Genomic DNA, 57,784 nt, shown 5'->3' on the forward strand with positions numbered 1-57,784 from the left:
TGACAAGGAGGGGATAGAGAGAGAGAGAGAGAAGGAGGGGATAGAGAGAGAGAAGGAGGGGAAGAGAGAGAGAAGGAGAGAAGGAGGGGAGAGAGAGAGAGAGAGAAGGAGGGGAGAGAGAAGGAGGGGGAGGGGAGAGAGAGAGAAGGAGGGGGATAGAGCGAGAGAGAGGAGGGAGAGAGAGAGAGAGAGAAGGAGGGAGAGAGAGATAGAGAGAGAAGGAGGAGAGAGAGAGAGAAGGTGGGAGAGAGCGAGATAGAGAGAGAAGGAGGGGAGAGAGAGAGGAGAGAGAAGGAGGGGAGAGAGAGAGAGAAGGAGGGCATAGAGAGAGAGAAGGAGGGGATAGAGAGAGAGAGAGAAGGAGGGGATGGAGAGAGAAGGAGGGGATAGAGAGAGAGAGAGAAGGAGGGGATAGAGAGAGAGAAGAAGGGAGAGAGAGAGGGGATAGAGAGAGAGAGAGGGGGATAGAGAGAGAGAGAGGGGGATAGAGAGAGAGAGAGAGGAGGGGAGAGAGAGAGGGGGTATAGATAGAGAGAGAGAGAAGGAGGGATAGAGAAGGAGGGGGAAGAGGAAGAGAGCGAGAAGGAGGGGATAGAGAGAGCGAGAAGGAGGGGATAGAGAGAGCGAGAAGGAGGGGATAGAGAGAGCGAGAAGGAGGGGATAGAGAGAGCGAGAAGGAGGGGATAGAGAGAGAAAGAAGGAGGGGATAGAGAGAGAAGAAGGAGGGGATAGAGAGAGAAGAAGGAGGGGATAGAGAGAGCGAGAGAGAAGGAGGGAAGAGAGAGAGAGAGAAGGAGGGAAGAGTGAGAGAGAGAGAGGAGGGGATAGAGAGAGAGAGAGAAGGAGGGGATAGAGAGAGAGAGAGAGGGATAGAGAGAGAGAGGAAGGAGGGATAGAGAGAGAAGAGTGGAAGAGAGAGGAAGGAGGGATAGAGAGAGAGAGAGGAGGGGATAGAGAGAGAGAGAAGGAGGGGATAGAGAGAGAGAAGGAGGGATAGAGAGAGAGAGAAGGAGGGAAGAGAGAGAGAGGAAGGGATAGAGAGAGAGAGAGAGGGGATAGAGAGAGAGAGAGAAGGAGGGAATAGAGAGAGGGGGAAGGAGGGATAGAGAGAGAGGGGAGGAGGAATAGAGAGAGGTGAGGAGGGAATAGAGAGAGGGAAGGAGGGAATAGAGAGAGGGGAAGGAGGGATAGAGAGAGGGGAAGGAGGGATAGAGAGAGAGAGGAGAATAGAGAGAGAGAAGGAGGGAGAGAGAGAAAGAGGGAATAGAGAGAGAAGAGAGAGAAATAGAGAGAAGGAGGGAATGGAGAGAGAGAGAAAGAAAGGGCGAAGGAGGGAATAGAGAGAGGGGGAAGCAGGGAATAGAGAGAGGGAGTAGGAGGGAGGGAGGGAATAGAGAGAGAACGAGGGAGAGAGAGGGGGAAGGAGAGAATAGAGAGAGAAAGAGGGAAGGAGGGAATAGCGAGAGAGAGGCGGGAATAGAAAGAGAGAGAAGGAGGGAATAGAGAGAGAGAAGGAAGGAGGGAAGAGAGAGAGAGGGAAGGAGGGAATATAGAGAGAGGGAAGGAGGGAATATAGAGAGAGGGAAGGAGGGAATATAGAGAGAGGGAAGGAGGGAATATAGAGAGAGGGAAGGAGGGAATATAGAGAGAGGGAAGGAGGGAATATAGAGAGAGGGAAGGAGGGAATATAGAGAGAGAGAGAGGAGGAGGGAATAGAGAGAGAGAGGGAAGGAGAGATTAGAGAGAGAGAGGGAAGGAGGGAATAGAGTGGGAAGGAGGGAATAGAGAGAGGGAAGGAGGGAATAGAGAGAGAGAAGGAGGGAATAGAGAGAGAGAAGGAAGGAGGGAATAGCGAGAGAGAGAAGGAGGGAATAGAGGGAGAGGGAAGGAGGGAATAGAGAGAGAGAAGGAGGGAATAGAGAGAGAGAAGGAGGGTATAGAGATAGAGAGGGAAGGAGGGAATATAGAGAGAGAGGGAAGGAGGGAATATAGAGAGAGAGGGAAGGAGGGAATATAGAGAGAGGGAAGGAGGGAATATAGAGAGAGAGGGAAGGAGGGAATATAGAGAGAGAGGGAAGGAGGGAATATAGAGAGAGAGAGGAGGAGGGAATAGAGGGAGGGAGGGAAGGAGGGAATAGAGGGAGGGAGGGAAGGAGAGATTAGAGAGAGAGAGGGAAGGAGGGTAGAGAGAGAGGGAAGGAGGGTAGAGAGAGAGGGAAGGAGGGAATAGAGAGAGAGGGAAGGAGGGAATAGAGAGAGAGGGAAGGAGGGAATAGAGAGAGAGGGAAGAAGGGAATAGAGAGAGAGGGAAGGAGGGAATAGAGAGAGAGAGGAATAGGGAATAGAGGGAGAGAGGAATAGGGAATAGAGGGAGAGAGAGAGAAGGAGGGAATAGAGAAAGGAAGAAGGAGGGAATAGAGAGAGAGAAAGAGGGAAGGAGGGAATAGAGAGGGAGAGAATAGGAGGGAGAGCGAGAAAGAGGGAAGGAGGCAATAGCGAGTGACTGAGGCAATAGAGAGAGAAGGAGGGAATAGAAAGAGAGGGGAAGAGGGAGAGAGTAGGAGCGAGAGAGCGAAAGGGAAAGAGGGAATAGAGAGAGAAAGTGGGAGAGTAGGAGGGGATAGAGAGAGAGGGAGTAGGAGGGAGAGAGAAAGAGGGAAGGAGGAGATAGAGAAAGAGGGGGAGAGTAGGAGGGGATAGGGACAGAGTAGGAGTGGATAGAGAGAGAGGGAAGGAGGGAATAGAGAGAGAGAGGGAGAAAGTAGGAAGGAGAGAGGGAAAGAGGGGATAGAGAGAGAGGAAAGGAGGGAATAGAGAAGGAGGGAGAGAGAAAGAGGGAAGGAGGGGATAGAGTAAGGGGAAGGAGGGAGAGCGAGGGAAGGAGAGAAAATAGAGGAAGAGAGAGAAAGGGAAGGAGGGGTTGGAGAGTAGGAGGGGATAGAGAAAGGGAAGGTGGGAGAGAGAGAAAGAGGGAAGGAGGGGATAGAGAGAGAATAGGAGGGGATAGAGAGAAGGAAGGAGGGAATAGAGAGAAAGAGGGTAGGAGGGAGAGAGTAGGAGGGAGAGAAAGAAAGAGGGAAGGAGGGAGAGCGAGGGAAAGAGAGAGAATAGAAGGAAGAGGATAGAGAGAGAAAGGGAATGAAAGGATAGAGACAGAAAACAGGAAGATTGGAAGAGAAAGAAAGGGAAGGAGGGGATAGAAAGAGAAAATAGGAGGGGAGGCAAGGAGGGGTTAGAGAGAAAGAGGGAAGGAGAGGGGTGAGGGAAAGAAAGAGGGAAGGAGGGGATAGAGAGAAAGAGGGAAGGTGAGGATAGAAAGAGAACAGGAGGGGAAGAGAGGAAGGGGGAAGGAGAGGGGTGAGGGAAAGAAAGAGGGAAGGAGGGGATAGAGAGAAAGAGAGGGAGAACAGAAGGGGAGAGATGGAAAGAGGGGATAGACAGAGATATCGCCCTCAGCCTTCTAAGGGAGCCGATCAGCCCACTTTTTAAAACAAAAAAAATGTCATCTCTTTGGGGAACCCTATCAGTGGGGACCACTGATAGAAACATAGAAAATAGGAGCAAGAGTAGGCCATTCGGCCCTTCGGGCCTGCTCCGCCATTCAAAATGATCACGGCTGATCGTCTAACTCAGTACCCTGTTCTCGCTTTTTCCCCATATCCCTTGATCCCTTTAGCATTAAGAAATATATCTATCTCCTTCTTGAATACATCTAATGACTTGGCCTCCACTGCCTTCTGTGGTAGAGAATTCCACAGGTTCACCACCCTCTGAGTGAAGAAATTTCTCCTCATCTCGGTCCTAAATGTCCTACCCCGTATCCTGAGACTGTGACCCCTGGTTCTGGACTCCCCAGCCATCAGGAACATCCTCCCTGCATCTAGTCTGTCTAGTCCTGTTAGAATTTTAAATGTTTCAATGAGATCACCTCTCATTCTTCTAAACTCTAGTGAATATAGGCCTAGTCGACCCAATCTCTCCTCATACATCAGTCCTGCCATCCCAGGAATCAGTCTGGTAAACCTTCGTTGCACTCCCTCCATGGCAAGGACATCCTTCCTCAGATAAGGAGACCAAAACTGCACACAATACTCCAGATGTGGTCTCACCAAGGCCCTGTATAACTGCAGTAAGACATCCCTGCTCTTGCACTCAAATCCTCTTGCAATGAAGGCCAACATACCATTCGCCTTCCTAACTGCTTGCTGCACCTGAATGCTCGCTTTCAGCGACTGGTGTACAAGGACACCCAGGTCTTGTTGCACCTCCCATTTTCCCAATCTATCACCATTCAGATAATAATCTGTCTTTCTGTTTTTACAACCAAAGTGGATAACCTCACATTTATCCACGTTATACTGCATCTGCCATGTTCTTGCCCACTCACCCAACTTGTCTAAATCACATTGGAGCCTCTTTGCATCCTCCTCACAGCTCACATTCCACCCCAGTTTTGTGTCGTCTGCAAACTTGGAAATGTTACATTTAGTTCCCTCATCCAAATCATTGATATATATTGTGAATAGCTGGGGCCCAAGCACTGATCCCTGCGGTACCCCACTAGTCACTGCCTGCCACCCGGAAAAAGACCTGTTTATTCCTACTCTCTGTTTCCTGTCTGTCAACCAATTCTCAATCCATGCCAGTATATTCCCCCAATCCCATGTGCTTTAATTTTGCACACTAACCTCTTGTGCGGGACCTTATCAAAAGCCTTCTGAAAATCCAAATCCACTGGTTCTCCCCTATCTATTCTACTAGTTATATCCTCAAAAAACTCCAGTAGATTTGTTAAGCATGATTTCCCTTTCATAAACCCATGCTGACTTTGTCCAATCCCGTTAATGCCTTCCAAGTGTTCTGTTATCACATCTTTTATAATAGACTCTAGCGTTTTCCCCACTACTGATGATACTCTAGGTCCATGTCTGCCCTGCAGCAGGAACTCCATCTGTTCCTTGGAGGGCAACCAGGAAACTTCTAGAAATGGCAGAATCGCGGTGCAACTGCATCTCCACCACTGCAGTGATAGCGGGAGACCTCTGGTGGGGGGGAGTCCAGAACAAGGGGGGGTATAACCTTAAAATTAGAGCTGGGCCGTTCAGGGGTGAAATCAGGAAGGACATTTTCACCCAAAGGGTAGTGGAAATCTGGAACTCTCTTCCCCCAAAAGGCTGTGGCCACTGGGGGTCAATTGAAATTTTCAAGCCGGAGATCGACAGATTTATTTCGGGTCAGGGTATCAAGGGATTATGGAGCAAAGGAGTTGAGATACAGATTCTACATTAACACAGAAAAATGCGAAGTGATACATTTCGGTAGGAAGAACGAGGAGAGGCAATATAAACTAGAGGGCACAACTCTAAAAGGGGTACAGGCACAGAGAGATCTGGGGGTATATGTGCACAAACCGTTGAAGATGGCAGGGCAGGTTGAGATAGTGGTTAAAAAAGCATACGGGATCCTGGGCTTTATAGATCGATGATGTGGAGATGCCGGTTATGGACTGGGGTTGACAATTGTAAACAATTTTACAACACCAAGTTATAGTCCAACAAATTTATTTTAAATTCCACAAGCTTTCGGAGGCTTCCTCCTTCCTCAGGAGGCTTCCTCCTTCCACACCGTTCACCTGAGGAAGGAGGAAGCCTCCGAAAGCTTGTGGAATTTAAAATAAATTTGTTGGACTATAACTTGGTGTTGTAAAATTGTTTACAATTTATAAATCGAGGCATAGGGTACAAAAGTATGGAAGTTACGATGAACCTTTATAAAACACTGGTTCGGCCACAACTGGAGTATTGTGTCCAGTTCTGGGCACCGTACTTTAGGAAAGATGTGATGGCCTTAGAGAGGGTGCAGAAGAGATTTACCAGAATGATTCCAGGGATGAGGGATTTCAGTTACGTGGATAGACTGGAGAAGCTGGGGTTGTTCTCCTTGGAACAGAGATCGTCGCGAGGAGATTTGATAGAGGTATTCAAAATCATGAAGGGTCTAGACAGAGTAGATAGAGAGAAACTGTTCCCATTGGTGGAAAGGTCAAGGACCAGAGGAGGTAGATTTAAGGTGATTGGCAAAAGAACCAAAGGCGACATGAGGAAAAACTTTTTCACACAGCGAGTGTTAGGATCTGGAATGCACTGCCCGAGGTGGAAGCAGATTCAATCATGGCCTTCAAAAGGGAACTGGATAAGTACTTGAAAGGAAAACATTTTCTGGTCTACGGGGAAAGGACGGGGGAGTGGGACTAGCTGGATTACTCTTGCATAGAGCCAGCACGGACTCGATGGGCCGAATGGCCTCCTTCTGTACTATGACCTTTCTATGATTGATCAGCCATGATCTAATTAAATGACGGAACAGGCTTGAGGGGCTGAATGGCCTTCTGTTGCGGATGAATGCAGTCCCAGTTTCCTCTTTCCAAATGCTTTTTTTGTTGACTGTCCGTCTAAGCAGTCAGTTTAAGAGCTAACAAGCCGAATATAACAGGGAGCGGAACACTCGATTAATCAGGAGTTAGCTTGGTCTATAAACTGTTCTGTGGAACACACAATCAGTGCTTCCTTTCCCACTAGTAGATACTATATATGGCTGCCTACACTAGGTGTAAGTGTATAAACACGGACACGTCACTCAAGATCACGAGATGGGTTTGTATCTCGATGAGGACGCTTTAGGTCACTTCTTCCATAATACTGTCCCTACTGTTGCAACATTATTGCAGAAGAAAGGGGCCCTTTCCTGCTTAATTGGGCCATTTCCTCCATAAAGGGAACAGACTGTTCTAGGCACAAGGAGGCTTGACTTAGAAGGTGCCAGGGGAAAGTGGGGGAATAAAAGGACAGCTTACATAAAAAGACGGGGCAAATTTAATAATGAGGTGGCATTGCCAGGATAGGAACAGCAGTTCAGGCCCTCGAGCCATTCAATTAGATTATGGCTCATCTGTATCTTAACTCCATCTACCCGCCTTGGTTCTGTAACCCTAAATATCCCCTTACCCAACAAAAATCTATCAATCTCAGTTTTGAAATTTTCAATTGACCCCCAGCCTCAACAGCGTTTTGCGGATGAGAGTTCCAGATTTCCACTCCCCTTTGTGTGAAGAAGTGCTTCCTGACATCACCCCTGAACGGCCTGGCTCTAATTTTAAGGTTCTGCCCCCTTGTTCTGGACTCCCCCCACCAGAGGAAATAGTTTCTCTCTATCGACCCTATCAAATCCTTTAATCATCTTAAACACCTCAATTAGATCACCCCTTAATCTTCTATACTCGAGGGAATACAAGCCTCGTCTAGGCAACCTGTCCTTGTAATTTAACCCTTTTAGCCCCGTAATCATTCTGGTGAATCTGTGCTGCACCCCCTCCAAGGCCAATATATCCTTGTGCCCAGAACTGAACGCAGTACTCTAAATGGGGTCTAACCAGAGCTTTATATACAGGACTTAGTTGCGAATTGAAGGGGGTATAAACCAAACTCCCGGGAAGATGAACCCCCAGAAGCCAATGAACACTAGTTGCCGATGATCTGTAGCTGCCAGCTTGGCAGACAATAGATTGATTGTGGGTGAGCTGACATTTTTTTTGGCTAGATTGTGGTTGTGTTTACGTAAACTATTTTGTTATAGGCCTGCCTTTTGCTGAACTAAGCCACCTTAAGTGAGATTTATGTATGTGGAGAAATCAGATGCTAAATAAATAATTAAATCTATTTAACGGTGTGGTTAACATTACTCAAGCCTAATCCCCTCTCCCTGGCTAGTGAACTGCAGTCTGGTTTGCCTGAGATAGTGGTCAGTAGGGAGGTACTTGAGAGAGAGGTTCTCTGGTCTTGACCCTGTCCGTCATGACAGGGGATTCCAGAACAAGGGGGCACAATTGGGAAATTAGAGCTAGGCCATTCAGGAGTGAAATCAGGAAGTGCATTTTCACCCAAAGGGTAGTGGAAATGTGAAACTCTCTTTCCCCCAAAAGACTGGGGGTTAATTGAAAATTTCAAGACTGAGATCGATAGGTTTTTGTTGGGTAAGGGCATCGAAGGCGGATAAATAGAGTTGAGATACAGGTCAGCCATGAACTACTAAAATGGCGGAACAGGCTCAAGGGGCAGAATGGCCTACTCCTGTTCCTATGTAACTTGTCAAGATCCTGAGAGAAGAGGGCATTTCCGGTAAGTTGCTAGTTAGTCGAGACTATCACGAGTTACAGACAACCATAACCTCCTGGAGTGTGACTCGATTGTCTTTGGGAGTCGGAGAGTTTCCCCTGATCTCAATGCTGGCACTTCTCTCCTTTTTTTTGCCTCTCCCGAGAGCTAGTGTGATGGTGGGGGAGGTGGGTGAATGGTACACCAGGTTGCAGCATCCCATTTGAGCCCGTGTTTGGTGCACAGCGAGTACCAGAAGCTACTCGGGAGTAAAATGGTGGAGCAGTACAAGATGTTGTGTCGAGCACTGATTTTGTAACAGCGCATTGGTGGAGAGGAACATCACTAGGGGTGGGTGGGTGGGGGGTCACAAAAACTGACATGCAACGTAGCGCAGCCCGATTCTAGGCGCGTTGCATCTCATGGAGAAGATAATAACTCGGTTTTTGAAAGCTGCATTCGTAACCTCATTAAAACTACAAAATTATGTAAAATAAGTCCGGCAGCAGATTTAGCAGCTTCCTCCTGGTTTCCTTGACGATGGTGCTGCACCCAATATGAAACGGGCACATAGTCATTTTGCCAGCCATAGAAAGGTTGGATGTTGCACAATACTGTCACTCACCCCCGGATTCTGTCTCATGCCTCCGCAATAGATTTCCTTTCAGTTCATTTTCCCCCTTGGCTCTCCTTTCCCTTTTCCCCAACCCCCAACTCAACCTTGGCAAAGACTGACAAGTATTTAAAACCCATCCGAACCTTTACAAAGAAGGACACACTAATTGCCCCCATGTGCAGCCACTTACCTCGATTGATAAGGCACATGCTTTTAAATTTGAGCTACGAGCCAGATTCCCCCCCTCCACTGCCCTGCTGGAAACTTACGCAGATCATTCAAAAGACCTGACCCCACAAAATGGCACATAGTAGGGTCACAGCACTATTGCACTAGTAGCTGGACAGACCCGGCACAGGTTTTGCCAGCACCAAAAAAACCAGGGGCTGTACAGATCTCCAAGAGGATCTGTCAATAATGCAGTTTCAACAGACGGTATTCCCACACTTATTTTTTTCAGAGGGAACAAGAAGGGATAGAGAAAAGAGGACAGGAGGCATGGCGAGAGCACAGGAGGGAATATAAAAAGGGAAACCATTTGGGATTAAGGATAATGTGTGGGGTAACTCTAGAGGGGAAAGGCATAGGAGAATGGGAATACTGCGGGGTAACTACAAAGGGGAAAGTTACAATGGGGTAACTAAGGGAAAGCTGTAGGGTATTGGGGATAGTATACAGCGCCTTTCACGATCTCAGGACGTCCCAAAGCGCTTTGCAACCAATGAAGTACTTTTTTTTAAAATGTAGTCACTGGTTGTAATGTAGGAAATGCAGCCAATTTGCACACAGCAAGATCCCACAAACAGCAATGTGACAATGACCAGATCATCCCTTTTTACTGATGTTGGTTGAGGGATAAATATTGGCCCAGGAGACTGGGGAGAACTCCCCTGCTCTTCTTCGAAATAGTGGCCGTGGGATCTATCACGTCCACTCGAGAGAGCAGAGTTAAACTACAACTGCAGAACAAAGGCACATGTTAGTAAAAGATCGGGGATTTTTTCATGCAACAAAATGATCATCAGGGTGGAGGAGTGGAATATTTCAGGAGGCAGTTTGATACAGAGGTGGGGAGATAGTAGCTCTATGTGGAAGGATGGGCTAGATGGGCCGAATGGCTCCTCTCATCCGTGTTTATCTTTGAAATGCTAGAATGGAATATTGTAATGAGACTAGGGACTTGTGAAGTCAGTTTAGAGTGCACTAATGTAGATGGGACTACTGTAATGGATAGTGGGGATATTACATTATACAGAAGACACTACATATAATTACATACAGTGCAGAAACAGGCCATTCGGCCCAACTGGTCTGTGCCGGTGATTATGCTGCATACAAGCCTCCTCCCTCCTTATTTCATCTAACCCTATCACCATATCTTTCTATTCCTTTTTCCCTCATGTACTCATATAGCTTCTCCTTACAGATATTCTGTAATAGATACTGCATTGTATGGGAGATAGTGTAATGGATAGTGGGGTATTGTATTGTGTGGGAGATAGTGTAATGGATAGTGGGGTACTGTATTATATGGGAGATAGTGTAATGGATAGTGGGGTACTGTATTGTGTGGGAGATGATGTAATGGATAGTGGGGTACTGTATTATATAGGAGATAGTGTAATGGATAGTGGGGTACTGTATTATATAGGAGATAGTGTAATGGATAGTGGGGTACTGTATTATATAGGAGATACTGTAATGGATAGTGGGGTACTGTATTATATGGGAGATAGTGTAATGGATAGTGGGGTACTGTATTATATAGGAGATACTGTAATGGATAGTGGGGTACTGTATTATATGGGAGATAGTGTAATGGATAGTGGGGTACTGTATTGTGTGGGAGATGATGTAATGGATAGTGGGGTACTGTATTATATAGGAGATAGTGTAATGGATAGTGGGGTACTGTATTATATAGGAGATAGTGTAATGGATAGTGGGGTACTGTATTATATAGGAGATTCTGTAATGGATAGTGGGGTACTGTATTGTATGGGAGATGGTGTAATGGATAGTGGGGTATTGTATTATATAGGAGATACTGTAATGGATAGTGGGGTACTGTATTGTGTGGGAGATGGTGTAATGGATAGTGGGGTACTGTATTGTGTGGGAGATAGTGTAATGGATAGTGGGGTACTGTATTGTATGGGAGATGGTGTAATGGATAGTGGGGTACTGTATTGTATAGGAGATACTGTAATGGATAGTGGGGTACTGTATTGTATAGGAGATACTGTAATGGATAGTGGGGTACTGTATTGTGTGGGAGATGGTGTAATGGATAGTGGGGTACTGTATTATATAGGAGATACTGTAATGGATAGTGGGGTACTGTATTGTGTGGGAGATAGTGTAATAAGATTGTTAGGGGGTGATGAATACTATGTGGGGCGTGATATATTCACACAGTAAGGCGGTGTGATATGTACAAGACGTTTCCATTTCACGATTGGAGGGACTTCAATCAGCAAATTCCTGAACCAGATCAGATCCAGCCCCGACACCATCAAAGAAAATTACATTTTTTAAGAACAAGTATCACAACTTCCCGGTGCTCAAGGCAGTGTGAAGTAAACAGAAAGTGTGGCTTTAAAATCTAGAAAATGTTTCTGGCATGTGAACAGTCTTCTGAAACTGTGGGAGGTCTGGATTCACCTGACTCCACACTCGCTGCACCCCTGCTATAGTGATCAGGGTGATGCTGCCATCTGTTGGTTGTGCTTATCAAGTCAGGTTATTATTCGACCAGCTTTATCTGTTAAAAGAGTATTTCTCACTTTCCTCCCCCTCCTCTCCTGAAAGCACTCACTCAGTTCTCTGGACATTACCAGCTGTCTGCTACGCGGCCTCATTCGAATGGTCTAAAAAGAAAGAATTTACCTGTTGTTATGATCTGGAATGCGCTGCCTGAAAGGGCGGTGGAAGCAGATTCAATAGCGACTTTCAAAAGGGAATTGGATAAATACTTGAAAGGGAAAACAGAAAACATTTGCAGGGCTTATGGGGAAAGAGCAGAGGGAGTGGGACTAATTGGATAGCTCTTTCAAAGGGCCAGCACAGGCACGATGGGCCGAATGGCCTCCCTCTGTGCTGTATGGTTCTATGACGTGTATATAGCACCTTATCAAGTCCTCAGGCTAAACCAAAGCAGTTCGCATCCAATAAGTGCAGTCACTGTTGTTATGTGGGTAAATATAGCTGCCGATTTGCAAGATCCCACAAAGAGCACGAGATAAATGTTTTTGGGGGAGTTGGTTGAGGGAGGAATGTTGCGCAGGGTAGCTCCATCCTCTTCTTTGAAATAGTGGCTGTGGGATCTTTTACATCCACCTGAACAGGCAGACGAGGCCTCGGTTTAACAGCTCATCTGAAAGACAGCACCTCCAACAGTGCAGCACTCCCTCAGTACTGCACCAGGAGTGTCGCCCTAGATTTTGTGCTCAAGTCTCCGGAGTGGGGCTTGAATCCATGACCTTCTGACTCAGAGGCCCCCCAGGTGAGGTTAATGCACTGCCAAATGCAGAGTAAATCCCCCCTCTACTCTGCCCCAATGATGTGCCTCAGCAACAACCTCAGATTACCATCAGATATGACATTTTTCCCATTCCCCACATCGGCCGTCCTGTGGTCTCTTAGTGCCAATTGGTGTCAGTTTTGTGCTGCAGGCCCAGGCCCAGTAGGAACAGGACTGAGACTGCCCCAACTCAAAACGGGCCCTCATGGCCAGCCAACGCAAGAGACTTCCAGGGGTAATTTTCCAACTTCGCACTTGGGGTTAGGAAGTCCCGGAGTGGGTCTTGAACCCACAACCTTGATGATTTACAAGTGACAATGCTATGAACTGAGCCAAAGTGGCACAAGAGGGGAGTAATTTTGACTTTGGATGACAGTGTAAAACATGTGATATTTGCTTGGCCTCCCCGTTAAACACCTCCCCCGATTTCCATTTCCGTTGACTTCCATTTTACACTATCGTCCAAAGTCAAAATGAGCAGTGAGTGACAGCAAGCTGTTCAACCATGGAGGGAATCACAGTTAAGCCTGATCCTGCCTTCACCTGACATTCGTGCACCTGCAGCTCCTGATGTGTATGACAATACCATGTAGGACAGAGTTTACTAACCAAACCATCAGGGGACAATGCATTTTTAGACAGTAAGGTGAACCACAATGATGATAAATGTTATAAAATATCAAATCGAGTGGGTCCCAAATGTGTAGCTTCCAATTAAAAGAAAGAACTTGCATTTATATAGCGCCTTTCACTATCTCGGGACATCCCAAAACGCTTTACAGCCAATGAGGCACTTTTTGAAGTGTAGTCACTGTTGTAATGTAGAAAACACGGCAGCCAATTTATGCACAGCAAGATCCCACAAACAGCAATGAGATAATGATCAGATAATCAGTTTTAGTTGTTAGATATCAGATTAATGTTGGCCAGGACACCAGAGAGAACTCTCCTGCTCTTCTTCCAATAGTGGGATCTTTTGCGTCCACCCGAGAGGGCAGACGAAGCCTCGGTGTAACATCTCACCTGAAAGACGGCACCTCCGACAGTGTAGCACTCCCTCAGTGCCGGTACTGGAATTGTCGGCCTAGATTATGTGCTCAGGTCTCTGGAGTGGGGGTTGAACCCGCAAACTTCCTACTCAGAGGCGAGAGTGCACCTAAAAGGTGAATTAATATTCCATTAACATGCTACCGATTACAACTCCTCCCATCCCCCCCTCCACAGTCCCAATTATACAATGGAGAGCAGCATGACAGATTGAACATGCATCATGGATACAGCAAAGGCTATGGGCCCCGACAACATCCCGGCTGTAGTGCTGAAGACTTGTGCTCCAGAACTAGCCATGCCTCTAGCCAAACTGTTCCAGTACAGCTACAACACTGGCATCTACCCGACAATGTGGAAAATTGCCCAGGTATGTCCTGTCCACAAAAAGCAGGACAAATCAAATCGGGCCAATTACCGCCCCATCAGTCTACTCTCAATCATCAGCAAAGTGATGGAAGGTGTCGTCGACAGTGCTATCAAGCGGCACTTACTCACCAATAACCTGCTCACTGATGCTCAGTTTGGGTTCCGCCAGGACCACTCGGCTCCTGACCTCATTACAGCCTTGGTCCAAACATGGACAAAAGAGCTGAATTCCAGTGGTGAGGTGAGAGTGACTGCCCTTGACATCAAGGCAGCATTTGACCGAGTGTGGCACCAAGGAGCCCTAGTAAAATTGAAGTCAATGGGAATCAGGGGGAAAACTCTCCAGTGGCTGGAGTCATACCTAACACAAAGGAAGATGGTCGTGGTTGTTGGAGGCCAATCATCTCAGCCCCAGGATATTGCTGCAGGAGTTCCTCAAGGCAGTGTCCTAGGCCCAACCATCTTCAGCTGCTTCATCAATGACCTTTCCTCCATCATAAGGTCAGAAATGGGGATGTTCGCTGATGATTGCACAGTGTTCAGTTCCATTCTCAACCCTTCAGATAATGAAGCAGTCCGAGCCTGCATGCAGCAAGACCTGGACAACATCCAGGCTTGGGCTGATATGTGGCAAGTAACATTCGCGCCAGAAAAGTGCCAGGCAATGACCATCTCCAACAAGAGAGAGTCTAACCATCTCCCCTTGACATTCAACGGCAATACCATCGCCGAATCCCCCACCATCAACATCCTGGGGGTCACCATTGACCAGAAACTTAACTGGACCAGCCATATAAATACTGTGCCTACAAGAGCAGACCAGAGGCTGGGTATTCTGCGGCGAGTGACTCACCTCCTGACTCCCCAAAGCCTTTCCACCATCTACAAGGCACAAGTCAGGAGTGTGATGGAATACTCTCCACTTGCCTGGATGAGTGCAGCTCCAACACTCAAGAAGCTCGACACCATCCAGGACAAAGCAGCCCACTTGATTGGCACCCCATCCAACACCCTAAACATTCACTCCCTTCACCACCGGCACACGGTGGCTGCAGTGTGTACCATCCACAGGATGCACTGCAGCAACCCGCCAAGGCTTCTTCGACAGCACCTCCCAAACCCGCGACCTCTACCGCCTAGAAGGACAACAGCAACAGGTACATGGGAACAACACCACCTGCACGTTCCCCTCCAAGTCACACACCATCCCGACTTGGAAATATATTGCCGTTCCTTCATCGTCGCTGGGTCAAAATCCTGGAACTCCCTTCCTAACAGCACTGTGGGAGAACCGTCACCACACGGACTGCAGCGGTTCAAGAAGGCGGCTCACCACCACCTTCTCAAGGGCAATTAGGGATGGGCAATAAATGCCGGCCTCGCCAGCGACGCCCACATCCCATGAACGAATAATAAAAAAATTGTGTGAATGCTCCAATGCAGTGCATCATGCAATGCGTTAAGCCAGCAGAAGGCATGCATTTATTTACTACTGGGAAACCCAGGTGAAGTGCCAAGGCCAATACTGCAGGGCACCACCAAGGCTGAGGTGAGTAGGGGAAAAGATGAGACCAATCAGGAAGTGATGATTTGGTGTGGTTCCAGGCTTGGGTTTCGTGGCAGGGAAAACTGAGAGGGGGGTTTTGAAAGAATGAGTCACAGTAGGAGATGGTTATCGCATAACGGGCTGACGGGAGGCACGATAAGCACAGCATTCATTGTTTACAAACTCTCATTGCATCCTAGTATCCAATTGCTAGCTATCAAAGATGGATCACAGAGATCAAGCTCGAATCTCCAGTGGAATGACTCCAGTGGTTCAGCTGGTTTAAGCAGTAAGTAGTAATACTGCGCAGAACAGGAAAGTCCCAGGTTCAATTTCTACTGAGTTAGCTGATCTCATGGATTAGAGTTGGGGGGGGGGGGCTACAGTGCCCTTACACTGGGGAGGGGAAAATCTTTAGCCAGGGTTCCTACTCCTGATTGGTATCCAGTGAATTCTGCTGGAAAATGCACATCTTTAAATGCCTCCATGGCCTTGCTGCTCCCCCTCTATGTAACTCTCCCGGAGCTCTTTGTTCCTTTGACTCCAGCCAGCCTCTTGTGTATCCCACCTTCCTTATCCCCCTACCATTGCCGGCCATCCCTTCAGCTACCTACGTTCCCTCCTGAAACCTCTCTGGCTCCCTGTCCCCTTTTAAGACACTTCTTAAAATTTGACCATGCTTTTGATCACCCCTCCGAATCCCTCCATTGGTCTGACGTCCACTCCCCACAGCGCTGTGAAACGCCTTGAGATGTTTTTCTACGTTAGGTAAGTTCAAGTTGTTGTGGATTGTTACATCCTTGGGTTGTTATGCTAAATTTGTTCAGCATCACCATCTACTCCCTTAAGCGGACCTAATGTCCCCTATGAGCAGGAGGATGCCTTTCCTCCCTTTCGGTAAATTTAGTGAGATGAGGGGGTGGAACAGATGAACCCGTGTAAGTAATCTCCTTGACGTCAATAGGTGGATGAATATAGACTTTATCGGACCAAGGCTCAGGCTATAAACCAACCAATTTATTTAAGATTAAACAGGTAAATAAACAGCATTCAGTACAAACAGGATATTTACAGTAATTACAAACTTTATTCTCCTTGAAATGTCAAAACATCTCCTTGTTAGCAGTAACTGCATTTAATTGTTGTGTGCAAATTAACAGCTGCATTTGACCGTTAAACAACAGTGACCAAGTATAAAAGTTATTCATTGCCTGTGAAGATCTTTAGGACATCCCGAGGATACAAAGGGCAGTCCCACTCCAGAGCCTTGAGCACAAAATCCAGGCTGACGCTCCCAGTGCAGTACTGAGGGAGCGCTGCACTGTCGGAGGGCCAGTACTGAGGGAGCGCTGCACTGTCGGAGGGTCAGTACTGAGGGAGTGCTGCACTGTCGGAGGGTCAGTACTGAGGGAGTGCTGCACTGTTGGAGATGCCGTCCTTTGGATGAGACGTTAATCCGAGGCCCCGTCTGCCCTTTCAGGTGGGCGTAAAAGATCCCACGGCCGCTATTTCGAAGAAGAGCAGGGGGAGTTCTTCCCGGTGTCCTGGGCCAATATTTATCCCTCAACCAACATCACTAAAATACTGATTGTCTGGTCGTGATCACATTGCTGTTTGTGGGATCTTGCTGTGCGCAAATTGGATGCCACGTTTCCTACATTACAACAGTGACTACACTTCAAAAATAATTAATTGGCTGTAAAGTGCCTTGGGAAGTCCCGAGGTCGTGAAAGGGGCGATAGAAATGGAAATCTTTCTTTTCTAAGGCACTGGACTAGTAACATAGATAGTTGTGAGTTGAAATCCCATCGTGTGAAATTGAATTTTTAAAAATTTGCTGATTTGTGGGCTCGTACCTGAAAATGACCACGACAGCTGCTGGATTGTTGTAAAAACCCAACTGAACACCAATGTCCTACCTGGTTGGGTCAGATCTGACTCTTAGCCCACACTATCAGACCAGATCTTAATGCTCTCAAGCCAACTAAGGAGAGACAATAAATAGTGTCCATAGCCCAAGAATGATAAAAAGCACAGTTTCTTCTTTTTTTAAAAACGCTGTGCGTACTGAGACTGACAGGGAAATATGGGCGACAAATGGCAGCAGGAAGTCATGTGATGAAACCTCCAGGAATGCGTCCAACCAGAGTTGGCAACCCCAGTGTTGTGGGCTTTTGCAGTAGCGGGGAGTTAAGAGGAGGGGGCCCCCAATGTTCATGGTACCCAATGCTCCAAGAATTCTTAAACGAGGCCCCTGCCTAGTAAGAGTCAATGTCTTTAGGAGAGGAGGGGAGATTCAAGGACTGTAACATTAAATGAGTCAATCAGCTGCGTAAATAAACATCCCAATGCCAAGGGGTCTCCTTATCTACAGTGGCTGAGACAGCAAAAGAACGATGGAGAGAATCCCCAGTGCGTCACCCTTAGTTGTGATATTATTCATTCATTCCGCTATAGTTACTGTTCTACGAAAGAAGGAACTGATTCTACAGTCCGGTGGAGTTCTGGGTTTTGCTTTGGTGTGATTATCTTTTTCTGTTCATGTGAATAGTTGTCAGACTCAAAGTAGGAAACTCCTGTTGACAGATACACGTCAGTCCCACGCTGCCCGTACCTGAACGGCAAAGGATGAGGTGGGCAGAGGCGGGTAATGTGCGTTCCGACGAGACATTGGGAAGGATCTCGGTAGCAAGAGCTTCATAATAGCACATTTTCTTCCCTTCCAATTTTCTCCCCGCCTCTCTTGAAGGCACTGACTTATGGTTTCACTGGGCCAGCTTCCCTCTAGTACCTCAGCCATGGCTCAGTGGGGAGCACTCTCACCTCTAAGTCAGAAGGTCATGGGTTCAAGCTTCCACGCCAAAGACTTGAGCACAAAATCTGGGCTGACGCTTCAGTGCAGTACTGAGCGAGTGCTGCACCATCAGAGGTGCTGCCTTTCAGAGGAGACATTAAACTCAGGGCGGGGGGTGTAAAAGATTCCATGAGCACTATTTCAAAGAAGAGCAGGGGAGTTCTCCCTGTTGTTCTGGCTAATGTTTATCACTCAACCAACATCACTAAAACAGATTATTTGGTCATTTATCGCATTGCTGTCTGTGGGAGCTTGCTGTGTGCAAATTGGCTGCCGCGTTTCCTACATTACAAGAGTGACTGCACGTCAAAAAGTACTTCATTAGCTGTAAAGCGCTTTGGGACGTACTGAGGTTGTGAAAGGCACTATATAAATGCAAGTCTTTCTTTTTTCTTCTACTTCCTTGCTTAACAAACAAAGGCTAAATGCTAACATTACTGCAATACAAAGAGAAATCAATAGCAGTATACCTTTTCTTAATAAAACTATAAGGAGACAGTATCATCAAAGGAAAAACCTAACAAAAGTGCCTCCTTTTTAGAGGGGGCACAACTAATAGAGAACTAAACCGTAAAACAAAGGAACCGTATAAAATTAAATGATATTAGATGTAGTATCCAGTATGCCTTGCGGTGCCCACTCAATAACCAATATAACATTAGTAGACTTCAGGACAGTCTGATTAACCCTTTTCCTATCGCAGCTACAGATTTATTTGAGAGGGTTGTCCTATGAGGAGAGATTGAGTAGAATGGGCCTATACTCTCCGGAGTTTAGAAGAGTGAGAGGTGATCGCTTTGAAACATATAAGATTCTTAGAGGCCTTGACAGGGTAGAAGCTGAGAGGCTGTTTCCCCCGGCTGGAGAAGCTAGAACTTGGGGGCAGATAAGGGGTCGGCCATTTAGGACTGAGATAAGGAGGAATTTCTTCACTCAGGGGGTTGTGAATCTTTGGAATTCTCCACCCCAGAGGGCTGTGGATGCTCAGACATTGAGTATATTCAAGGCTGAGATCGATAGATTTTTGGACTCCAAGGGAATCCAAGGGTTATGGGGATTGTGCGTGAAAGTTGAGTTGAGGTCAAAGATCAGCCTTGATCTTACTGAATGGTGGAGCAGGCTCGAGGGGCCGAATGGCCTACTCCTGCTCCTATTTCTTACGTTCTTACTTGATTGCGGCTGGAATGGGTCTGGGTTTTGGTTCTGATCCAGTCCGGGTTTTATTTTGTTGTGTTAGTTTAGCTCCGATCCGTGTTTTTGGTTGCAAATCCATTCCGGGTTTTCATGTGGGTTGGTGACGGGGGGGGTGGGTCTGGAGCGGCTGCGTCACTCGGCCGCATCACGTGATGGGGAGAGAGGGGGTTTCCCCTCCCCTCGCGCACAGTACGGCCCCGCGCCTCGGGCCAATCAGCGGGCGAGTTCCGGCCGGGAATTTCCAGAGATGTAGCGAAAAAAAAAGAGAAACTGAAATAAACAGAGAGACGCGGGAGAGGGAGAGAGACACCGGCACAGACAGAGAGGTGTACCGACACCGAGAGAGACAGACAGAGGGAGCCAGACAGAGAGGGGTACCGGCACCGCAGGCATGAAGGGCAGGGACCAGGAGCAGCTCTCGGGGCCTCACAGCCCCACAGGTTGGTGTCTCTTCCACCCCACCTTCACCCCTGCGACTATCTGTCTGTCTCCCCCCCCCCCCCACGTCTGTCTTCCCCCCCCCCCACGTCTGTCTCCCCCCCCCCCCCCACGTCTGTCTCCCCCCCCCCCCACGTCTGTCTCCCCCCCCCCCCTCGACTGTCTGTCTCTACCCCCATCCCTGCGACTGTCTGTCTATCCCCCCCCACCCCCCGACTGTCTGTGTGTGTGTCTCTCCCTCCACCCCCGACTGTCTGTCCCTCCATCCCTGCGACTGTCTGTCTATCTGTCTTCCCCCCCCCCCACCCCCCGACTGTCTGTGTGTGTGTGTCTCTCCCTCCACCCCCGACTGTCTGTCTCTGTCTGTCCCTCCATCCCTGCGACTGTCTGTCTATCTGTCTTCCCCCCCCCACCACCCCCCGACTGTCTGTGTGTGTGTGTGTGTCTGTCTCTCCCTCCACCCCCGACTGTCTGTCTCTCTGTCTGTCCCTCCATCCCTGCGACTGTCCCTCCGTCCACACCCCTTCAACTTTCTCTGCGACTGCGTACACGTCTCCCTCGCCCTGCGTCCCCCACCCCTGCGACTGTCTGCCTTCACCCCCCCCCAAAATAGGCGGCGACTGAGAATGTTTGTTCCGGACGGACTAGCCCCAGGACCCACCGCTCAGACTGCGGCGTTGGTCCTTCCCAGCGGAATCTTTCCTCTTTTCATTCCTCTTCCCACCCATTCTGGCGGGGCGGGGCGGGGCAGGAATGCTCCAGTAAAGTCCAGTGACAGTCAATGGAGACTCGACAGAGTGAGAGTGTCAGGGGGGTGATTTATGATCAGAGAGTGATGCAGCTTGCAAAACCCATTGGAAGACACCATAGCTGCACCTTGTATTCTTTTTGAGAGTGAGACGTCTCAGAATAGTTGGGACGTTTATTCCAAAATGAGTGCAGGGCTGTCCAGTTGCAGAGTCGGGTTAAAGGGAGAACAGCACTGATCTTTCTGTCAGCCTCCCTGGATTTTGGGGAACTAACCCCTGAGTTCAGGGAGGGGCGTGTTCCTCTCATTTTTCAATTGTATCGTTCACAGGTGGTCTGAGGCACAACGATGCTGCTAACATGACCTGTGCCATTTAAGGGGCTGCCCTTAATAGGCGAATCGAAGGAATTGTTGCAACCCATGCACCGCTGAAGTCAGAGGGCAGCTGTAACTGTAAATTTTAGGCTGCAAGTCAATTACTGTTTTTTTAAAACCTATTATTTTGCACAGTAGCAAAATGGGAGAATTTGCAAAGTTTACATCTGGACTGTGACGTCTGTTGGACTTCTGGAGCATGACAGACATGTGCTGAATGCAAGACTTTTATTTGTACACTAACAGATCTCCCATGGCAGCACTCATGGGTAGTCTTGAGTCTGCAGCATGGCTGTGAGGCTTAGCTGCTAACCTGGCCTGTGCCTTTAAGACCACTGTTCTAATGGGCAAAACCAGATCACTCTAGCCACTGACAAACTGCCTGAGATCAATCAGGATAGTTGTAACTTTGCAAATTTCAGGCTGCAGATCAATGATTTGTTTTTATAAAAGATTGTTTTGCGTCTGTGACACCATGTTTGTGTGTCTGTGTATTTAGAACGTAGGAGAAATGACAGGAAAGTTCAAAGAAGCAAAGTCCATTGTACTAATGGGGAGGCAATAACTGGACTGTACTCTGGAAATTGCTTTCCCTCTGGCTACTGTGCTTTCTCTTTGCAAAACACTTAAGTTTTCTCAATGGAGAGGGTGGTGGAAGGGCAGTTTTCTTGCTTGCAAATCAAAAATTCTACATGGAACTAGAGGCCCGTTCAGAGAATATGAAAGATGCAGCAGAGTATCGGGTCGACTTCAATGTTGATGATGGACAGATTTCCGTAGGTGACTTAACAGTCATGGACACTGTGTCAGATCTGACAGATTCAGGCTGTCTTAACATGGGGCAGATATCAGTTAAAAGGGGGTTAAAATTAAGTTTCCTGAAGCATTGTAGCGTTGTGAAAAATGTAGTTGCACAATAAGAGACAGACTTCTGATCTGGCTCCTCTTCTCTCCCTGGTGAAGCTAGTCCCCCTTTGAATGAAACACTGTGGTTGGGTTGAGGTGGTGAGTTTGGGTGTGGGAATTGTGGAGATGTTTAGTTGTTTGGGAACAAACTTGTTTGTCATCTGTGCCCTTTTTTGATTTCTCGATTCTTTGCGGTCGATCTACTTACTTAATCTTCAAATCTCTCTCAAAAGGCCTAACTGAGTCAGTCGCCCACAGGATGGTGGGACCCGCCTCCTGGCATTATTTTTAGACCGGGGAGAGCCTTTAGAGCAAGTTGTGTCTACTTCTGAAAGTCTAGAGCGAGAACATGACAGCATCTGCTTCATCATCTGACATGTTAGTCAAATCTCATTCCACTCCAGCCCCTCTGGCTCTTTTGCAAATCATTTTATCGACACTCCCGTGATCCTCGGTTACAAATCCACTGATCTTTGGTGTCCATGTTTTTCTTTCCTCTCGCTTAAACCTCCCCCCTTTCCTGAAGGCGCTGACTCCTTATTGAGGCACGGTTACACAGGCCCCAGCCTCTAGTCTTTCTACTACTAGAAGAGCAAGGGAGTTCTCCTTGTCCAACATTCTTCCCTCAACCAATATCATCAAAAGCAGATTAACTAGCCGTTCTCCTCCTTGCTGCTCGTGTGTAAAATGGTTGCCGCGTCAGCCTGCAGAACAACGCTCACTGCACTTCAAAGTAACCCGTTGAAAGCAAAATGCTTGGAGATTTGATATCATGGCTCATGCTCTCATTCCCCAGCAGTCTTAAGTCTCTTCCAAGCCCCATTGCAGCGATCCCAATGCATCACCTCCACTCCACACTTCTTGTTAGATATTTACGATGTTAGTTTAAATATTTCACTCTTGCATGTTATTTATTTGTAGTGCTGCCAACCCTCCAGGATTGTCCTGGAGTCTCCAGGAATTAAAGATTAATCTCCTGGACACTGCTGCGAGCAAACTCGGGAGAAGAATCATAGGGGCGTTCTTAAAACAAAAAGGTGTTTTCTCATTGAACACTTTTTTTTGTTTCTTAGTTATATATAAAAAAAACTAAAGATGGGAGGGTGGAGAGGGAAAGGCTGTTCGACAGTCGAGTCATCCAATCGGGGTAATGAGTCTATTCACTTTCCAATTGGCTGTGGGAAGGCGGGGCATCGTGGGGATTGACATGTCGGGCGACCAATGGCGGGAGCGGGGCAGTTGGAGGCGGGAGGTCCATGCGATGGAATCTCCAGGAATGCGCCCAACCAGAGTTGGCGACCCCTAACCTGGGAACTGTGTGGCTCAGTGCTGCGCTGTTGTGTCACACTTACCCGCTAAGCCATTGGGACAGTAGGAGATTATTCAGTAGAAGGACACCGCCTGAAGCCATTCACACTCTCCCAGCGATTCACTCTGGGGGCCCCAAATGGTTCAGTCTCTGTGACGTCATCACAACAATGCCAAGAGGTTCAGTCTCATTCTGATGACATCATAGTTCTGAACCAGGAAGCTGTTTGATTCCAAGTTCTCTTGAATTCACAGCTGGCACAAGTGGGAAGGAAGATAGCGTGATTGTATGACAGGAATCTATGTTCTAGGAGTTCCTTTTCCTGGAAAAGCTAGCTCACAAACCTCAGAGCTAACCGCCAGGGAGGAAATGCTCCAGTGTTGGAGGGTGGGGAGGAAAGAGGGGAATTATTGACTCCAGTTTCTGGCAGTGGGGGAAATTAACCTCTTGTTACGGTTGGCGTGGGCTGCAGCTTATTCCCTAGTTTCTCTTCCTGTTCCAGCAGTGTTTAAAGAGTTCCTCCACAGCTTGGCTTGTTCAGACCCTGTCTGAGCTCAGCGCAGAGTGGGCCAGGCACGGTCCAGAGCAGCTCACTGGGCTTCCTCAGGAGGCAGCCCATTCGCTTCTGCTTCTGTACAGTTCCCTGCTTGTTTCGAATACCTGTGGTTGGAGGCCTTGCTTCTTCTGCTGAAGATCACTGGCCTTGTGTATCTGGTGAGGATTTTTGATTTGGGTAAAATCCAATTTGTGTACAGTTGGAGCGTAGGAAGGTCATTGCTGAGAGGACCTCGGGTTTAGCAATGGGTGCAATTCCAGGTGTTACAATATAAGTTGTAAGGAAATTGGGTTTGTTTCTTTTGGGAATAGGGGAGACTTTGAAGTGACACAAGGAAAATTTTCAAGATTTATATGAAGAGTGTTGTGAAAGTGGATCCAGACGAAATGTTCACTGGTGAAGGGTTGAGATACCAGGGAAATCAGGTTAAATGTTACATCGAACCCACAGCAAAGAAACAGGCCATTCAGCCCAACTGGTCAATGCTGGGTATTTATACTCCACACGAAATGTCAGTAAGAAGGGCTGTCGGGGGGAACCTTTACCTAAAGGGCAATACAGAGCCTGTTGCACCTTTTATACCAATCAAGGAAGGGCACTGAGGCGAGCTGTCTGAGATAGTTACAGAGACGATTGGATGCATTTATGGAGAGACAGGAGACTGACTGAGATGAAGGATCAATGAGGCTGAACTGTGGGGGGGAAAAATGGATGGGCTTATTGGGTCTAATGGCCTTCTGCTGCTTAACCACTTGCATAAAAGAAGAGTTTTTAATCATGGCAAAGACTCTCCTCTAGCAGCAGGTTATTCAGCCCCTTGTTCCGTCATTCAATTAGATCATGGCTGATCTGTATCTTAATTCCATTTCCCCACCTTGGTTCCGTAACCCTTAATACCCTTACCTAACAAAAATCCATCAATCTCAGTTTTCCATTTTTCAATTGACCCCCAGCCTCAACAGCTTTTTTGGGGGAGAGAGTTCCAGATTTCCACTCCCCTTTGTGTGAAGAAGTGCTTCCTGACATCACCCCTGACAGAGGCTGTTTATTCGTTCTCATGCTGCGGATGATTTTATAAAGTAATTTATCCTTTTTTTTTCCCTCCAACTCTCCAGGTGCCAGTGGATCCATACAGCCAGACCAGAATTTTGGTAAGTAAAATTACTAAAAATTCTCATCCTTGTTTTCAAATCCCTCGATAGCCTCGTCCCCCCTCCCTATCTCTGTAACCTCCTCCAGCCCAGAACCCTCTGAGATCTCTGCGCTCCCCCAATTCTGGCCTCTTGTGCATCCCCGATTTCCATCGCTCCACCATTGGCGGCCGTGCCTTCAGCTGCCCGGGCCCTAAGCTCTGGAATTCCCTCCCTGAACCTCTCCGTCGTTCTCTCCTCCTTTTAAGATGCTCCTTAAAACCTACCTCTTTAACCAAGCTTTTTGTCACCTGTCCTAACATCTCCTTATGTGGCTCGGTGTCAAATTTTGTTTGATAATCGCTCCTGTGAAGCGCCTTGGGACGTTTCACTACGTTAAAGGTGCTATATAAATGCAAGTTGTTCTTGCTATTGTAAATACACATATAGAGGAATTCCTCATTGGATCAGGAAGAACAAGGCCTCCCCCTCCCCACCCCCGATAGCCCAGCTGGTTAAGTCAGTGAGTCACTGAATCATTTTAGACCAGAAAGTCCCAGTTTCCATTTCCCCTGCCATTGCTGCCGAGTTAACAGATCACAACACCAGAACGACAGGAGTGTGGACTCTTGGCTGATATTCCTCCCCTCCCCGGCCCCCCCCCCCGGTCCAGGAACATTGAGACCAATTGTAACATCCCAACAGCCAACCCTCTTCTCTCCCTCTCTTTTTCCCCCCCCCCCCCCCCCCCCCCCGTCACCCCTTCAGATGGGATCAACTATGCCGGGCTTTTTGGAAAAAGGAAAATTGCATCTGATTAGCCTGTAAGTAGATTGATGGCACCCAGTAGGTGGTTTCTGCAATGAGCCTCATGGTGGTCTATCTGCTTTCAGGACAAGATCCCTCCATATATTTCCCCCCCCCCCCCCCCCCCCCCACCCAGGGCACTGAGGCTAATTGCAGCTTCTCCAGACTCACCTCAGACCCATGTACTCAACGCAGACCAGAGATAGGTCCAGGGCCTCAATGGTCATCCATTAACTGCAGAGGCGTCAAGTGGCTCCTGTTGAGATGCTTATGTTTTTTTTCTTCTTTTTCAGATCTGAACATATTAAGTGAATTTATCTTGAGGGAGCTTGAAGAGGGAGGAAACAACAGCGTACAGCCCTACGATTTCACTGATCCTCAAATAGGGGAGATCAGGAATCAACTCATGGACCAGATACCTGGATGGGCAATGGCCCCTGCAGAACTAATGCAAATGGGCACTGGGTCGCCTCAGCTGGTCAACATGGGCACTGGGTCGCCTCAGCTGGTCAACAGGGGCACTGGCTCACAGCTGGTCAACAGGGGCACTGGCTCACAGCTGTTGGGCACGGGGTCACCTCAGCTGGTCAGCAGGGGCACGGGGTCGCCTCAGCTGGTCAGCAGGGGCACGGGGTCGCCTCAGCTGGTCAGCAGGGGCACGGGGTCACCTCAGCTGGTCAGCAGGGGCACGGGGTCACCTCAGCTGGTCGGCAAGGGCAACAATTCATCCGACACGAAAAGAAAAGCCACCAGCGCAGCCCGGATGGGGAGAAGCACCAATTTGTCCCGGTCGATCCCAAACGTTTTGACCAAGGGGGAGGAGCCCAGACTGGTCATAACGGAGCAGCCAAAGCAGCGAGGAATGCGGTTTCGCTATGAGTGTGAGGGTCGGTCGGCCGGCAGCATCCCCGGGGAGCACACCACGGAGCACAACAAAACCCTCCCTACCATCCAGGTGAGTTCCATGTTGTCTTAAGGAAGGGTGGCATTGTCAGTCCTACATGGTGTGCTCTATGTGAGTTAACTGAAACTCGTGCTGAGCCCAACTGCCTGAGGTCGCTGTACTAAGAAACCTCCTGTAGAATTAGTGGCACCAACAGTGCTGATCACTGTCAACTAACAGGAAAAAGAATCATCATTGACTATAACTTTTTATTTTTGGCACTAATAAATAACGTAAACTTGGAGTACTATGCACAGTTCTGGTACTATTATAAAAAGGATATAAAGGCATTGAAGAGGGTACCAAAAAGATTTACAAAGATGATACCAGAACTGAGAATGATTGAACAGGCTGGAGCTCTCTTTTTTTTTAAAAAAGACTGAGGTGACCTAATTAATAGCGGTCTTTAAGATTATGAAAGGATAGACATAGAGAAGATGTTTCCACTTGTGGGGGAGTCCAAAACTGGGGGTCATCAATATAAGATAGTCACCAATAAATCCAATAGGGAATTCTGGAGAAACTTCTTTACCCAGAGAGTGGTGAGAATGTGGAACTCGCTCCCACATGGAGTAGTTGAGGCGAATATCAGAGGCGTTTAAGGGGAAGTTAGATAAGTACACAAGGGAGAACAGAATAGAAGGATAAGGTGATGGGGTTCAATGAGGGAGGGAGGAAGCTCAGACCAGTTGGGCCGTTATAGCCTGTTTCTGTGCTGTAAATCATATGTAATTCTATGTATCCCAGTCCAACTGGTTCAGTAACCCATCACAGTCAGCACAGAGCTGGGATCCTGCTATGTGTGACTCAGTTCCATACCATGAGATACATTCACCCAAGACCTCAGAGCAGATGGCTTTTGAATTGATATTTTTCCCACGCTTGTCCACATGGTTTCATTTCATAGAATCTTACAGCACAGGCGGCCATTCGGCCCATCGTGCCTGTGTCGGCTCTTTGAAAGAGCTATCCAATTAGTCCCACTCCCCTCGCTCTTTCCCCATAACACTGCAAATTTTTTTCCTTTTCAAGTATATATGCAATTCCTATTTGAAAGTTAATATTGAATCTTGCAGGCAGTGCATTCTAGAACTTAATAACTTGCTACTTTAAAAAAAAAATAATTCTCCTCATCTCCCCTCTGGTTCTTTTGCCAATTATCTTAAATCTGTGTCCTCTGGTTACTGACCCTCCTGCCACTGGAAACCATTTCTCTTTATTTAGTCCATTGGGTCTGGTACTGCACGGGTTAGATACAGAGTAAAGCTCCCTCTACACTGTCCCATCAAACACTCCCAGGGCAGGTACAGGGTTAGATACAGAGTAAAGCTCCCTCTACACTGTCCCATCAAACACTCCCAGGGCAGGTACAGGGTTAGATACAGAGTAAAGCTCCCTCTACACTGTCCCATCAAACACTCCCAGGGCAGGTACAGCACGGGTTAGATACAGAGTAAAGCTCCCTCTACACTGTCCCATCAAACACTCCCAGGGCAGGTACAGGGTTAGATACAGAGTAAAGCTCCCTCTACACTGTCCCATCAAGCATTCACTCAGGTCAGTTACAATGATTGGACGCAAAGTAAAGTTTTCTGTACTCTATCCCTTATTTACTCTATCAAAACCCCTCATTAATTCGATTCTGATTACAAGGAGGAACAAAGGTGAAAGTGAAGGAGTGCAATGAGTGCGAAAAGCAACAAAAGCTCTTATTGGAGATAGGTTGGGTAAAGCTCATTAAAACCTTCCGCATAACCAAATCATCGGATTTTGAAATATTTTTTGCGGGTGACTATTTTTGTTGCTTTTTTTTTGGAGTGGAATTCTCGGGGGAATTTTTGTTGGGAGTTTGAGCCACGACCGTAGGTAAATTCCCACGGTCACTGGGTGGGGCCTGAGAGAGGGAGATTTTGTGGGGGATTCCATCACACCTGCCAATGGATTTTTTTTTTTGTTAAAAGCATTTTGAATTACCCTTCTGCCTGTGGTGACGTACAGGACGTTGCTGCTTAAAAGAATTGCGTGCCAGGTATGGACCAAAAGCAAGAACTTGCATTTATATAGCACCTTTCACAACCTCAGGACATCCCAAAGCGCTTTACAGCCTTGAAGTGCTTTTTGAAGCGTAGACACTGTTGTAATGTAGGAAACACGACAGCCAATTTGCGCACAGCAAGATCCCACAAACAGCGATGTGATAACGACCAGATCATCTGTCTTTAGTGATGTTGGTTGAGGGACAAATATTAGCCCAGGACACGAGAGAACCCCCCTGCTCTTCTTCGAAATAGTGCTGTGGGATCTTTTACGTCCACCCGAGAGGGCAGGCGAAGCTTTAGCTCGATGCCTTATCTGAAGGACGGCACCTCCGACAGTGCAGCACTCCCTCAGTACTGCACTAGGTGTATCAGCCTGGAATTTGTGCTCGGGTCTCTAGAGTGGAGCTTGAACCCATGACCTTCTGACTCAGAGGCGAAAGTGCTACCCACTGAGACCTTTGCTGGTTTGAAGTGGGGGTGGGGGGTTGGAAGGTGGTCTACGATAATTTCGTTCACAATTTTGAAAGACCCAGAGCTCACAAGCACAGGTGACGAACGTTTACAGTTGAAGTACGAATGAATGTAACTCGCACTTGGCGGCCCGGTTTGGCACTGAGCCGTCCAGACTGGGTTCCATCACCGGCGGGTACCCAGTTAACCAGGGTGGCTGTCGGTGGACTGCAATTGGTCTCGGTGCCCTCTGGGCTAGGGAGCGAGAATGTTATCCAGGATTTCCCTCTCCTCATTGTTGTCCAGTGACAGGCGAGGACGAGATTGAGTTCAGCTCTGATGCACCCCTTGGTCGAGCAGCCTGCTAACTCTCCCTTGTCTGGGGTTGTACGTTGGAAAAAGGCCATTTGGGCGGGCACCAGAGAGGGGCAGTTGGCGCCTACGAAAGCGGATAGAGCCCGGGTCGTCCAGAGCGGAGATTGGAAACGAGAGGGGAGGGGGGGGGGGGGAAAAGATCCCTGCAGGTTTTCAGTTGGGGACAGGAGAGTAAATTGAAAATGAGGGAACATCCAAATAAATATACCTCCCAGTGATGGGAGCTCCTCCGACTTTACAGGCAAATATGCAGGAATCACACGGGCAGGGAATGCTAGAGCCCTACAACCTCCCATCTCTTCCGGGTCGCAGCAGTAAATCGGAGTTCCCCTGTGTTGGACTGAACCCCGAAACCTTTCCCCCCCCCAATTCGGGCCCATACCTGGCAGCAACATAACCCCATAACTTGGGTGTGTTTTTTTTTAAAAAAGAGAATCAATTCCTCTAATGGGGATAGTTTCGACTTACACATCCAATCGAATGGTGGGAACAAACCGTCTGGGGCAGTGCTGAATTGGAACGTTTTTCCCTTCCGTCCAGATTCGGAATTGGCAAGGTGAGGTCAAAGTCATCGTTTCCTTGGTGACCAAAGATGAGCCGTACAAGCCCCACCCGCACAGTCTTGTGGGTAAAGATTGCCAAAATGGAATTTGCGAAGTGACCGTTAGTCCCAAATGCAACATGAAAGTCAGGTAAGCAATGGGTTTCTGTAGTCAAGTGTGCGTGTTGTTCATGGTAAAGGGCTGCACTGTAAGTTAATGGCTTATTCGTGATAAGGGATCGCGCTGTGCTTGCATATGTATTTAATTTTGAAGGATGCACTGCGGGAATGTGCGTTCGTGATGTAACCGCCCCATCCCACGGCCATGTAATCTCCGGGGAGAGGCAATAAAAAGGGAAAACCCCGGGACCAAAGGAGGAAAAAATATCTGGAAAATTCCTCTCCGACCCAACCCCCCTCAGGCGATCAAAACCAGTCCAGGAGATCACAAGGACCAAGCGTTATCTGTTAATCCACTTATCTTCTATATGGTGTGATCTCTGCCCTCGTCAGGAACCGGGTCCAGCTCCCTCTTGAAGGCAGAGTGTCAGCACCCACCTCACCAACACAACGCCCAAAGTGGAATCGCCCAACATCCAGTCTATTCTCACTCTTCCATAGTTTAAACTCATGTCTCCTGCTCCTCCCCAACCTGTCACACTGGAATAATCTAATCAATAGGCCGCAGTCCAGCCCTTTCATTATTTTATAAAACTCTATCCAGTACAATGCAGCTTTCAATCCCAAAAAACAGAGGTGAAAGAGCAGTGCGCTAATCTTAGTGTTAATCTTTGCCCCCCGCCCCCCCCCACCATGGTTTTCAACCCCGGTAGATGACCTGCACTGGCCTTTTACCTTACATCGCATGTACAGCAATGGAACAGGCCATTCGGCCCAACTGGTCTATCCTGGTGTTTATGCTCCACACAAGTCTCCTCCCACCCCACTTCATCTCACCCTATCGGCATATCCTTCTATTCCTTTCTCCCTCATCTGTTTATCCAGCTTCCTCTTAAATGCATCTACACTATTCACCTCAACTACTCCTTGTGGGAGCGAGTTCCACATTCTCACCACTCTCTGGGTAAAGAAGTTTCTCCTGAATTCCCGATTGGATTTGTTAGTGATTATTTTATATTTATGACCTCTAGTTCTGGTCTCTCCCACAAGTGGAAACACTTTCTCTATCAAGCCCCTTCGTTACCTTAAAGACCTCCTATCAGGTCACCCCTCAGCTTTTTTTCCTAGAGAAAAGAGCTCCATCCTGTAATAAGAAATACTCTGCCCACACCAACCCACGTGGCAAGGCCACATTTATTGGTAGCAAGCTCCCTACTTGCTGGCCATGGAGTCAACTGTGTAGTGTGAGAGTGGAGTCTTGTGTAGGCCAGACCGGGGCATGGTGACCAGTTCCCTTCTCCGAAGGATATTGGTGAACCAGTTGGGTTTTTTAACCACAGCCCAGCAGCTTTCGTGGCCATTTTACTGCAAATGGTTTGAATTTAATTTCACAGCGTGCTACGGCGGGATTTGAACTCGTGATCCATGGCCTGATAGTCCAGCCCTGCAGTTGTGGTCGTTATTCCTGCCCCACACTCGCTGTTCATGCTGCTCCTCCTCTTTCTTTCAGTTTTGCTAATCTGGGCATTCAGTGCATGAAGAAGAAAGAAATTGTCAAGGCCCTTGAACTGCGCCTGAAGCTCGGGATCGACCCCTTCAATGGTGAGACGGTGTTTACCAGCTTATTGTTTGACAATAACAATTTTTGTTGAATCCATTTCCTTCCTCTTTTTCCCCCCCCCCCTCCCCCCAAACTCTCTGGGCTATTGTTTCATATATCATTGTTTCTGATATCTCGCCCAATAATGATCATCCTTGGACGAGCCAAAACGGTTAAAGTGGGCAGGATGTTCGACTGTGGAGGGCATCACGACCAAGTTCTATCCCGTCCTCACTAGTCTGAGCACAAGGAGTCACTGGATTAGGGTTGCCAACTCTGGTTGGATGTATTCCTGGAGGTTTCATCCCGCCTCCAACTGCCCCACCCGGTCAAACAGCCTTTCTGCCCTCCTCCTCCTCCCGCCTCCCCCAAATCTCTCATTTTTATAACTTTTATAAACGAAAGTGTTCAAAGAAAATGGGGGGGAAAAATCCCTGTGGATTTATTGGGCGAGATATCAGAAACGATGATATCCCTGTGGATTTTTCTCCCTCCTGGGTGTTGCTCACGGCAGTATGCGGAAGATTAAATTTTTAATTCCTGGAGACTCCCAGGACAATCCTGGAGGATTTGTCAATGCTTATACTGGATAGCAATCAGTAGCGGAAACCTTGGGTGACTTTCCCCCCCCAACCAACGGCCTGTAATCCTTTCGTGTGCTGAGGGCCTAGCTGCTTGAGATCAACACCGACTGACTAGGGTAGACGCCTGGTCTAGAATGGGCTCAGCACCACCTAGATTTCTGCATTTCGGCAGGACAGCGGGGTGTGTGTCTTAAAACAAACGCTGCTCGGGAACTGGACTCCCTGGGTTTTTCCAGCCCGTACCAGAGTCCCTGTATACAGTTGAACCTCACTTAAATTTGGCACGCATGCAAATGCCCTTGAGAGTTGGAGCCAGGTGGTTTACTTGCTATCGGTTTCTAACGGTTACTGTTGCTATGTGACAAAGATAGAGAGTTAATTTTAACGGCTACGAGACCGCAGAGGCTCACCCATAGGCTGTGGCCCCACGCCAGCCTCAAGGAACAGAATGGCAGGACAGAGCCAGAGCAAACAGGAAACTGCTCTATAACAAATTGCAAATGACTGCTGCTGTCGTCTACTGTTCAACGGCCTCGCCCCTGCCAGAGAAATCCCCCACAGAATGAGATGAATGACTCGGAAACCGCAGCCACTTTATTGCTGGAGTGACTGGGTGACTGAGCTCGAGAGGTTGCCTGGGTTAAAAAGGACCGTGTCTCCTTCTCCTGCCGTCTCCATAAACTTCAGCTTGACCAAAAACTCTGCTGCCCGTATCCCAACTCTTACCAAGTCCTGTTCACCCATCGCCCCATGCTCGGATGGAGGGATTCGAAAACGAGGATGATTTAAAAATCGAGGCGTTCCCGCTCCGGGAACGCCTCGATTTTTAAATCATCCTTGTTTTCGAATCCCTCCATGGCCTCACTTCCTCCCTATCTCTGTAACCTCCTAAACCCTCTGGTCTCTTGTACATCCCCAATTTTAATCGCTCCACCATTGGCGGCCGTGCCTTCAGCTGCCTAAGCTCTGGAAAACCCTCCTCTCTCTCTCTCCTTTGACGCCCCTTTAAAACCTACCTCTTCCTGTCCTAATATCTCCTTTCATGTGGCTCGGTGTCAAATTTTGTTCGATAATCGCTCCTTTGAAGCGGCGTGGGGCGTTTTACTACGTTAAAGGCACTGTATAAATGCCCCTCGGTGAGTTAGTGTCAAGTGCACCAACCTGCGTGCTACTGAGTCATATAGACCAGGAGGACTATGCTTCAGTCCTTGGCCTGAGCTGAGTTGGCTGACCTCAGTGCACGAGATACTTGCAGATGAAGGAGGCCCCTTCAGTCCCCTGCCCCCGATGCTGCGTCTAATCGATTCCCAAGTTATTCACCTCCAATACTTTATCCGGAAGCCAGCTCCAAATTGGGGCACCGCAGTCAGCCGGCGATGCCCCACGTGGCCAAATAACCGACAGGAGAAGTGGATACTCGGGTGAGGTAGGGAGGGTGCCCGGTGTCTGCAGAATTTGCAACTCAGACGTGAATATTCCACGTGCAAAGCTCGCGCTCGCGCGCTCTCTCTCTAAATGAGAAAGCTCTCCAAAGAACCTGTTAAACGTTTGCCCTGACTGTTTAGATATCAGTAGCCTCGAATGAGTCAGAACCGCAGCAATCCCTCTCTGTCACTCGTAGTATCAGAAGCTGCATCTCTGAGCACATGAGGTTAGGGAGGGGGAAAATCCCTGCTCTTCAGAATCAGAGTGCTCCTCCAAGCCTCCCGTCTGCTTCTGCTTTGCCGTTGATGACTAGGTTAGATTTATATGTAAAAGGAACCCACAGACAACAAAAATAGTTTTGCTGAATGTTTGCACGCATCCCGCTGACTCTCTCTCTGCTTCTCGTGCACCCTGAGTTCTGGAGAAGGCGGAGCGCTGGACAGGGGATTTGCCTCATGGTGCTGCGTGGCCTGTACCATGTTGCCTGGGGTCGGTAGATCAGCGAGTGGGGAAACTGGGGGGGTGGGGGAAGAACGCCTGCATGGTACCATTGGCAGTTGGTGACGTTGCTGTGTCTGATGCTCCTGCATCCAAGAAGCACCAGAGCAAAGGACAATGACAACCTGCATTTATATAGCGCCTTTTACGCAGTAAAACGCCCCAAGGTGCTTCACTGGAGTGTCATCAAACAAAATTTCACACCGAGCCACGTGAGATATTAGGGCAGGTGACCAAAAGTTTGGTCACAGAGGTCGGTTTCAAACAGCACCTTAAAGGAGGAGAGAGAGAGGTTGAGGGAGGGAATTCCAGAGCTTAGGGCCTTGACAGCTGAAGGCACGGCGGAGGTGGAGCGATGAAAATCGGGGAAGTGCAAGAGGCCAAAATTGGGGGAGTGCAGAGATCTCGGGGGGGGGGGGGGGGTTGTAGGGCTGGAGGAGGTTACAGAGAATGGGAGGGGGGCGAGGGGCGAGGCCATGGAGGGTTTCGAACACGAGGATGAGCATTTTAAATTCGAGGTGATGCCAGATCACCTTCGGAGGCTCTCCCCTCCTCCGTGGGAGGCATCACCACCTCGCTTATGTTTTTTTATCGTGCTCCTGCCGAGGCCCTGACTGATATAATCAGTGTGTGGCGGGGGTAGTAAATGCTGCATCTTGCCTCGTGCTGTCAGGACTGCTCGTCGTTGATGGCCCTGGGCGGCAGCTCTAATTCTTGGTTTGAGTTGAGCACTGACCGTTTTTATTTCCTTCACAGTTGGCGACTCCGCCCGATGCCCGGACGATGTTGATATGAATGTGGTTCGACTCTGCTTCCAGGCCTTTATCCAAGAGCCGCACGTGACCCTGAGTCCCGTCCTGTCGGAGCCGATATATGATAAAAGTACGTTTTAAAAACTCATGGCATTAATCTGTGTTTTTACACCAGTTGTTCAATTGCTAGTCTCTGTCTGTCTATCTCTGTCTGTCCCAATCCCCCTGCCCCCCCATCTATCTCTCCGTCCCATTCTCTCTTTCAGTCTTTTCATCCCCCACCCTGCCGTCCCGTCCCGTCCCCTGTACCTGCCTCTCCTGTTTTGATTTTAATTTTTAGAATGTTCATAGAAAAAGTACTTCCCTTCAAAGTGCTGACTTGGGCTGGGGTACAGTTCCACTGGTCCTGGGTCAGTGAAGGGCTGTGGGTGCCTGTGGAATTGTACCCCAGCGTAAGAGTAGGGAGAAGAGGGGAGGGGTGGATCCTCTGCAGGGAAGGCTCATCAGCTCTGGATCTGAGACTTTCTAAGATAGACAGAGATGCAGCCTGTGTCTGGATTCCTCAAATGCCACAACTGTAGCAACAGCAGAAAGAAGGAAAGAAACTTGCATTTATATAGCGCCTTTCACAATCTCAGGACGTCCCAAAGTGCTTTACAGCCAGTGAAGTAATTTTGAAATAGTCAATGTTGTAATATAGGAAAGGTGGCAGCCGATTTGCGCACAGCAAGTTCCCACAAACAGCAATGATAATGACCCGATAGTCAATTTTAGTGATGTTGGTTGAGGGATAAATATTGGCCCCAGGACACTGGGGAAAACTTCCCTGCTCTTCTTCGAAATAGCACCATGGGATCCGAGGGGGCAGATGGGGCCTCAGTTTAATGTCTCATCTGAAATTCGGCACCTCTGACAGTGCAGCACTCCCTCAGTGCTGCGCTGGGAGTGTCAGGCTGGATTTTGTGTTCAAGTCCCTGACTCAGACGAGAGTGCTACCCACTGAGCCATGGTTGACACTTGGCCTGAGATTGCTGCTTTCCTGCAGGGCTGGGTGTGGCAGGGGTTTTGCTTTTTAAAAAGTTTCTGAACAAGGGAGTCCGTCAAATGCCAATTTGCACTCATGGCTTGCTCTTTCGTTTATAGAGGCAACGAACACTTCGGAGCTGAGAATCTGTCGTCTGAACAAAGACTGTGGCCTGTGCACAGGAGGGCAGGAGCTGTTTCTCCTCTGTGACAAGGTGCAGAAAGGTATTTTTGCATTTTTCTACTTCCTCATGTTTCTATTAGTGGAACAGTTGACAGCCGTCAGTCAGCTTTTCTGGGCTGGGAATTTTGCAGATTTGCACGTGCTTGTCAGTTTCAGGCTGCAGCTCAGGAGAATGCAGTGTTATCATCACTGGCTTTTTGCTGTTTGTATCTCTAGCAGTATCACATCTGCATGCGCTGATGTACTGCTTTAAATATATTATAGATATATTTTACATAGGAACAGGAGTGGGCCATTCAGGCCCTCGAGCCTGTTCCGCCATTCAGTTAAATCATGGCTGATCTGTATCTTAACTCCATTTACCTGACTTGGTTCTGTAACCCTTAATCCCCTTACCCAACAAAAATCTTATCAATCTCAGTTTTGAAATTTTCAATTGACCCCCAGCCTCAACAGCGTTTTGGGGGGAGAGAGTTCCAGATTTCCACTCCCGCTTTGTGTGAAGAAGTGCTTCCTGACATCATCCCTGAACGGCCGAGCTCTAATTTTAAGGCTATGCCCCCCTTGATCTGGACTCCCCCCACCAGAGGAAATAGAGTAGATAGAAACCATCAACTCCTTTAAATAGATGCTAGGGAAGTACTTTTGAATTAAACTTGGGTGCTCCAAAACTTTAATGGATCAGAGTGGGGGAGCGATTGAATGCGGACGATAGACGGAGAGAAGGTGAAATTGCGTTTTAAATCTTTTTTTTTTTCCCCCCCCCCTCCTCCAGAGGATATTGCTGTCGTCTTCTCGAAAGACAACTGGGAGGCGAAGGGGGTCTTTTCCCAAACCGACGTTCACCGGCAGATAGCCATTGTCTTCAAAATCCCGCCGTACTGCGACATCGACATCCAGGAACCAGTTATGGTGCAGCTACGACTGTACCGCCCGTCCGACAAGGAATACAGCGACTCCTTCGAGTTCCGCTACCTACCCAAAATAAACGGTAACCTATCGGAATGGACAAAACACACGTGCAGAATGTGAACGGCAAATGAATTTCAGTATAGATAAGGGTGAGGTGGTGCATTTTGGTAGCAGGAATAAGGAGGTCACATACTCCTTGGGGAAATAAGAGTCTAAATGGGGTAGCGGCGCAAAGGGATCTAGGGGTATAGATTCACAAATCATTAAAAGTAGCATTGCAGGCTAACAAAGCCATAAAAAAAATGCAATGCAAACAAGGCACCAGGGTTAATTTTATCGAGGGATAGAACTCAAAAGCAAAGAAGTTATGTTAAACTTGAATAGAACCTTGGTTAGGCTACACTTAAAAGTACTGTGCACAGTTCTGGTCTCCATATTACAAAAAGGATATAAAAGGGACTGCAGAAGGTGCAAAAAAGATTTACAAGGTTATCAGAACTATTAAGACTGAACAAGCTGGGGCTTTTTAGAAAAGGGAAGACTGAAAGGTCTTCAAAATTATGAAAGGGTTTGATAGGGTAGAGGTAGAGATGTTTCCACTTGTGGGGGAGTCCAAAACTAGGGGCCATAAATATAAAATGGTCACTACTAAATCCAATAAGGAATTCAGCGGAAACTTCCTTATTCAGAAAGTGGTGAGAATGTGGAACTCGCTAACAAAAGGAGTAGTTGAGGTGAATAGCATAGATGGATTTAAGGGGAAGTTAGATAAACACATGAGGGGGAAAGGAATAGAAGGACATGTTGATCGGGTGAGATGAAGAGGCTCGTGTGGAGCATAAACACCGGCACAGGCCAGTTGGGGCAAATGGCCAGTTCCTGTGCTGTAAATTCTATGGAAATCCCTCCAGGACTGATGACATAAATGTCGGTCTGTTGGCTTATAAGGGTCCTACATGATAGGAGTGTGGGAGCAGTCTGAACTCCAGTGAACCGTGGGCATGGACCTGCTGCACTAACCTGCCCTTAACTAAGAACTAAAATGGCGACCTCATTCAGAGAGTCACAGGATGGCTCGTTTGGGAAATGGGGGGGGAAATTGATGCAGTAAGGGAACAATCGAACTGAGGGGCTGGAGCAGTTTAGAGAGAACTTCGTGCTGCATTGAAACTGTGCTGCACCTGTCCTGGGAGTGCTCGATGCTGACACTGGCTTTCTGAAATGGAAGTGACTTCCCTTGCCTTGATGAGTCCTGTGGTGATGTGGCTATTGGACTTGCAACCCGAAGGCCATGAGTTCCAATTCCACCATGGCAAATTGGGATACTGAATTCAATTAATCTGGTCACTTGTGGGCTGGCACCATTGAAAGTGACCGTTAAAGCTGCTGGATTGTCGTAAAGTCTCTCAGCTGTCTGTGACACCCACATCCCAAGAACAAATGCAAAAAAAAAACGATTCCTTTTTAAACACACCACCATCGCTGGGTCGTTATCCTGGAATTCTTTACCTAACATCATCATCTACACGGACTGCAGCGGTTTAAGAGGGCAGCCCCCCATCACCTTCTCAGGGCAGCTAGGGACGGGCAATAAATGCCAACCGTGCCAGGGGTCGCGCACATCCCGAGGGGGAAAAATAATGTTTTTTGCTCTTGCGTAATTATTTTGGTCGTCTCCGATCTGTCCGTTAAGCCTGGCGTTGTGGGCCTCCCGCTGATCAGAGAATGCAACCTCATTTGAAGTATTCTTGGTACAGGATCAGTGGTCAGGGTGCTGGAGTGGGGTAGACTGGAGCTTACAGCACTAGGAGACCCTGACCTCTATAATGCAAACCTCGAGTGATGCTCATGCTCTGGCTCCTGCTCTTGGATGGAGTGAGCAGTCCTTAACCACATATGAGCCAAGTGTGTCTCATAGAATTACTCAGCGCAGGAGGCCATTTGGCCCATTGCGCCTGTGCCAGCTCTGTGGAAAAGCTATCCGGCTAGCCCCACACCGCCCCCCCCCCCCTCCCCCCCGGCTCTTTCCCCTGTAGCCCTGCAAATATTTTCCTTTTCAAGTATTTATCAAATTCCCTTTTGAAAGTTACTATTGAATCTGCTTCCACCGCCCTTTCAGGCAGCGCATTCCAGATCGTAACGACTCGCTGTTCATCCAGCTGAACCCTTCCAACTGAAGGAGACGGTGTGAATGACTGGAACTGCCTCGCACCCCCCCTCTTGTGGGATGGGGGTTGTGGTGATCGGAGGGTGATTGCCCTCCGCTGATTACTGACGGTCTCCATGTTTCACGACAGATGTGTATGGAATTCGGAGCAAGTGGAAGAGGAAAATTAAGTTCCCTCCAATCAACACCTTCATGGGTGAGTCCTGTATTTGACGTTTGGTGAGATTTAATCGTACATGCATGCTTTGGGTGAGGGGGGGGGGAGGGGTCTCTGAGTTGGTGGGTTCAGTGGAACTCGTTACGATGTGATCAGCAGCATTGTCGATTTGAATTTATCCTGTGCCTTTGGTGCAGCAGAAGGTGCGAAGATGCTCCACAGAGGCAAAGAAGAACAAACTGAAGCAGTGGGGAGGTGTCTAAAGGCGTCAAAGAAACCGGGTTTGAGGAGAATTTTGAAGGAGGGGAAGAGAGGTGGCAAGACAAACAGAGGGAGGGGATTCCAGAGTGTCGGGCCAAGGGGGCAGAAGGGTCTGCTGCTGAAAGGGGAGTGGGTGAGGCGGGGCACATGGATGCAAATCAGAGGAGTGCAGGGCGCATGTTAGTACGTAGAGCGGGGTTGAGGCTGCCTGAACCAGGACTAGGATGTTAATCAGTGCTTTTCATTCATGCTTCATCTTTGTAATTTCCCTGGGAACTTATTCAGATGGATTAGACTTTTAAAACTTAATATCAGGGTGGATAAAATAAAAACTCCCAGGCCAGGAGGGGAAGTTTGATAGATCAAAAACAACCAACAACTTTGCAGACTTGTTCACTCCGTGTCTCTGGTCTTGTCCCACACTTGCGCTCGTTTCATTTCATTTGGGATTTAGAATGGGAACTATTAGAAACAAGGATTAATAAAATTCATTTGCTTTTAAATAATTCCTTATCGTGTCAAAGTACTTCAATTATTTTGAAGTGCAGTAATTATTTGTATGAAGGCGAACAGTGGTTATTGTGCACACAGCAAGCTCAGGCGAACGAACTGTTCTTAGTGTTGAGTCGGCTTGGCCAGAACATCAGGAGAACTCCCGGCTCCTCTTCTTTGAAAGGTATCCCAGGATCTTTATCATCCGAGAGAGCAGCCGGGTTAAATTATTGGTTTAACGTCCATCTTTCAAAGGATGGCATCTCCCAACAATGCAGCGCTCCCTCAGAGCTGCACTGGGAGTGCCACCTAGTTTAGGCATGAAATCCTGGAGTGGGGCTGGAATCCTTAACCTAACTCGAAGGCTATTCCAGGGCGAGAGAGCTACTACTGAGCCACGGCTTTAACAAATGACCTGCCTTTTAATAACATTTTTTCCTGACCAATGTTTCATTTACAGATTCCAATTTTACTTTGCCAGACTCAGTAGTGCAACTGATGCAGAAGATTGAGAATCGAGGTAATTTTGAATGAATGGTGCTTAATATTCATAGAATCATACAGCACAGAAGGAGGCCGTTCGGCCCATCATGCCTGTGCCGGCTCTTTTGAAAGAGCTATCCAATTAGTCCCACTCCCTGCTCTTTCCCCGTAGCCCTGTAATTTTCTCCCCTTCAAGTATTTATCCAATTCCCTTTTGAAAGTTACTAATGAATCTGCTTCCACCGCCCTTTCAGGCAGCGCATTCCAGATCGTAACAGCTCACTTTTGTAAAAAAAAATTATTCTCCTCCTCTCGCCTCTGGTTCTTTTGCCAATTAACTTAATTCTGCGTCCTCTGGTTACCGACCCTTCTGCCAATAGAAACAGTTTCTCCTTATTTACACACCTCTATTAAATCTCCCCTTAACCTTCTCTGCTCTAAGGAGAACAACCCCCAGCTTCTCCAGTCTCTTTGCATAACTGAAGTCCCTCATCCCTGGTACCATGATAGTAAATCTTCTCTGGACCCTCTCTAAGACGAACTGGTGAAAGGACACAGCTCGCAGAAATGAGAAGAATTTTTTTACGCAGCGAGTTGCTCTGATCTGGAATGCACTGCCTGAAAGGGCGGTGGAAGCAGATTCAATAATAACTTTCAAAAGGGAATTGGATAAAATACTAGAAGGGGAAATATTTTGTAGGGCTTATGGGGAAAGAGCAGGGGAGTGGGACCAATTGGGGAGGTCTTTCAAAGAGCAGGCACAGCAACGATGGGCCGAATGGGCCCTGGTAATGGAAGGACAGTTGACATTTGCAGGCGTATCCTCTATTTACCAGGCACAATCTCCAGATCGCAGATGTGACTATGATGACGGCTATAAAGCTTGATTTCCATGCGGTGAATTGAAAGGGGGGGAGGAATTTGGTGGAGGAGGAGAACGTGGTAGTCCAGAAGGGACTCCATTTTGATGTGAAAGTGTATTCCTCTTTCCCCCCCCCCCCCCCCCCCACTTTCCTTTGCTGGAGGTGCTGACTCCTTGCTAGAATGTCCGGGAGCCTAGACAGCAAGTTATTGACATTGGAAGATGGGAACAGAATCAGGCCATTCAATGAGATCATTGCTGATCTGTATCTCAACTCCATTTACTCACCTTTGCTCCATATCCCTTGATACCCCTTGCTTAACAAAAATCTGTCGATCTCAGTGTTGAAAATTTCAATTGCCCACCCCCCCTAGCATCCACAAACTTTGAGGAGGTGAGTTCCAGATTTCCACCACCCTTTGTGTGGAAAAAGTGCTTCCTCCTTTCACTTCTAAACGGCCTAGCTCTAATTTTAAGGTTGTGCCCTCTTTATCTGGATTCCTGGAGAGAAACTGTCAGATTCCTTCGTCATTTGAAAGATCTTGATCAGATTACCCATCGACCTTCTAAACTCGAGGGAAAACATGCCAAGTTTATGCAACCTGTCCTCGTAGTTTAACCCTTCAAGCCTTGGTGTCATTCTGGTGAATCTGCGCTGTAACCCCTCCAAGGCCGGTGTATCCTCCCTGAGGTTTGGTGCCCAAAACTGAACAGGATATTCAACTAGGGGACACCTCTGAAAAAATCTGCCCACCTTGACATCCTCGTGTACTTTCCCATGATGTGGAGATGCCGGTGATGGACTGGGGTGGACAAATGTAAGGAATCTTACAACACCAGGTTATAGTCCAAAAGTGATTTTCAAATAAAACTGTTGGACTATAACCTGGTGTTGTAAGATTCCTTACATTTGTGCACTTTCCCAAGCTGGGATGGGTGGGGAAAGAGGCATTCTGATCTCCAGGAAAAGGAGGGTTGACAAATGACCTGCTCTTTAATGAGGCCGCATATAGTGACCCTACAAGTCCCGGCTGGAATTGAGTTGATAGGGTGATTCCCCTGTCAATCACACCTGGAGACCACCCTGCTGTAAGTGACTGGATTTGTATTATGTAACTATCCTGCACTCACTGCATTTTGCTGGAAAAAATAATCCTGCTGTAATCGGGAGACGTTGCTGTAGTTTTGGGGCTCTTGTATATTAAAACCACAAGTCCTGCCCCTGCCTCCAACTCACTGGCTGACACAGTGGTGTCAATTTTCATTCCACTTTAATAAAACCTATTTTCTGACCAGATTTCATTCCTGTTTCATTGACAGGTTCCAGTTTCACTTCACGGGACACAGTGGACCGGCAGACGATTGGGAATCAAGGTAATTTTAATTTGTGCTTAAAGGAATAAATTAAACGGGCACTGGAGATGAAGGCATATCCTCGATTTATGAGCTGCAATCTCCAGATAGCAGATGTGACGATGATAACCACTATAGGCTTGATTTCAGTGAAGTGAAGTGAAGTGAACTGAACTGAAAGTGGGGGGGACCTTCTGAACCAGAAGGAACTCCACTTTGATGTAAAAGTGAACTCACACCAAGTCCTGTTCATCCATCACCCTCTGTGCTCGCTGACCGACATTGGCTCACGGTCTGGGAACGCCTCGATTTTCAAATTCCCATCCTTGTTTTCAAATCCCTTCATGGCCTCGCCCCCCTCCCTATCTCTGTAACCTCCTCCAGCCCTACAACCCTCCGAGATCTCTGCGCTCCCCCAATTCTGGCCTCTTGCGCATCCCTAATTTTGATCACTCCACCATTGGCTGCCTAGGCCCTAAGCTCTGAAATTCCCTCCCTAAACCTCTCCACCTCTCTCTCTCCTTTTTAAGATGTTCCTTAAAACCTCTTTGACCAAGCTTTTAGTCACCTGTCCTAATATCTCCTTCTGGCTCAGTGTCAAATTTTGTGTTCTGGCCCAAACATCTTCAGCTGCGTCATCAATGACCTTCCCTCCATCATAAGGTCAGAAATGGGGATGTTCGCTGATGATTGCACAGTGTTCAGTTCCATTCGCAACCCCTCAAATAATGAAGCAGTCCGAGCCCGCATGCAGCAAGACCTGGACAACATCCAGGCTTGGGCTCATAAGTGGCAAATAAAATTCGCGCCAGATAAGCGCCAGGCAATGACCATCTCCAACAAGAGAGAGTCTGACCACCTCCCCTTGACATTCAATGGCATTACCATCGCCGAATCCCCCACCATCAACATCCTGGGGGTCACCATTGACCAGAAATTTAACTGGACCAGCCATATAAATACTGTGGTTACAAGAGCAGGTCAGAGGCTGGGTATTCTGTGGCGAGTGACTCACCTCCTGACTCCCCAAAGCCTTTCCACCATCTACAAGACACAAGTCAGGAGTGTGATGGAATACTCTCCACTTGCCTGGATGAGTGCAGCTCCAACAACACTCAAGAAGCTCGACACCATCCAGGACAAAGCAGCCTGCTTGATTGGCACCCCATCCACCACCCTAAACATTCACTCCCTTCACCACCGGCGCACTGTGGCTGCAGTGAGCACCATCCACAGGATGCACTGCAGCAACTCGCCAAGGCTTCTTCAGCAGCACCTCCCAAACCCACGACCTCTACCACCTAGAAGGACAAGGGCAGCAGGCACATGGGAACAACACCACCTGCACGTTCCCCTCCAAGTCACACGCCATCCCGACTTGGAAATATATTGGCCGTTCCTTCATCGTCGCTGGGTCAAAATCCTGGAACTCCCTTCCTAACAGCACTGTGGGAGAACCGTCACCACACGGACTGCAGCGGTTCAAGAAGGCGGCTCACCACCACCTTCTCAAGGGGCAATTAGGGATGGGCAATAAATGCCGGTCTCGCCAGCGACGCCCACATCCCATGAACAAATTTTTTTTTTAAATCGCTGCTGTGAAGCGCCTTGAGATCTTTTACTACGTTAAAGGCGGTATATAAATGCAAATTGTTGTTACTGCCTCCTCCTTTGCTGAAGGGGTCACTGGTCAGCAGAAACCTGAGCTGATTTTGTTTTTCCCCCTCTGCGCAGTCTAAGGGCTAATTCTAACACACCCTTACTGCCACCCTGGCTGGGATCAGCTATCTGGGCACACGCCTGGGAATTGAACTATGGACCCTTCTGGTCTTTATATCTCAGGGACACCACTGGGCACTTTATTGGAACTTAGAAGAAAATGTTATTTAAAACATTTTTAAAAAAAATCTGAACTTAAAAGTAGGAATTAAGAATGTTGATTTAAGTGGATAAATCATAGAGCACAGAAGGAGGCCATTCGGCCCATCGTGTCTGTGCCGGTTCTTTGAAAGAGCGATCCAATTAGTCCAACCTCCCCCGCTCTTTCCCTATAGCCCTTCAAGTATTTATCCAATTCCTTTTTGAAAGTTACGACTGAGTCTGCTTCCACCGCCCTTTCAGGCAGTGCATTCCTGATCATAACAAAAATAATTCTCATCTCCCCTCTGATTCTTTTGCCAATTATCTTAAATCTGTGTCCTCTGGTTACCGACCCTCCTGCCAGTGTAAACGGTTTCTCCTTATGTACTCCAACAAAACCCCTCATCATTTTGTACACCTCCTAATTAAATCTGCCCGTAACCTTCTCTGCTCGAAGGAGAACATCCCCAGCTTCTCCAGTCTCTCAACATTACTAAAGTCTCTCATTCCCTGGTACCTGGATGCTCCAGATTTTAGTGCTCTTTTTTGTTTTTAATATATAAAAGGACACAGAATTTTCTGATTTCAATGAAGATTTTACTGAAGAGCTTTCACTGATTTTAACTGATTTCTATGCTTCAGAATTCCAATTTCTGGCTAATGTTGAGGGTGCTGCTCAGAATTTTGCTGCAGAGGAAGAGGCTGAATGCTATCTATTTAACCAACCGACCCAGAACTGGAAGTACAACAACCAGGGATACGATGCTGCTGCTGCCGCCTGTTCTGACGTTGCCCTAGGAGAGATCCAGGATGAACTGTACAACACATGCTACATGAAGGACGAGCCACCAGACCCTATCGGTTACAAATTCTGCAGCCAACCAGAGGAGCTGCAGAACTGTAGGGAGGCCGAGGCCTTTGTTTCCTCCTTCGATGGAAATTACAACATCCTGGCGACGGTGAATGACCTGTCCTTGTCCCCGCCCGACGACCACAACTTGGCCATAAGTGACTGCACGCAGGGCTTGGAGTTCTGGAACGGCGGTGGGAAGCTGTCCAGCGTTTTGGGCCGCAGTATTGCTATGCCGAATGACCAGGAGGGGACAGAGGGCTGAAAGGGCAATGCACGGATTGAGGGCCCGGGGTGCAAGCCTCTTTTCCCCAGTCTTGACGTGATGGTGCATTGACTCCCTGCCTCCGCCGGTACCACCCGTTAACCTGCTCCTGAGCCTGACCACTGTTGAGCCTCATCGATTGGCATCGGGATGTTGACCCCGTTCCATCAGTAGAACCCTGGGACTGATTCCGCGCAGATGCGTGTAACTTGGGAGTTTTAAATTCTGCTTTATCCAATAACCCCTCCAACTCCGCTTTAAACCCCCACCCCACCAAAGTCTCCCCTCCCCAGCAGATTCATAACTAAACTAGAAAACTGCCAAATGAGGGAGGAAACTCATTCAAGGGTAACTTCAATCGGTGTGTTCCCCGTACATCTGCCTCGTCGCAACCTGTAGGTTAGAGGTGGGGGGTATCCATGATGGGTAGAGACTGCTCGCTTGTTCGCTGTACTAGCTGGGATGGAGAGGCAAGGAAGTCGCTCACAGGCTGTGTAGTACTGTTTTCCGGATTTTGGGAGCGAGGTTGGCATATAGTACGTGCCTTTCTGAATGTTGTACTGAGATTCTCCGACTAAAGGGCAGAGAATACCCGGAAATTGTAAGCCAGTTAAAGGGTGTTGGATTGTCGACCTCCTGAAGGTTAAGGAGCCCACGAGGTTTGCCGTCCCACTTATCAGTAACGCTGGAGATTTACACCCTGGATCAGATCAGTGCTTGGGAGCTCTCTTCTCATTTTAAATTTTTAAAAAATTTAATATCTAATGTTTTTATAACATAATAGGAGTTCAGAAAACTGAAAGCATTGGGTATTTGTGAAATGTGTTTTTAAAAACTTTTTTTTAAAGAATTTGTTTCTCTGTTTTAAAAGTTGTAATTTTCACTCCGATTGTATTGTTGAGAATGTTGTCCCGGTTTATACGTACTAGTTTTTATTTGCTTAATAGCGGGTTGCTAAGAGACAGGTGTGAGCGCTATAATCCTTTGGGTATTTGCTCCGTTGCAGCTGGGGAGTCATTGGCCTGCCTGGGTAAGAGAGGCGGCAGAGTCCTGTGTTTGGATGGAAAGTTGTGGATTTGAGGCGGGGGGAGGTCCATTTTGTCGTCCTCGAGTTGTGCTTGTGAATCACTTTTGATTGGCAAATCCTAAAACCAGCCAATCTGGGGACTGGGATCTGGCTTTGGAAACTAAACCCAACTCACAAACTTTGAGGGGGGGGGGTTTGTTTGATTGACTTGGGAGAGCAGATCCTCTAATTGGATCCAAGTGAAACTAGTTTATCTTGTCCACGTAGGACGGTGTGATTGATAACAAACAGGAAGAGGCTTTTAGTAGAACTCTTCGCCTGGCAAGGACCCAGGTGAGAGATTCTCATTGGCACAGGGAGGAGAACAGCATGGTGTCTCCCTGGTCAGAAGACCAGCTCGGAGAAGGTTTATAAACTTAAAAGGAGATGAAGTGACTTTGAGTTATGTAAAGACAGTAAACAGTATGGAAAGAGTAAAATCTGGAACACTACAAACTAAGTTGTGACAATAGGATAAGGGGACATAGGTTTGGAAACATGACTAGACAATTTTATGACTGAAGTTCTTCGAACAAAGAGTGTTCAATATTCGGAATGGACTTGCAGGTAGGGTGAAAGTCATTGAGGCAAAACCCTGACACCACTTTAAGGAGTTGGATGCTGTGACTTGACGCACTGCAGGTTCCTTCTGAATGAGCTACGATTGCCACCTTCATCTGTATCTTTCCCGTGAACAGTCCATGGGTGTCTTGACAGATGCTGGGGCTGTGTGTAGTCCAGGTTGGATGAGGCAGGGGCCGTGTAGCATGATCTTTTGAGTCAGAAACGCACATTAGATTCCCAATTAATTATTTACTACTGTAGGAAGTTGTAATAGAAATGTCTGTTCCTGAATCTGTCCTGTCCCCAACCTTGTATGATTGGAATAAAAAGCTAACGCCCGCAGAGCAAGGCACCACTAAGGTTGTAAAGGGTAGGAGCGAATAAGAGGTAAATCAGAAAGTAATGATGAAAGTTTTGGCGCTTGGGGTGACCTAATAAGAGTTTGATAGGGTAGACGTAGAGAAGATGTTTCCATTTGTGGAGGAGTCCCAAGCTAGGGGCCATAAATATAAGATAGTCACCAATAAATCCAATAGGGAACAAGGAGAAACTTCTTTACCCAGAGTTGTGAGAATGTGGAACTCGCTATCACACGGAGTAGTTGCGGTGAATAGTGTAGATACATTTAAGGGGAAGCTCGATAAGTACATGAGGGTGGAAAGGAACAGAAGGATATGCTGATAGGGTGAGATGATGTAGGGAGGGAAGACGCTCGTGTGGAGCATAAACACCAGCACAGAGCAGTTGGGCCGAATGGCCTGTTTCTGTGCTGTTAATTCTATGTAATTACCCAGGTGGCCATTCTTCATGTGAGCCCAGTCCTGTTGCTTGGTCCGCGTGTCGCTTCAGCGGGGGCGGGGTGGTCACTGCATAATGGCAACTCGGGCTAAATGTCCCCTCCTTTAAACCAGAGGGCCTGAACCCAACCGTAGTCCCTCCCCACCAGCGACATCAGCTAACACAGCAAAGGCCACAAATCAAGCCTGGGACTTTCCTGGTCTATACGGCTCAGCTGCTCACTACTGTATCCAGCTGAACTAATGATGGGAGCCTGAGCTTCAGTTTGAAAAGCCTGCAGGAGGGAGGGAAGTGAGGAGTTCGACAGTTTTGAGGTCGTTGTAAATTACAAGTTAGGGCAGATGCTGCAGTGAACCTTGGGTTATGAAGATAAATTCTTTGTATATAATGTATGTATTGTAAATAATTAACTTAACTACAGACTGTGGCTTCTGATCTGTAATGTCAGTCCTCAAACAGTTGTCAGTTAATTTCCATCATGGCTGCTTGGAAAAAGAATGTGAACATAAAAAATAAATGAATAAAACTGTTCCTGAGGGTGTTTCAATCTTTCATATCCCATCACAATATGTATACAGTGTGGGACGGGGAGGAAGAGTGGGATGGAGGAGGGGCTGTGTAACTGAATTCCACGTTGTCCTGTACACTGATAATTCATGATCTTAGCCAGTGAACACAAGCCAAGCATGGGTCTGCATGCTGGAGGACAGCTCACCTTGGGTTGGGAATTGTCTTCATTATGTGGCTCAGTATCCATTTTTGTCTGATTTACGCTCCTGTGAAGCGCCCTGTGGCGTTTTACTACGTTAAAGGCGCTAAAATGCAAGTTGTTGTACTAGTGCTCGATGGGACGGCACGCTCAGCGACTTCGAAGAGAGGTAGAAAGAAAACGGGAGAAAAAAAAATAAAACTAGTTGGAAAAGAAATAATACATCACTGGATAGGATCAAGCCTGGCCGCCTGACGGAGCTCCGAGCTGCCGCGGGCCGACCGCCTGACGGAGCTCCGAGCTGCCGCGGGCCGACCGCCTGACGGAGCTCCGAGCTGCCGCGGGCCGACCGCCTGACGGAGCTCCGAGCTGCCGCGGGCCGACCGCCTGACGGAGCTCCGGGCTGCCGCGGGCCGACCGACTGACGGAGCTCCGGGCTGCCGCGGGCCGACCGACTGACGGAGCTCCGGGCTGCCGCGGGCCGACCGACTGACGGAGCTCCGGGCTGCCGCGGGCCGACCGACTGACGGAGCTCCGGGCTGCCGCGGGCCGACCGACTGACGGAGCTCCGGGCTGCCGCGGGCCGACCGACGGACGGAGCTCCGGGCTGCCGCGGGCCGACCGACGGAGCTCCGGGCTGCCGCGGGCCGACCGACGGAGCTCCGGGCTGCCGCGGGCCGACCGACGGAGCTCCGGGCTGCCGCGGGCCGACCGCCTGACGGAGCTCCGGGCTGCCGCGGGCCGACCGCCTGACGGAGCTCCGGGCTGCCGCGGGCCGACCGCCTGACGGAGCTCCGGGCTGCCGCGGGCCGACCGCCTGACGGAGCTCCGGGCTGCCGCGGGCCGACCGCCTGACGGAGCTCCGGGCTGCCGCGGGCCGACCGCCTGACGGAGCTCCGGGCTGCCGCGGGCCGACCGCCTGACGGAGCTCCGGGCTGCCGCGGGCCGACCGCCTGACGGAGCTCCGGGCTGCCGCGGGCCGACCGCCTGACGGAGCTCCGGGCTGCCGCGGGCCGACCGCCTGACGGAGCTCCGGGCTGCCGCGGGCCGACCGCCTGACGGAGCTCCGGGCTGCCGCGGGCCGACCGCCTGACGGAGCTCCGGGCTGCCGCGGGCCGACCGCCTGACGGAGCTCCGGGCTGCCGCGGGCCGACCGCCTGACGGAGCTCCGGGCTGCCGCGGGCCGACCGCCTGACGGAGCTCCGGGCTGCCGCGGGCCGACCGCCTGACGGAGCTCCGGGCTGCCGCGGGCCGACCGCCTGACGGAGCTCCGGGCTGCCGCGGGCCGACCGCCTGACGGAGCTCCGGGCTGCCGCGGGCCGACCGCCTGACGGAGCTCCGGGCTGCCGCGGGCCGACCGCCTGACGGAGCTCCGGGCTGCCGCGGGCCGACCGCCTGACGGAGCTCCGGGCTGCCGCGGGCCGACCGCCTGACGGAGCTCCGGGCTGCCCTGTGGCCAGTTGCACACAGTACCGAAGCAAAGTCACAAACGTTGATCAGGTTACATCAGCTCAAACCTCTTTAAAGCTGCTAATTTTAAGGCCTTATTTTGTGCAATGTCAAACTGATGGGAGTGCATGTAATCTCCAGATCAGATTCATGTCACACCCTGAAGATATAATCACCTTCCCTTTGCACTGTGTGTAGTAATCCAATCATTTGCCCCATCAGCAGCAATCTCACAGCTACAAAGGCAACAGTGCATCAATTTGTAACCCATCGCCCACCATGACGTCTGTCACAGAACACAGCCGCTAGCAAAACAAGATTGCAGAAATAGCTATACGTTAGAGGTTATGACAGGACAGTGCAGTTACATGAGATTATATAGAGGACTGGACAGTACTGTTACATTAGGGAATATAAACAGGACTGGACAGTGCTATTACATTAGGGATTATATACAGGACTGGACAGTACTGTTACATGAGATTATATAGTGGACAGGACAGTGCTATTACATGAGATTATATAGAGGACTGGACAGTACTGTTACATTAGGGAATATATACAGGACAGTGCTGTTACATTAGGGATTATATACAAGACTGGACAGTACTGTTACATGAGATTATATAGAGGACTGGACAGTGCTGTTACATGAGATTATATAGAGGACTGGACAGTGCTGTTACATGAGATTATATACAGGTCAGAGCTGTATTACGTTAGGGATTATACATAGGACTGGGACTCTGCTATGTTACGTTAGGGATTATATAACACACCACTATCTGAATACATACTCTTTAATAAATCACACTGTTGGAGCAATGTAGATGGAGCCTTACTGTGCATTTAACCATTTTAGTACCAGTGCTGGGAGTTTTTGAAATGCTGATGTGGGAAAGTGCTCCATTTCACAACACCGATGAACCTCACCTTAATGAGCACAGATTATTTTTAAAAAGTGACTGCTTTGTGCCAACGCTCCAGGCAAATAAATTGTTGTCGTGGCAACAAGGCGTCTGTTCCAAGCTGAGCTTGCACCTCAAAACATGCGCCCGGATCTTGCGTCATTTCCTGCAAGGTGCTGTGGTGGATTATTTTTAACTTGTCCCCCTGAGCAACACATAGCTGATAAATAATACCAGGAGTTTGAGCAATAAAACGCACAGACTGAGAAAGAGCGTCCACAGATCACGAACTTTATATATATATATATATATAGATATCAGGACTTCCGAAAGAAAGCGGAGTGGGACTAATTGGATAGTTCTACCAAAGAGCCGGCACAGGTACGATGGGCCGAATGGCCTCCTTCTGTGCTGTATCATTCTATGAAAGGAAGAACATGTATTCATATTGTGCCTTTCACAACCTCAGGACGTCCCAAAGCGCTTTACAGCCAATAAAGTATTTTTGAAATGTAGTGATTGTTATAATGTAGGAAACGCAGCAGCCAATTTGTGCACAGCAAGCTCCCACAAACAGCGCTGTGATAATGGCTGGATCATCTTTTCAGTGATGTTGGTTGAGGGATAAATATTAGCCAGGATTATTCGACGGTGTGAGCCGTTACAGCCAAGCCTGGCGCGGTCCTCGCCATCCGTCCATACACGTGACCTTTTCAGCGGGAGTCGCTGGCTAGCGGTCAGCAGTGGGAACCGTGGCTGAATTCCCCTCCTTCCTAACCCACAGTGGGGACTGAAAACAAGTACAGCGAGTCGGCTCCCGTCCCAACTTAGATCAAGTAACTGAGAACAGGCCAGTGACCGATCGTCTTCCCGGTCTACAGAGCTCAGTGACACATAGCGGGCACGTACCCAGTCATCGGGGGAGCTGATCGCAACTTCAGTTTTTTTTTTAAGCAAAGCATGCATGATTGATGCTACAGTGTCAAGGCTCAATAAACACTGGGTGGTCAGCTGTGACTCAGTGGGTAGCACTCTCACCACTGAGTCAGAAGGTTTGTGGGTTCAAGTCCCACTCCAGGGACTTGAGCACAAAACCTAGCCTGACGCTCCCAGTGCAGTACTGAGGGAGTGCTGCACTGCCAAAGGTGCCGTCTTTCGAATGAGATGTCAACCTGAGGCCCTGTCTGCCTTCTCAGGTGGATGTAAAAGATCGGTGACTATTTTGAGGAAGTTATAGTCCAGCAATTTTATTTGAAATTCACAAGCTTCCGGAGGCTTCCTCCTTCCTCAGGGAAGGAGGAAGCCTCCGAAAGCTTGTGAATTTCAAATAAAATTGCTGGACTATAACTTGGTGTTGTAAAATTGTTTACAATTGTCAACCCCAGTCCATCACCGGCATCTCCACATCATATTTTGAAGAAGAGCAGGGGAGTTCTGGCCAATATTTATCCTTCAACCACCGTCAATTAAACAGAGTATCTGGTCGTTATCACATTGCTGTTTGTGGGATCTTGCTGTGCGTAAATTGACTACCGCGTTTCCTACAACAGTGACTACACTTCAAAAGTACTTCATTGGCTGTGGAGCGCTTTGGGATGTCCTGAGGTTGTGAAAGGCGCTATATAAATGCAGGTTCTTTCTTTTATTATGGAAGGGATGGGAAAGGGTTAACTGCTGGGTGAAGTCTGGGGGGTGGGGAGAAGGGGTGTAGGGAGTAAAGGTGATGAACTTCTTCCAGCAGCAGCCCTGCTTGAGTCAGGGCTGACCACAGACAACGGAAAAAGTGAGAGAGGAAATATCCTCCTGTGGTTTTAACAGCTAGAGTTTGAAAACAAAACCCACAAAATGAAACAGCACCATGTCTGGCGCAACGTGGGCTGTTAGTGTCACAGATTCTCCTTCTTGTTTCAATGTTGCTGAATAGTTAGGGGATTGTGCGGTTGGTACCTCTCGGGTATCATCCTGTGGCTCCTTACTGTAACATAAGGCACATGGTCGAGAGGTTGCACAGAACAGATCCCTTGGAGTGAGAGTTTGGATATGACTCTGGTCCGTGCTATATGGCCAAGAGACTTGCGTCTTTTTGTGTCTGGAATTCCCTCCCTAAACCTCTCTACCTCTCTCTCTCCTCCTATAAGACGCTCCCTAAAACCTGCCTTCGCCCAAGGTTTTGGCCGACTAATATCTCCTTATGTGGCTCGGTGTCAAATTTTGTTTGATAATCGCTCCTGTGAAGCGCCTCGGGACGTTTTACCCTGTTAAAGATGCTGCATAAATGCAAATTGTTGTTAGGTTTCAAAACTTCATTAGCATGTTACCGATCTGAGTAACAGCACAAGTACCTCCGGCCACAAAGGATTAACATTCGTTTGCTCTCTGGGTGGTCTGTTGTTTTGGATTTTTTTTGACAACGGTTCCAACGGGGATTCCCTGGCAGTGGGGCTTTCCGTGGGGCAGCATTCTGGTCAATTGTTATTGAGGTAAGGCACAAAAGAAACTAAAGAACACTAACCTCTCTCCGACTAGGCAAAGCCTGTTCCTGGAACTTTATCATGCCCTATTAAGGAAATAAACACAGTGTAGGGTCAGCACAGCACCCTGTAGGGCTATAATTTCCTTTCTTCTCCTTCCCTCTCGATGGGTTCTGGCCCCATTGGTGCCACCGCCTTCCATTCCCTCGCCCACTCTTTGCAGGTGAGCCCAGGCAGTAAATACCGCTGGGCTATTCCACCGAGGAGGGCATCGTAGCACAGCCCGGTCCCGTGAGCACGCGCAACGCTGGATGGCGATCAGGTTGATGTAAAATACCCCACGGCACTATTTCAAAGAGGAGCAAGGGGAGTTCTCCCCGGTGTCTTGGGCCAATATTTATCCTTTAACCAACACCAACAAAACAGATTATCTGGTCATTATCACATTGCTGTTTGTGGGATCTTGCTGTGCGCAAATTGGCTGCCATGTTTCCTACATCACAACAGTGACTACACTTCAAAAAGTACTTCATTGGTTGTAAAGCGCTTTGGGATGTGAGGTGGTGAAAGGCGCTATATAAATGCAAGATCTTTCTTTCTTTCTTTAAAACAACAGGCTCAAAACAGATCGGCCAAATTGCAGAGGACACAATGGAGCCACAGCCAGGCCTCTGGGTCTCCTCACAGTGATGCCCCTGCAAACTCCTCAGTTCCCTCCTAACCACAGACAAGAAGCATGAGGTGTCGACAGGCAAGGAGGGATCCCCCTAAAACTCAAGTCTAATTGGATCGAGTTGCTATGAGAATAAGCCAGACAGGGAGAAAAAGATCATCACTTACTCACCCAGGCAGAACCAGGGGAAACGGCCTCAAAAATCTGGCAGCCGTTCGGGACCCACATGCCCGTGGAAATTCATAAACCCATATTGGCGCCGTCAAGCAGAACCAACAGACGGGCAGCTGCAGCATGGAAACAGGCCCCGAGCCATTCACAAGCCGCTGAGAGGCTCACTCTCTTATCACCCGCGATCTCTGTACTCTGCCCTCTCGGGTGCATGTAAAAGATCCGAAGATTTCGAAGAAGAGCAAGGGAGTTCTCCCCAGGAGTGCTGGCCAATATTTATCCCTCAAGCAACAATCACTAAACAAAAAACCAGATCATCTGGTCATTTATCTCGTTGCTGTTTGTGGGATCTTGCTGTGCGCAAAATTGGCTGCCGCGTTTCCCCTCGTTACAACAGTGACTACATTCCAAAAGTATTTAATTGGCTGTAAAACGTTTTGGGACGTCCTGAGGTTATGAAAGGCACTATAGAAATGCAAATTCTTTCTTAATGTACACATATACTGTATATTGTGGAAACATATGAATGTATCACCCCTAAGAACATGGAAAGAGACGTCGCAGAGGGGACCTTACAGAGGTACTTAGGATACTTAACGGGACACAGAACAAATCTCTCAAACTTTCAGACAGGCCAGGGAATCAGAACAAGGCGGCTCAGGCCTGCAAAGAGCTAATTAAAGGCAGACATCTGGAAGTATTCCCGAACACAGAGGGTGACCAACAGCTGGAATGGGGCTGCCAGAGATGGTGGCTGAGGCCAGAACATCAGATCCATTTAAGAAACAACGGGCTGCTGCAATGGGGAGTTGGGAGGGTGGGTATTCTGGGAAGATGGGATCGAATGAGCCAGCTGACCCTCCTTATCCAAACCAATCTTGTGAAAATGTAACAATAATCAAATAAAAATGGGTCTGTCCTGCAGATGTTACTCATTTATAAAATTCAGTTTAAATTTTCACTTCGGTATCAACAGAATCCGGGGAACGGGGGGGGAGGGGGGAGAGTAACAGAGATTGTGGGGGGAGTGGTGGGGGGAGAAGAGAGTAACAGAGATTGTGGGAGAGGGGGAGAAGAGAGTAACAGAGATTGTGGGAGAGGGGGAGAAGAGAGTAACAGAGATTGTGCGGGGAGAGGGGGAGAAGAAAGTAACAGAGATTGTGGGGGGGAGGGGGAGATGAGAGTAACAGAGATTGTTGGGGGGGAGGGGGAGAAGAGAGTAACAGAGATTGTGGGAGAGGGGGAGAAGAGAGTAACAGAGATTGTGGGAGAGGGGGAGAAGAGAGTAACAGAGATTGTGGGAAAGGGGAAGAGAGTAACAGATTGTGGGAGAGGGGGAGAAGAGAGTAACAGAGATTGTGGGAAAGGGGAAGAGAGTAACAGAGATTGTGGGAGAGGGGGAGAAGAGAGTAACAGAGATTGTGGGGGGAGGGGAAGAGAGTAACAGAGATTATGGGGGGGAGGAGAGTAACAGAGATTGTGGGGAGAGGAGGAGAAAAGAGTAACAGAGATTGTGGGAGGGAGGGGGAGAAGAGAGTAACAGAGATTGTGGGGGGGGAGGGGGAGAAGAGAGTAACAGAGATAGGAGGAGGAGAGGGGGAGAAGAGAGTAACAGAGATTGTGGGGGGAGTGGTGAAGAGAGTAACAGAGATTGTGGGAGAGGGGGAGAGAGTAACAGAGATTGTGGGGGGGAGGGGGAGAGAGTAACAGATTGTGGGGGGGAGGGGGAGAAGAGAGTAACAGAGATTGTGGGCGGGAGGGGGAGAAGAGAGTAACAGAGATTGTGGGGGGGAGGGGGAGAAGAGAGTAACAGAGATTGTGGGGAGAGGGGGAGAAGAGATTGTGAAATGTCAATCAAACTCCTTATGTTATTTTCATAAAAAACAACTGGAGTTTCCCTCCCGATCTGAGTTTGAGGTGTGAGATCTGGCCAAAGAACGATGACTATTAACGATATCAGAGTCATTAAGGAGAGCAAACACACCATCCAGCCGCAGCTTGGCTGATTGTCCCTCCCTCCCTCTTCGATCCAGGCGTTTGCTGGGATCGAGTCTGGTTTCAGTGCTTGTGACACAAATCCTGCCCCTTGGATATGCCAAGGAAACTATGGATGTTAACTCCCAGCTCAGAGTGACTAAGTGGAATTGCAAGAGATATTTTTTAGAAGGCATTGTGCGATCCTTCCTCCTGATCCCTCACAGCCTCTTTACATCCACAAGGCAGTTGCCAGTATATTTTTTGCACCATAAATAGCGTGTGATCTCATCTATTCCTACTTGGTTTGCTTGGCACACAGCCAGGGAAACTCCACACAATCGATCTCCTGCTGTTAACATTGCAACTCCTTCCAAGGCTGAAACACAGTTTCCAGTCAACTGAAAGAAAAGAAAGAAATTTAATATTTATGTAAGCATTTACATAGCGCAGTTCACGACCTCAGGACATCCCAAAGCGATTTGACGAAACAGCGCAATTAGAAAGAAAGAACTTTCATTTATTTAGCAGCTCATCATGTCCACAAGTGCTTCACAACCAATGCATTGCTTCTGAAGTGCAGTCACTGTTGTTATGTAGTCAAACCCGCCACCAAATTGTGCACAGCAAGATCCCGCAAACAGCAAATGAGATAAATGCCCAGGTAATCTGTTTTTTGTGGTGTTGTTTAAGGGAGGAATGTAATAAAAAAGGAACAACTTGCACTTCTAAAGCGCCTTTCACAACCTCAGGGCGTCCCAAAGCGCTTTACAGCCAACGAAGTGCTGTTTTTAATGTAGTAATCGCAGCAGCCAATTTGCGCACAGCAAGATCCCACAAACAGCAATGTGATAATGACCAGATAATCTGTTTTAGTGATGTTGTTTGCGGGATAAATATTGGCTAGGACTGCCTTGCTCTTCTTCGAAATAGTGGCCATGGGATCGTTTACGTCTACCTGGGAGGGCAGACGGGGCCTCGGTTTAACGTCTCATCCAAAAGACGGCACCTCCGACAGTGCAGCACCCCCTTAAGTACTGGCACTGGGCGAGTCAGCCTAGATTTTGTACTCAAGTTTCTGGAGTGCGACTTGAACCCAGAACCGTCTGACTCAGAGGCAAGAGTGCTGCCCACTCAGCCAAGGCTAACTAGTGAGGACACCAGGGAGAACCCCCTGCTCTTCTTTGAATAGCACCATAGGATCTATTACAGCCATCTGAACAAGCAGACTGGGCCT

At 48.3% G+C, this 57,784-nt stretch overlaps 1 protein-coding gene across 1 annotated transcript; it reads left to right on the forward strand.

Annotated features, from left to right (window-relative positions):
• The first annotated feature begins 19,484 nt into the window (after window positions 1-19,484).
• Window positions 19,485-48,723, forward strand: LOC137305941 (transcription factor RelB-like). The gene is made up of 12 exons (XM_067974900.1): window positions 19,485-19,739; window positions 24,747-24,782; window positions 25,862-26,523; window positions 29,916-30,067; window positions 31,547-31,638; window positions 34,900-35,025; window positions 36,039-36,143; window positions 36,878-37,093; window positions 39,312-39,377; window positions 40,552-40,611; window positions 42,757-42,810; window positions 45,292-48,723. The coding sequence occupies exons 1-12, from the start codon at window positions 19,691-19,693 to the stop codon at window positions 45,762-45,764; spliced, it is 2,091 nt and encodes a 696-aa protein (XP_067831001.1). The 5' UTR covers window positions 19,485-19,690; the 3' UTR covers window positions 45,765-48,723.
• The last annotated feature ends 9,061 nt before the right edge of the window (window positions 48,724-57,784 follow it).

This window comes from Heptranchias perlo, chromosome 41 (assembly GCF_035084215.1).
Source record: "Heptranchias perlo isolate sHepPer1 chromosome 41, sHepPer1.hap1, whole genome shotgun sequence".
NCBI classification, from domain to species: Eukaryota; Metazoa; Chordata; class Chondrichthyes; order Hexanchiformes; family Hexanchidae; genus Heptranchias; species Heptranchias perlo.

Coding starts and splice junctions, on each gene's coding strand:
- LOC137305941 (XM_067974900.1), top strand. CDS start 19,691: ATGAAGGGCAGGGACCAGGAGCAGCTCTCGGGGCCTCACAGCCCCACA. Junction 19,740..24,746: donor GGGGCCTCACAGCCCCACAG/GTTGGTGTCTCT, acceptor CCAACTCTCCAG/GTGCCAGTGGATCCATACAG. Junction 26,524..29,915: donor AAACCCTCCCTACCATCCAG/GTGAGTTCCATG, acceptor CCTTCCGTCCAG/ATTCGGAATTGGCAAGGTGA.